Raw genomic sequence first — 60,948 nt, 5'->3', positions numbered from 1 at the left:
CTGGTTCCTGGCACTAAGCTCCTAGAACCCTCGCAATTTCCTGAGTTAGGTCTTGTTTAACAAGCCCATACCTGAGTTTATGTAAGGAGGTGACTCTAGGCTCTGGTCACCAGAGGAATCAACCATATGAATTAGAGGGCTAGAACTATCAGCCCCACCCCCAAGATCTCCAGGGAAGTAGGAGGGGCTGGAGAGAGTTCAATAATCAATGGCCAATGACTTAATCATGTCCAGGTAATGAAACTTTAAGTAAACAGTGTTAAAAGGAGCATGTGGGTAAACACATCCATGTGCTGGGAGGGTGGAGCACCAGGACAGGACAGGGAGGTGCTGCACACTTCTCTCCCCACTTGGCCCTATGCAGGTCCTTCCTCCCATCTGTTCCTGGTTTGTAGCCTTTATAATAAAACTACACTCCTAAGTACAGTGCTTTCCTGAATTCTGGGTCATTCTAGCACATTATTGAACCTGGGAGGGGGTGAGAACACCTAATTTTTAGTCGGCCAGGCAGAAGTGTGGGTACCCTGGGGACTCTATTGTCGGCTGGTGTCTGAAGTGGGGGCAATCTTGTGGTACTTCTAACTTCTGGAATCTACGTTCACTCTTGGTACTGTCAGAATTGAAGGAAACCCAGTTGGTGTCAGATAATCAAAGAACTGCTGTTGAACAGTGGAGTAGGGGAGACAGAAGAGGCTCTCCTATCATTCTCCAGTGCTCTTGGGATTCCTATGATGACCAATGCCTGGCACTACTGCCCAGGTGTCACACTGTAGACCTAGCTAAAAACTCCAGTAGGAGTAAAGTGAGAGGAATAAAATATCCAGTTCAGTACTTCAATATACATCATGGGTTTTAATAGCTGTTACATGTAAAATGCTTTATGAACTGCAAAGTCCTAGTCAACCTAAGGTTTACCACCAGCGGGTAGCTTTCTCTCTTCTGCAATCAAATTTACTGGCATTTGGAGCACACTGATACAGCCTTCACACCTTTTGGGAAAAGTAAAATGAACTATACCTGTCTCTCAAACCTGTTCTGAAAGGCCTTGCCAAATCTAAGAACTCAAATGATAATTTTAATGCTTTGCTGTGCCTTTGTGCCTGATCTCTACCTTGTGGTCAGGGCTCTTGAAAGATGATGTTTAAAAATAAACCGTGTTTCATACCTTGGCTTAAGGGCACAGCATGAGCTATTTTCAGCATTCAAAATTCACTAGATACTAACTAGTAATTTATATACTTGAGACCACTGTATCTGTCAGGAATTTAAACATTTCTTTAAACTACAACTAACTCAGGAACGTGGACATCTTAAGGCAAACTGAAAAATTCAATATGATATAATTCTATCATTAGTATTTTCTGACTTCAAAAAAAGAAAAAAAATATATATATATATAAATGAAAATATAAGCTTTGTAGCAGATACCCAACTGCCAAAGAGAATAGACTTGGAAATGTTCATACACTTTGATCCTAAAATAAAAACAACCTTCTAATTCCTATTATCTTTAAATCCATGACTTCTCCAGTTGTGGGAAGCCATCCTCTTCAGTATATTTCATAAATGTGATCCCATTTAACATCAGCATTACTAAAAGTCATGTTGATCTTTTAAATTTAACACACTAGTAAGTGGAGAAAGTATTTTTAAAATAGGCTGTACTAAAATTCCATTGGCTATTGTGTTCCACCATATAGAAAAGCAAATATCAACCTCTTCCTCCTTCCTTTCTTTCGAACTGATTTTTGGGGACTGGAGATGTGTACTGAGAATTTTATATCTCAATTCGTGTATCAGTCATGTTAATACAGATGAGAAGACATCTCTGACCACAAACCAACTTCCACACTGGTAAGGTGAAAAAAGAGTCATGAACACATAATTTTAAAGTTTACTTTAAAAATGTAAATATCTCCCAATATTTAACAGGTAAAGAAAATAGCATATTGGTGTATGTGGTTGTTATATTTTATTTTCCAAGTAATACTGATTAAAAATATTTACACACCTACTTTTAAGTCCACAGTTTAGCACTCTTATTTGTATGGCTTTAAAAGTTATAGCACAAGATCTTTACATTAAGGATTGAGGAAAAAGATTCATTCAAAACAAAGCCTGATATATTATATACATGTTTTTCTCTGTACTTTATTTTAAATACATTAATTTTTAAGTGATGCTCATCCTTTTTTCATCTGGTGGTAAAATACTAGTGCAACTTTTCTTCAAAATAAAGTTTACCACAGATGTAAGTGAATTTTCCCAATTGAAAATGGCCCTTCAGCTGCCATTAAATGAAATTTCTCAATCTAACTGAAGTGAAAAAGAACTGGTAGCTGTCATTGTAAGGAAAATATAGAGTGCTATAGCATGACCTACATTGCTCCTTGCAACACAAACTCTGAAAGAACCAGAGGCGCTTTACAGAAGTTTAGTTGAGTTTGAAAAGGCACATGGGTGTGGTTGGTTTTTAAACATTCTAGAAATTTGCCGCCACCACCACCGTTTCTGTTGCAGAGATGACATCTGTGACTGTCAGAGTAGACAAGAGTGTTGTTCAAGCTAAAGAAAGCCAGAAGCCAAAATTTAACTGCACAGTAACAATGCACTTTTCTTCATGCAGCCTTGTGTTTCCTATATATTCAAATGTTCTAACATGCATTAGAATACATAAACTTGTATTCTAATGATTTTACGTTTGATTTTACAATATGGGGAAAAAAAAAAACTTGAGGAAGGACATGACTGGGCAAAGAGAGAAGGGAGAACCCTTACCACAATGAAAATAGATACATTCGTACCCAACTATATAATAAGAATATAATCCGTTTCAGTTTTCCAGAAATATACTTCTCAAAGCTTCCCATTCACTTATGGGAAAGATCCCTCCTCTGTGGCATCAAGTGGGGGAAAATCAGTTTGTTTCAATAGAAACAGTTCAACACAACAGGAAAGAGCTTAACTTTGGTCCACGTGTCTGTTAGCTTAAGGACAGTCACACTGCCCATCATCAGTTCAAAAACTCAACACATAAATTTAAAAATATATTCATTTGTTATTTCATTCTAAAACTGGCATAGGTGTTCTGTTCTCATTTCCTGACTTTTCAGCTTGGGAATCCACTGTTGATTTGGTCTCTAAACCCTCAGCATCTTCGTGATCTCCTCTGGCCGCCTCAGCAGCATCTGCTTGCGTAGGCTCTCTCTCCTCTTGGTTCATGATTTCAGGGGTCACTTGATCCAAGTCTGCTTCTAGAAGCTCAGTTTGTACTTCCATTGGCATCTGATTTACCCGTTCAACATGCAGCTCCTCTACATGTACTTCTGTACCTTCTTCAGTCTGAATTCGACCCACTTCTAGATAACTTACCTGGACCTGTTCTGGAAGCTCATTCATATGTGAATCGTGCACTTGGCTGTCCTGGAGCAGATCTGGGTGGACCTGTTCCACAGTCACTTGTGCTGAATCCACTTGAACCTGAAGCAATGGTAACACGTGCACCTTCCCAACTTGTTCTATAATAGTCATTGATGTCACAGGTTCAGTTTGCACACGTGTTTCTACTGAAAGAACTTCTTCAGTTACTAGACGCTCTGAAATATTATGAGCATCACTGAGATGCCTCCTTAATTCATTTCCTTGCATAAACCACAAGTCACACAAAGTACAATGGTTGGGTTTATCTCCAGTGTGTATTACCAAATGATCTTTGAACTGGTCCCAGCTGTTAAACACACTATTACAGACCTGAAATAACCAAACATTTGGTGTTAACACTTATATTCAAACTGAAGGAAATATGGATGCATTTATTCTCTATAAGAAAAAAGTTGAAGATTTTTCTGAAAATGTTATAAATATGACATCTGTAACATAGTCTAAGGGAATTTCATGATTCTTTTGTTTATTTGACCTTTTACCTGATTAGCTAACAACTTAAATCCTTTTGGGGAAACATTTTAATATTGTCTATATTAAAGGACTATAAAGTAACACTATTATAATTTCTTCCATGATATCAACATTAAGAACAATTTCACCATGTGGGATAAATACACACTAATCATGGAAGAAGAGCCAATTATAGCTGGTCTGCCTCCTCCACCCCACTCCTGAATTCTAATGATTGTTCTATGGTTAAGAATAACCATAGTTTCAGACTATGTTACTTAGGACATAATTTTATTGACATTGGTATCATCTAGGGTTGGCTAAAAACAACAACTACTACTACTACTATTCCCCCTTATGAAAGCAAGACAATGATGTTCTTTACTCATTTCTTTCTAAACTTGTCAGCTCTATACCTTTGCTCTACGTCTGTCACCCTTCACTTCTAATGATTTCAAACGCAGACTCCTTTGCTAAGGACGGAGTACACCCACACATACCTGACATTCATAAAGCTTCTTTCTTCCCTTTTTTGCCCCCACTCCAGTTTGGCATGCAGTCAGGTGACATTTGAGGGTGCTATTTCTAGCAAATCGTTCATGACAATTTGGACATTCAAAAGGTTTTTCACCTGTTAGAATAGAAAAAAAAAATCATATTGACAATTAAGAAAAACAGAAAATGCAAAAAGTTTTTTCTTTTTGGTTAATTCTAATAGCACCTTCTTGAAAGAAGGATCAGAATTTATAACTCAAATGTTTCCACCACATCCAAAAGACTACTCTAAGAGGTAGAAATAGTAAGTTTTTAATGATTCTTATAATTGTATCTGTGCTCTGGCAAAGAAATAAAATTTGGATCTGAATGTTGTTCCATGTTTCTGCATTTCTTAAAAAATTGTATATTTTCCCTTAGATAAAAATCAAGGTCAATTTCCTTTCTGGGGACATGCACCCCTCTCCATTCCACAAACATTTTTTGAGCAATTATTGTGGTGCCAGGCCATGTGCTAGGTAATGAAGATAAACTGTCCTTGTTTTTAAAAACTTCATATCATAGGCCAGAGTATTTCAGGAAGGTGAAATACATGAACATAAACAAATGCAATGCACCACAGAAGGCCTGTTACAGAGAAGAGGGCAATGGGAAATGGGACTGCAGCAGTACACAGGAGGAGAGTGACAAATTCTGCCTGGAATGGAATGAGAGAAGGACAGGAAAGAAGTAGGTTATTCTAGGCAGAGGCACAAAGGTGTAAAACAGCATGGCAGGTGAGGAGTAAGGAGGGAGGTGTCATACTGACTCCCAGATCTCTGGCTTAGAATACCAACCAGAATAAAGAACAGAGAAGTCCAAGTAGGTTTGGAGTGGGATGTGCTAGGGAAGATTATAAATTCATTTTTGAGTCGGTGAGTCTGAGGTACTCAAAGCAAAGTGGAAAATCTGGTAAACAGTTACATAGACAAATCTGGAGCTAAACAGAGGGTGGACTGACATACAGATACAGAATCCAATAAAACATCCAGTTAAAACAGTAGGTAGATGAAGCAAGCAAAGAAAACAAAAAGAACAGCCAGAAGTAGAAGGAAAGAACACTGAGGAAAATTAAGAAAGAAATTTCAGGAAGATGAGGTAATGAACAGCGCCAAACTGAACAGAAAGATCAGGTAGGGTAACAACAGGGGACTGGAATAACTCTACCAAGAACACTGTGAGTGGTATGGTGGAATCAGAAGCCACACTACAGTGGGATAAGGGAGCATGAGTGAGGCAAGTTAATGGAAACTGTCAGTACAGAAATTCTTTCAAGAAGGCTTGGAAGTAAAGAGGAGACGTGGCTAGAGGGGGACATGTCAATAAGAGGTTCTCTAAGCCAGAAGAGAGTCATTACTTATTTGCTGAAGGAGAAGGAACCAGTGGAGGAGAGAGTAGTAGGATTGACAGATGAAACATGGTCTTGGAGGAGACATCAAGGTGTGGGATTCAGGATTGGCCTTGAAGAAAAGGGAAGTATCTTTCTCTGTAATAAAAGAGGAGACAACGAAGGAACCACATAGTTTACCCCACAGCTAAGTTGGGGGTAGGAAGTCAGATAGACATGTCACCTGCTGGGGTGGGGTGTGGGCAGAGGTCTTGAGCGCTGCACTGAAGGTCTAGAATGCCAATTAGGAAAGGAAAGATATAAATTATCAGACACCAAAAGGCCTAACTTAAGGTCTGATAAGAATTTTTTCCAGCAGTGCTCAGCAGGGAGCAGAAGTAAATGACTGCAATAATTAATTCCAGGATGTAGGGTTCAAAAGCCAAAGGGAGCAGGGCCTCCCTCGGTCCTCCGCCCGCACCCGCCGGAGCCTGTTCGCATCGACTGACCAGAGTCCGCAAATTCAACGCTCTGAGCCCGTTTGGACGGCCCCAACCCCCAGCTTTCTTTAGTGTCCTTTGAAGACACTAAGAATAATGTCCCTGCATCAGTTTTTACTAGAGCCAGTCACCTATCATGCCTGGAACAGGGATCGTACCCAGATTGCCCTTAGCCCCAATAACCACGAAGTCCACATCTATGAGAAGAACGGGAGCCAGTGGGTGAAAGCTCATGAACTCAAGGAGCACAACGGACACATCACAGGTATCGACTGGGCTCCCAAGAGTGACCGCGTCGTCACTTGTGGGGCTGACCGCAATGCCTACGTGTGGAGTCAGAAAGATGGTGTCTGGAAGCCGACCCTGGTGATCCTGAGAATTAACCATGCAGCCACTTCTGTCAAGTGGTCCCCACTAGAGAACAAATTTGCTGTGGGCAGCGGAGCACGACTCATTTCTGTTTGTTACTTCGAGTCCGAAAATGACTGGTGGGTAAGCAAGCACATTAAAAAACCCATTCGCTCCACGGTCCTCAGCTTGGATTGGCATCCCAACAATGTCTTGCTGGCAGCAGGATCCTGTGATTTCAAATGCAGAGTGTTTTCTGCCTACATTAAAGAAGTGGATGAGAAGCCAGCCAGTACACCCTGGGGCAGCAAGATGCCTTTTGGTCAGCTGATGTCAGAGTTTGGTGGCGGTGGCAGTGGCAGTGGCGGCTGGGTGCACGGGGTCAGCTTCTCCGCCAGCGGGAGCCGCCTGGCCTGGGGTCAGCCACGACAGCACCGTGTCCGTTGCCGATGCCTCAAAAAGTGTGCAGGTCTCAACTCTGAAGACAGAGTTCCTGCCCCTCCTGAGTGCGCGCTTCGTCTTGGACAACAGCGTCGTGGCCGCTGGCCGTGACTGCTGCCCCATGCTCTTTAGCTGCGACGACCGCGGCTGCTTGACCTTCGTCTCCAAGCTAGACATCCCAAAACAGAGCATCCAGCGCAACACGTCGGCCATGGAGCGCTTCCGCAACATGGACAAGCGGGCCACGACCGGGGACCGCAACACGGCCCTGGAGACGCTGCACCAGAACAGCATCACTCAAGTGTCTATTTATGAGGTGGACAAGCAAGATTGTCACAGATTTTGCACTACTGGCATCGATGGAGCCATGACCATTTGGGATTTCAAGACCTTAGAGTCTTCTATCCAGGGCCTTCGGATAATGTGAAGCTGAGCGAGCCTCCCAGATCCAGCATGAGGACGGACAGGCTGCGCCGGGCAGCTGCGCCATTTGCATGATGGGCAGGAGAGCCGGCCACCAGCAAACACTGAAGACACATGTGGCGCAAACCTTGTGTGTTTTGTTTGAGGATAACTGGTGAAAGTGTTGGTTTTTTAAAAGCAGCAGTGATTTGGGGTTTGTTTTTTTTGTTGTTTTGCTATTTCATTCCATTCTTGACCAAAGCTTCTCTTTAAGTAGTTTATTATGGAAAATTGTCACACTAACTTAAAGGAAGGGGTGGGGGGGCTATGTAAATTGTCCGCTAAAAAATTAAATAAAAATACTGAATGTGGGGAAAAAAAAAAAAAGCCAAAGGGAATATGCTTAGAGTACAAGAAAAAGTGACTCAAGATATATACAATGAGAACAAGGTAACGTCAGAAACGGGGCAATAAACTAGGTGGAAAGGGGTATGGAAAGACAGGAAGGCTAAATGAGGTAGACTCCCACAGTCAAAGGAAGGAAAGCAGTGAGAATTCAAGAGACAGGATGACGCTTGTAGAGAACAGGACTAAGATTTCAGAGGTGGAGCCTCAGTGACGATCAGGTCCTAGACATGACCCTCATACTCACGTGCAACAGACACAGTCAAGTAACTCTGAGCTGTATTTTATCCCTGACAAAACAATTATAACTTATTTTTTATATAATTTTCATGAGATGAAAAAATTAATTTGAGAGAGAAGACCTAATCACCTAGAATTATTGTTGGTATAGAAACTCCTTTACAACTCCCCAAATGTTGGGCGATACTGCTAACTAGAATAGTTTTGTTTTAATAGTGTATAATTTTTCACTATAAATGAAGCCTACAGATAAAAATTGTCATAACCTCTTTAAAGGGCAATTTGATAATATTCGCCAAGATTTAAAATGCACATATTCTGTGACTTGGCAATTCTGCTGTCAAAAATTAAGTTACTTGAACATGTACACAAAGATTATGTACAGGTGTGTTTATTGCAGCACAGTGTGTAAAAGACTAGCAACAACCTAAAAGTGTATCAACAGGAGTGGTTAAGTAAATCATGGCATACCCATACACTGAAATACCATGCAGCCACAGTGAAAAAAATTAAGTAGATTCATGAATGTTTCACACATTAAAAAGAGTTCAAGATAAATTAAATGGCGTAACGTTGTATTGCATGCTCCTGTTTGTTTGTTTCAAAAGTTCTGTGTGTGTCTGTTTATGGTTACTTGAAAATGCAAAGAATATATCTGGAAGGATAAATAAGAAAACGATGTCAGTAACTGCTTCTGGGGAGATCTATTTAAGTAGGAAAGAGATTCACTTTTCAGTGCACATCATTTGAGCTTCTGCTATTTAAAACATTAGTTTAATAAGCCCAATAAAATCTAGGAATTGTAAGAGATTAATTATACTTTAGATGTGTAGAAAGCACAGTCTTCCAAGTGCTTTTATCATTTTCTATTATTTGCCACAACCCTGTAAAGTAGGAGTCATTATTCTTATTTACACAGACAAGGAAAGAGGCCCAAAGATAAAGTTCATCAAGCTGACAAAATATCAGAACTGGAGCCTGGGAATTCCCTGGCGGTCCTGTGGTTAGGACTCGGCAATTTCACTGCCAGGGCCAGGGTTCAATTCCTGGTCAGGGAACTAAGATCCCGCGAGCTGCGCAGTGTGGCCAAAAAAAAACCCAAAAAAAACTGGAGCCTGAATCTAATTATGGTTTCCGGACCCAGATTTTTTTCTACAATTCCACACTACCTCTCTGGGCAACTAGGGAACAATTATTTGAAAACATGGTTACAGGTCATCTCTGGATTCTTTCACATGTGGTGTCCCACAGGCATATCTGTCAATATATCTGCTCTCTCCCCCCACCCACAAATCTTACCCTTCTATATTTTTCTTTCTAAATTAATAAACTTCCAATCATGTAGCCACCCGAATCAGAAAGCTGGGAGTCGCCTTCTCTTTTGCCCCTACATCTCACCAATCACCAAACCCTCTTGATTCTGCCTACTTAATGTTATATCTCCAACCCTTTTTCACTATTATTGCCTTTATTCAATCCCCCATCCTTGTTTAGATTACTCCAACAGCCTTCGACTTAGACTCAGTAGGCTTCACCCACTCCAATCTATCCTGCCAGTTCTCTCTCTCTAAAGCATAAATTTAATCAGAAAACTCCCTGGCTTAAATTTCTTTAAAGTGACCCAGAGTCTTTCAAGATAAAAATCCAAACTCATTTAGAGCACTTAAATGAAAATAACTACATGATCTTAGCCTCATCTCCCATCACTTTCTCTCTCTTGTCCTTGAACCACTGGGAGATGGTCCATGATGCCTAAGTGCACGCCACATGGTCAGCCCTCCAAACTCTTTAGCTGCATCTCCTGGCATTCGGACCCAATCCTCCAGTCGTAACAACCTGCTAGCAAGTACTCCAAATGAGTGACTTAACTCTCCTCTATGTCTGTGTACACTTAATTTCTTTTGTCTGGAATGCTCATCTCCTGGCTAACTCCTTTTCCTTTGGGAGTCATACGGTAAACCCTCTAGGAAGCCATCCTTGTCTCTTTCATCATAAACAGCACAAGCAGGCATTCCCATAAGACTCTGTGCTTACCTCTATTAGCACTTCGCTGATTGTGCATGTTTGTCTCCCCTAACGTAACTGTGAACTCCTTGAAGGCAGGGACTCTAAAATTTATCTCCATGACCTAGCAGGCTGGCATTATCATCACTATTTTCCAAATGGAAACAAGGTAATTCAGGACAAGTAACAGCCAAAATTTTGCAAATCAAGCGTGGATTACTGTGCATGCTTTAAGAACATACAAGAAACCAAAGCACTAAACTAATGAAAGTATGCAAAATATGAAATTGAGAGGGCTGTATTATGTATATGTTGAGAGTAGGAAACAGGACCATTTATCTTTACACTTAGTTTGTTATAAGTGAAAAATGATCCACCCTTTATTAACACAAACACAATTAAAAACTGTTTACTTATGTTCCTCTTGAATTTAATAAATCACTGATCACATATGCTACTGTCTTGTCACTAATTACTAGTACAATAATTGATTGAGGTTAAAAAAGACAATAAAAGTTCAGTTTGCTTTACATACTAAACTGTTCCTTCAAAGGGCATCTGGTTCTGTAATTTGTAACAACTATTTAACTAAGGTACTTAAGTTATCTCACATCATTTTGAAGGGAAACACAGACATAAAACATAATGTGGGGCTTCCCTGGTGGCGCAGTGGTTAAGAATCCGCCTGCCAATGCAGGGGACACGGGTTCAAGCCCTGGTCCAGGAAGATGCCACATGCCGCGGAGCAACTAAGCCCGTGCGCCACAACTACTGAGCCTGCACTCTAGAGCCTGTAAGCCACAACTACTGAGCCCACGTGCCACAACCACTGAAGCCCGTGCACCTAGAGCCCCTGCTCTGCAACAAGAGAAGCCACCGCAACGAGAAGCCCGCGCACCGCAACGAAGAGTAGCACCTGCTCGCTGCAACTAGAGAAAGCCCGTGTGCAGCAACGAAGACCCAACGCAGCCAAAAATAGATAAAATAAATAAATTTTTTAAAAAACATAATGTGATTTAGCTCTATACTTTTCTGTTCAATCCAAAATACAATGTGCAGGACTTGGAAAGCATATTTAAAAACTTCCAAAATTGTCTGTGTTGTCCTATTTTCAAACAGGTAAGTCACTAGGTAACGTTTTGGGTAAAATAGACAACTGTTTCTACTTTCACACTGATAGGAAATAATATAAAAGTGATTATCTGTTGGGGTACTGGAAACTCCTATCAAAGTGTGCTAGTTACCAAGTAACATTTATTTACTAAGTTGTGCTGCACATACACCAATGCTTTTGCAAAACTAATCCACAGTTACCACAAACACGTTCATCAGAAGACCATTAACATAGGTGCTTATTTGTTTTTTAAGGACCAAAAACTATACCTTTAGGCAGTTTCCAAATATACAACAGGTCTTTACATATAATGTTTGTAAAACCAGAAAGCATTTCCCCCAAAGATTTCATGAATGACTATTAGTTACCCCAAATTAGTTACTTTAAAGCCTTCTAAATTCATAGTGAGCCTTTAAGTAAATTAGGAGATTCCCTTGCTGCTCACTTATTTATCCAGTTCCTGAGTATTACTACCAAGGGTCTGAATAGTGAGGGATACCACACTATTTGAATCTATCTGTTTTCTCAGTTTCAAGTGGTATGTAGCACGCAACTCTGGACAGCAAGGGATCTTCGAAAAAATTTCATCCAAAGTTCTCCAAACTCTAGCATCAAAGAGAAAGATTCTGAATAGTGTGGGATAACTATATTGTATTCACTGTATTAATAGTCTCAACAGCCTTAACCATCTCACATAGTAAGAACTTGGGAACAAGTGTCCAGAAGTCTGACACGTAGCACTCTGCAGCAACTGTTTTCCCCACCCCTTTGTCACAGTGGGTTCAGGGACTCCCCAAGATTCCAAGTCATTCGTGCTGGTAACTCCTGTGTATGGCACAGAAGACCTAGCAGAGAAAGCTTGGAGCGTGGGACCAAGGACAGGGAATCTGACAGGAAGAAAAATAGGCTCAGGGATGGATGCAGAACTATAAGGGCCAGAGGTTCTAAGGCAGACTCCCTGGACATCTCCCTCATGTCTGGGATGGCTCTTAGGAGAGTACAGAGACCTTACCCTTTTCATCTCCCTGGCTGTGCACCAGTCCTGACATGTTTGCCCTTGGAGAGATGAAGGAGATGGACAAATACTGCCTTCCTATCTGCCAGGTCAAAACAGATAACCAAATGTATGCAAAGGTATAAACATATTTGGGATTGTTTGCAAATGTACCCATCTATGTAATGTGTTAACATAAGGCAGGGAAAGCAAAAACAGTAACAGTGAAGTTTCACTGTAGTTAAAATCTCATAATCTATAACCCTTAATAAAGAATCACAAACCGGGCTTCCCTGGTGGCGCAGTGGTTGAGAATCTGCCTGCCAATGCAGGGGACACGGGTTCGAGCCCTGGTCTGGGAAGATCCCACATGCCGCGTAGCGATTAGGCCCGTGACCCACAATTGCTGAGCCTGCGCGTCTGGAGCCTGTGCTTCGCAACAAGAGAGGCCGCGATAGTGAGAGGCCCGCGCACCGCGATGAAGAGTGGCCCCCGCTTGCCGCAACTAGAGAAAGCCCTCGCACAGAAACGAAGACCCAACACAGCCATAAATAAATAAATAAATAAATAATTTTTTAAAAAATTTAAAAAAAAAAATCACAAACCATTTTATGTATTTTCTAAAAAAATATAAAAATTGGCAAGATATAAGAATGAAAATTACTTTCAAAGTTAGTACTGATTTTGCTTTGAAAGCATAAATATTTCAGCTAATATTATAAAAACACTGTGTGTTCAGCCGGCACATTAGGGAACACAGGAAGTGGTTCCTGTGGTGCTAATTAAAAAAAAAAAAAAAAAAAAAAGGATTTAGACACTTAGCTTCAAGTGAATGTGGAAAATCTATACTTTTAACATAAAGTATTTGCTAATTACCTGTATGCTTTCGAAGATGCTCTTTAAAATGTCCAAAGTGGTCAAACTGTTTCTCACAGTACTGACATATGTGAATTTTTTTCCCAGTTCTTTGCTTCTTACTGACTCCACCTTCTTCAAGGTGGTAACAATTGAGGTGCTGTTTCCATGCGCTCTCCCGAAGATACCTTTTATTGCATATTTCACACTTGAAACTCTCAGTGGAGTGTGATTTCATGTGTTCCTTAAAATGGTAAAACAATTTAAATGAACGGTTACATTTCTCACAATGGAACAAGTCCTTCACATGTGACAGCTGAAGTTCCACAATTTCAATACCTTCTACCTGTTTGCTTGTGGGGTCAGAGGCACAGCCATCTTCATCTTTAATCTGCCCTTTTCTATCACCTTGACGGTACTTGCTGGTGATATCTGCCAATAACGCCAGAGCGGAATCATCAGAGGAACCTGTGCTCTGAATATATTTTATGGACTGCCTGGCAGCCGCCACATCCTCTAATGATTCAATGCCTTCATCTTCCACTTCGATTGTGCCTTCAGCAATCTCCACCTCGATTTCAACAGGTTCAGATTCTGCAGATGGCAATGACTCAGTGATAACATTTGAAGTTTCTGCAATCTTTCTTTTTTTTGCTTCACTTTTTCCTGTGGTAGTTTCCTCTAGTGGAGCTGAGTTTTCTTTGTTCCTGAAATACACAATGTATGGATTAAAAAAATCTATAAGATCAATCAAAATCCTACCAGGCTTTTTGGAAGACTTGATAAGCTGATAATAAAATTTGTATGGAAAGGCAGAAAACAAGACTGTAAGACTTATACTACCTGATTTCAAGACTTACTATAAAGCTATAAAATTAAGACAATGTGATATTGGTGAAAGGATACACATGGAGATTAATGGAAGAGAATAAAGTCCAGAAATAGATCTACACATATATAGTCAACTGACTTGTGAAAAAAGGTTCCAAAGTAATTTAATGGAGAAAATATAAAACAGTGGTGTTGGAACAACTGGTATCTATATGGGAAAAATAAACCTTGACCCTTTCTCTCATACTATACACAAAAAAATTAAAAATGGATCATAGACTTAAATGTAAGAACTAAAACTATTACACTTCTAGAAGAAAACAGGATAAAAATCTTTGCAACATTGAAAGATTTCTTAAATAGCACACAGAAAGCAGAGACTTTCAGCAAACGCTGATAAAATGGATTTCATCAAAATTAAAAACTTGGTCCTTTGAAATTCACAGTTAACAGAAAGGCAAGCCATAGACCAGGAGAAAATATTTGCAAACATATATCTGTCAAAGGTCTTTATATAGAGAGAATACAAAAAGAATTCGTACAATTCAATAAACTCAACGGCTTAAGACCACTGCTGGGAGACAATTCCCCATGAGTCCCTTGTGTTTCTGCATATCTTGTGAATTGACAGCTTTGGTTCTGGACTAGTTTTCAAGGATGTCTGCTGAAGAGCCAACAGCTTGGGAAGATAGAGTGGCTCCCTCTGGAGAAGAAGACACCTTTACTTACTGTCCAATATAATAATGTCCCCCACTGTGGGAGAAAGGTCAGGCAGGTTTGTTTGCAGCCCATTCTAAAAGATTTTGGTTTCCTAAGCTGGAGATCCTTCAGCTGTGATGAAAAACGACCACATGCAGAGCATTCACCTGGGCCACTCTATGTTACCCCTGTGGGACTTGAGGAAGGGAAAAGTGGCACACATAGAAAACTCATGCTGCCTGCTGTGCAGAGAATAATAAAGTCCTTCTTTCTGACCTACGAGTCCCGTTATCTTCTATCAGCATCCATGAAACCATGGCAGGATAATTTCTTGGCTTGCAAGTAGGATAAAAACTCAGATCCCTCACAGATCTTGCCAAAGTTTGGCAACCAAGAACAGGATGCTGAAAAAGACAAGGCTTTCTGGAACAGGAAGGATGAGACCTCACAGAGCAAATGGAATCTGAGGAAGTCTACTAGAGCTGGCAGTAAACCTGTTTACCAAATTGTATGGTCAACTGGGCAATAAATGGTCCTCTACTTATTTGCCTATTGCTCTGAGTTCAACTGTGTGCCCCCTAAAAGATATGATGAAGTCCTGACCCCTGATACCTGTGAATGTGACCTTATTTAGAATTGTCTTCGTAGATGCAATTAAGTTAAGATGAGGTCATTAGAGCAGGCCCTACTCGAACTAAGTCTTTACAAGAGGAGGGACATGTGGACCCAAAGAAGAGAAGGCCATATGAAAACACTGAAGGAAGACGGCAATGTGAAGATACAGGTAGAGATTGGAGGTATGCTGCCACAAGCCAAGGAACACCTGGGGCTACCAGAAACTAGAAAGGGCAAGGAAGGATTCTCCCCTAGAGGTTTTTGAGGGAACACGGCCCTACCAACACTTTGATTTAGGACTTCTAGCCTCGAAAACTGTGAGAGAATACATTCGTGCTGTTTTAAGACATGCAATTCATGGTACTTTGTTATGGTAGCCCCAGGAAACGAAAACACCCATTAATGAGGAAAAACTGAGAAGGTGGTTACAGGATGAGTACTGGTCAGTAAGTTTACGGACAGCTGCTGGAATGGTGTCCCAGTTGCTGCAAACTTGCTAGGGGTGGGGGAGGCAGGGGAGGACTTCCCTGCCAATTGGGTGGTCAGCCTGAAGTCTGCCCACAGTAACAATTAACACTAAGGTTCAAAGGGAGTAGGAGGGTGGAGACAGAAGGTTCTGCCCCTTTATAGACAACTTACTGTCACATGTACCTAAACCAAGTGTGCCAGGAGGGAAATTCACAACTGCTACAAGCAGAAACCAGTTGAGTCATTAGAACTTTGGCTGGTCCACATGGGAGATGAGGGGGCAACATAATGCTTGTAGAGAAAGGAAGAATTGCAACACCTGGGCCATCTCAGGGCTCAGCTCCTCCTGCAGTTTGTCAAGTCCACCTCAGATCTATTTGGAGATGACTGTAAAAGGTTTGAGTTTTTTTGCAGTGGGTCCTGGCTGCCATAAGGGTGCTTTGGATGCTCTTGAAAAGACTTCTCTGAAGCAAATTCCTACGATGAGGCATTGACTAGTAAGAGTCTTCCTGCCCAACTGGGTTTATAATGCTGATGAAGATGAGTCACTGGGGAATGAAAAAAGGATCCAAAGCAATATAAAATTCTTTGGTCAGGCCTGCTGAAAAGCCCCCTTTTATGTTAGACCAGGAAAAAGTGTAAGAGACGTTATCATGACAGTGGGGCAGCAAATGTCCAAGATTAAGCTACACTCTTTAAAAAAAAGCCACCACTGCAGAAGTCAAGTCTGAGTCAGCTAAAAGGCATAAAGCACATGGCCCCAACTAGAAATCAATGTGGATGGGGCTACTGAATCAAGGAGTCCCCCAAACTGACACTGAGAGTGTCAGCAGTGATGACTCTGCTGCCTGATAGAGGGCTTTGAGTGGGCTGAAAACACTGGAGGTTTGTTTGGCTGAGCCACATGCAGCTCCAGTGCTGCTTGAAACCAAAATGTGCCTTGCTCACTGGCAGAGAATCACTTTCTCCCTCCACACCACTTCCCCCCCTTCTACCTTCCCTTTGCCTCTAACTTGACCTCACCAGCTTGGAGAAAGATAATTAGGATTGGAGCCAAGGTCTCCTTGTTCCCAAGGGTAAACAGTGAGGACACCATATATGCATCCAAGTATGCTGAGGAAAACTCAAGAATGGGAGAGACTCAAACTTCCATGGCTCTGTTTTATCCAGCAGGTGTCCAACTCACCATCCCACCTGGTTCCACAGAGACGAGGCGCTTACATTCAACTGATGGGGCTTGGGCAAGGTTCACAGCAGGAAAGGGAGGCTGTCCTGACCCTGTGGGTCGGCCTGATTCTACATACCGTTGTTGCTTTGACATCTGAATGCACAGCAGGGACTGATATGGCATGTGCATTTACCACTTCTCATCCCGTAAGTACCAGAGATGGAACATCCCAATTGAGAAGAGCCACACGTAGAGAAGAGCTACTGGAACAAACTCCCCTAACGTTAGCCACCAGTAGCTGGGTCAGGATTTAGCACAAGTGTCTTATCTTTTGATATCTAAAATTTGTACTATACTGTTGATATCCTACTGACTGGCAAGCCAGAAGTCTCAGTCTCAAAGGCCCTGACCGTAGTGTTATGACACCTCTACCAGCAGAGGTTGCTGACAAATCCCAACAAAATTCAGAGGACTGCTCACCAGGTAAAGTTTCTTGGGACTAGACAGGCAGATTCACAACACTCAATCCCCTGCAGCAGTAAAAGAAAAACTGTTTTTTCACCTCCTCCCTCTTCCCACCAAAAATGAAGCCCAGGGGCTTCCCTGGTGGCGCAGTGGTTGAGAGTCTGCCTGCTAATGCAGGGGACACGGGGTCGAGCCCTGGTCTGGGAGGATCTCACATGCCATGGAGCAACTGGGCCCGTGAGCCACAACTACTGAGCCTGCGCATCTGGAGCCTGTGCTCCGCAACAAGAGAGGCCACAATGGTGAGAGGCCCGCGCACCGCGATGAAGAGTGGCCCCTGCTTGCCGCAACTGGAGAAAGCCCTCGCATAGAAACGAAGACCCAACACAGCCAAAAAAAAAAAAAAAAAAAAAAAAATGAAGCCCAGCATCTTATTGGACTTTTTAGGTACCAGAGACAGTATGTGCCTCACCTGCACATTCTCCTTTCTTCGTTATATCAGTCAATCTGCAAAACAGCGTCTTTTAAGTGGGGCTCCAACCAACAGGCTGCATTGGAAGTTTCCATCAAGCTGTGGCACAATCTCTACCTTAGGGCCCCAAAACCCTAACGACCTCTTTGAGCTGTAAGTCTCTGAGACTGACGCTTTTTGCAGATCAGAGCTTCTGGCAAAGGGAGATCATCTGCACCCCAAGGTATTACCTGGATTTTAGACTTGCCAATTCCCTGACATGGCTACAAGGTACACTCCCTTTGACAAGAAAGGATTAGCTTGCTACTGGACTCTTGTTAAGTGATGCCTGATCCATGGAAACTTTGAGACTCTCTAGCCTGATACCGCCGTTTGGGAGTGTGGTAACTAAGACTTCATGACTAGCAAGGTAAGATGTGCCCAACAAGTCTCACTGGTCATAAAGAAATAGTGACAGTCAAGAAAGCAGTTGGTCTCTCGGCTTTACATGAGAAAGTGGTAGCTCCCCCACGCTGCTGCCCAGAGAAAGCCACTAGATCGATGGGGTCTTTGATTCACTAATCGTTTGGCTAAGCAGAAGGCTGGTATTCACTGGGCTGCTGCAGATGCTCAGCCTCAGCACCAACTCTGCGAAACCAAAAGTGGACATGGCTGCTCTGCTCAGAAGGCAGAACTCAAGGCTGTCTTCGTCGCTCTGGACGACACTCTCCACTATGAGCCTTGTTGTATTCTTACTGACTCTTGGGCTGTTGCAAATGGCCAAGCTGTCTGGGAGACCTGGAAGTCTTGGCAGATTAGACACCCATCTTTCCACAACTGTGGAAATGAAGAGCAGCTATTGATTCAACTCTCTGGATAACTGATCAGACGCTCATGGTAAAAGCCTGTTCTCTGATACCAACTGGAATCAAGTTGCTTATCAACCTACACTGCCCAGACTTCCATCACTGCCACCTAGGCCCAACATTATTCTGAACATGGTGACACATCCACCATCAGAGACTGAGCAGAAAGTCAAAGACCCTATGCTTCTGATGGAGAAGTTGCTACCGCATGTCAGACTTGTGACACCTGCCAAAGGTGGCCTGTTTGTCTCACGGTGAATGAGGCCAAATCATACAGGGCACTGTGTCCAACTGTTCCTGGCAGACTGACTACACTAGACCTTTCACCCCATCTCAGGGCTATCCCTGATGCCTCACAACTACTGACACTTTTTCAGGTTACACTGTTGCTGTTCCAGTCTGAGCAGTTGGTTCTGGCCACACCATATGGCTCTTGAAACTAAGCTGTGTGATATGTTTAGCTTTCTGGACCATCTGCAGTCTGATAATGATGCACCAAAAGCTATTTAATTGGCTGTTAGTCAAGGTATTGTTAAAACTTCCAAGCTCCCTGCCATCCACAGATATTGATATTGTAGAGAATTGCAATAGTTTCCTCAATTACTGACTCAAAAAGATTTCAGACTCTACTTCCCTCACTTCCTCCTTGTCCAAAAGTCCTATTAAGGCAGTTTGGTCATCAAACTCAGCTCTCCCCAGAAAAGGATCATCTGTTTTTAGCTGCCTCCTGGGTAATGATCAAGCCTAATGGGGTGGGAAGCTACATAAACCTAAATGGAAGTTCAGGATCTGTCCCGACCATTCTCAGACACGATCTTTTTCCTTCTGCCTAATGGCAACCCTGGGACAGCCTGGTTGGTACCACTTCCAGGTGACAGCCTGGTCAAAAGTGGGCCTAGCAGATTCAAACCTAGTTCAAGTTCAGCCATCTGGATTCTCTTATTGAATGGACATCATCTTAGATCCTAAGAATAATGACCACTTGGTTGAATATACTGCTTGCCAAGTACAATCAGATTGGCCCTTGTGAGCCAAAGTGGGAGACATAACGGGTCTCTTAAGTTTTATAAAATATTCTTGTCCCTGACCATTCCAGATGAAAGGTCTGGGTAAGGGGAGGAGATGACTGGAAAAGGGATTAAGTTACAGCTACTAGAATGGGATACACTGATTTTGTGGAGGTGGAGGGAGAACCACCACCCTGGAACCTGGAGAGAGAACCTCTTAGACTCCAGGAGGTATGGGGGAAGAAGGGACATTAAATATCTTTGTTCTTCAGAACTGCTCTTAGAGCCTTCCTCAGGTAGGAAGAGGCTCTCATGCAGCTCTCCCCAACTGTTGCAACTTGCTGGATCTGTCATCCCACGCCAGAGGGCTCTGACAACTGGATCACCATCTCCCTTAACTTTACCGAGAAGTATTTTGCAAACAGCAGGGGATGGCCAAGCGTCCTGCATGCCCCATGCAAAACACGAGACGTTTGCCCACTACCATTCCCAAAGCTGAGGCTCAGTTCGTGAGGCGGCTGACTGCCATTCAGCTGGCATCCAGGTGCTCAGGATAAACAGAACAGACTGAACTGGCTGCCCTCAGACACTCAGTCCAAAAACAAGGCCGAGACCCAATCATTCTGAGCTGGGAAAGAGGGAGACCATGTTGGTGACAATGTCAACCTGTGCCCCTGACTGAAGAAGGTCCCCCTTTGGGGGCACAGACAACTATACTTCCTGTGTGGAAGCCAGGTACTAACTTCCTTCCCTCCCAAAAATATGCCTTGCAACTCTGAGGTGGGAAGAAGGGACCATCCAGTGTTTAGGGAAACACCACTGGTAGATCACTTTCTCAGATGACCATGGAGGTCTCTCCAAAATGAGGCTACCCTTTGGACTTCTCCGGCAGTCCAGTGGTTAAGACTCCGCACTTCCAATGCAGGGGGCACGGGTTCAATCCCTGGTCGGGAAGCTAAGATCCCACATGCCGCCTGGGCAGCCAAAAGAAGAAAAGTGAGGCTACCCTTGGTTACTTGGGGGAGCGTCCTGGAGGAATAACTGACTTATTTATGCAAGCCCTACGGGCAGTTTTCCCTACAATGGGAGTCATCCAAATAAAAAGGTGGTACCTTTGTGCCCGACTCAAGACAAGGTGATCAATGACACCACTTGGGCTCTGGAAGGTATTCAAGTCAGCCTCAAATCCCTGGCCAGGGTTATTACGGAGGCTAGACTTGCCCTAGACTTCCTCCCTGTGGGCCAATGCTCAGGCTGTGCAATTGCTAAAACATCTTGCGATACTTAGATTAATGCTTAGGGCTAAGTGGAAGAGTCAATACACAAACTAAAGGAGAAAGCCACCTGGCTTTCTAGGGATTTGTTCAGTTGGTTGAGTGTAGGACCTCAGCGGGGGTAGGTGCACGGTTAAGCTTAGCACTGCAGGGTGGCCACATCCTGCTACTTGGAGTGCTGTTGATAGTTGTCTTAATTAAATCCAGTGTAAGAAAAACTGAATGGATTAGGTCTCAGTCCCCTATTTGTCAGATTAATCAGAGTGGTCACGGAGTAGTGTGCTCATGGGAAAATTCACCAGAAGCTGAAACAGTGTAGAAGAAAACTCTCCATGGATCCCTCATGCTTCTGCATATCTTATACACAAACGCACTGGCAGTCTTTTGTTCTATCTTTTCAAGGTTGTCTGTACAGCGAATTGCCTTAGAAGATAGAGCCTGTCTTCCACCAGAGTGGAGGGCAGGTTCGTTTATTACCCAGAATAATAAAGATAACAGCCCCTCTGGGGCAAAAGCTGGGCAGGTTTGCTTACAGCTCATTATAAAAGATTTGGGTTTCCTAAAGCCCAGAGTTCCTCAACTGTGATGTAAATCACTGTGAGCACGGTACACACTGCATCATTCCCCATTGGACTCAGGGCAGGGCGGGGGTGGGGGGTGGGGGCAGCATGAGCTTCATGTTGATACAAACATGAAACTCATGCTGCTCCATATGCTGTGAGAGAAATAAAGTCCTTTCTGACTCATGAGTTTCATGTTTTCTGCCAGCATCCATAAAAATGTGGCAGGCCAACTTATTAGCTTGCAAATAGGATAAAGTCTTCCACCTGTCACAGTTCTTGATAATATCCCAATTTTAAAAATGGGCAAAAGATACTTCACCAAAAAAGATAAACAGATGGCAACAAAGCACATGAAAAAATGCTCAACATCATTAGTCATTAGGGAAATGCAAATTAAAACCACTATATACCTACCAACTTGGCTAAAATGAAAAAGTATGATCATACCAAGTATCAGCAAGGCTGTGGAGCAGTTGCAACTCTCATACACTGCAAGTTGGAATGTATCACTTTGGAAAACAGTTTGGCAGTTTCTTAAAAAAAAATTAAATACATCTACCATACAACCCAGCTATTCCAATACTAGGTATTTACTGAGAGAAATAAAACCGTATGTCCAAAGACCTACACACAAACATTCGTAGCCACTTTATTTGTAATAGTCAAAAACTGGAAACAACCTAAATGTCCATAACAGATGGTATATCCATACAATGGAATAACAATCGGCAATAAAAAGGAACCCACAACAACATGGACAAACCTCTAAAACATGACGCTAAGTGAAGAAAGTCAAAGACGAAAGACTACACACCTTAGGAATCCATTTATATGACATTCTAAATAAGATAAAGCCACAGTGATAAAAATCAGATCACTGGTTGCCTGGGGCTGGGGATCAGGGTCGACTGCAGGGTCATAAGAAAACTTAGCGTGATAGGAATGTTTTTATGTCTTGAATGTGGTGGTAGTTACATCACTGTGTACAATTAACAAAATTCAAACTCTACATTAAAATGGGTGAATTGTATTATATGTAAATTACATCTTAAAAGGCTGGGGAGGAAAAAATCTGTAAGGCAAATGCTTCTTCCTAACAAGTAACAGGAACCTGCTCCTACAGTTTTAAATAAACAATGATGCAATTTCAGCAAAATAAGGTCCTAGTATTTTTTTTCAGTGCCATTCAAAAAGTGTACACTATATTCCAAAAACACTTGCATATTGCAAATGTGAGAAGAGCCTTATTCACCTTCCGTACCTGCAAAAGTTATACAATAGTCTACTCAATAGAGAGTTGCCTTCACCGGTTGATTTAAACACAACTACATTATGTAATTTTTATTCTTAAATTGTATAACATTATACACAGCCAATTATAAACAGCCAATATGTAATACTGCTATCTTTCTGAAGAATTCTTCAGAGTATACTGCATGCCTAACTGGTTCATGAAACAATTCAACATGCTACTATATTTATATTGTAAAGCGCTGACGGTTAATAATTATTATAAGGATCCCAGTCTTATAATAATAAACCTTCTAAAAGGTTCTAAATAGGCCTAGTAAAACAGCTGTACCCAGCTGTTCTTACCCAATGACTAGACACATGAACTCAATTAAATGCCTACCAAATCCAACCTGGGCTGTTGTCACAGAATATATTCCAATGTTCTGTTACTCAGGACTTTCCCTGTAGTAAGATGCTACTCGCTACCGTGAGCAGCAAAGGGACCACACAGAACATGTTTTCAAAACGTTCTCATACAGGATTTAACCACAAATATGATGGTGTCTCATGCATATTTATTCCCCTAGTCTACCTCCATATTGAGAAGGTATGACCTAATCAGGTATATATCCTCAACACACCTCTATTTTGTTATCCATGTCTTAGCTCTCTCTGCAGGAAAATACTGGCTTGGTTTTAATGGGCATGCACACATCCATCCATTCATAAATGTTTACTGCACACCTACTATGTGCCAGGCACTAGTCATCAGAGAAAATATACACACCATGCTCTTGTCAGAAAAGTCTAATCTTGAACTGTCACCAAACTAATTAAAAGCTCATTAGGAGAAACAGTATTTTTGGATGACTACAGTTCAATTATTTCTTAGTTATTCTAAGTTGTATCTTTTGACTGAACCACATCAGTGAGTCAGACTAGATCATTCTGTTCCATGTGAAACTGATTTTACCAAATTGCACATTAGTGTTATACCAATGACCTATACTGAGGGTCACAAGAAACAAAGCCAGGAGATAATAACAACCCCTGTGCCAGACTCCATGCTAACCACTTTACATTCATTCATTCATTTAACCCTCACAAATAATCCTATGTAGAAAGCACCATTTTTATCCCCATTTGACAGATAAGGAAACTGAGCAGCTGATAGCAGACCGAGGCAGTCTGACTCCAGAGCTCTTGTTCTTAGACACTACCATACCACTATTCATTATGTAAGATGTTGAGGTCTTTATTCATTATATCACTTAATGTTTTCCTAATAACTTCCTATGAGAAATTGTGCATTTTAATACCAAGAATGGCTCCTAAGCAATTGATTTGTTCTCATCTTATTATAAATAATGTAACTGAGGTGTTTTTTTCCCCTTTTTCTTTGCGCTAGGTACTTCAGAACTCAGAGCTAGACTCAGCCCATCTAGCAACTGTACAGACTTAAACAGCATGCATTTTGGCCATCACATTTCTAACTTCACTGATTATCACTTCCACCTGGCCTATTTCTTATATCTTCACCGATTTCCTCACTTATTTTTAAACAGTACCATATTAATCTTTGTAAGCCAAACTGTTTTTAGAGTAAGTCTTGGTACAATTAACAACTTGAATCCACAGAATAGTTTATAGGAACCCAGAGAACTCTTAAAAAGATGCCTAGTCCTCCTTATTTTATTAGAAACAAAAGATGCTACTTGAGTTAAAATTAGCACAGTTTTGAGCTTCCCTGGTGGCGCAGTGGTTGAGAATCCGCCTGCCAATGCAGGGGACACGGGTTCGAGCCCTGGTCTGGGAAGATTCCACATGCCGCGGAGCAACTGGGCCCGTGAGCCACAACTACTGAGCCTGCGCGTCTGGAGCCTGTGCTCCACGACAGTGAGAGGCCCGCGCACCGCGATGAAGAGTGGTCCCCGCTCGCCGCAACTAGAGAAAGCCCTCGCACAGCAACGAAGACCCAACACAGCCAATAATAAATAAATAAATAAATAATTAAAAAAAAAAAAAATTAGCACAGTTTTTACATAAGGACAAGAAACCAAGCGTGAGGGAAAGAACAATCATAACCAGTAGAACTTTATAGATCCTTAAATACATATTCTTAATTTCAAAACATCAGTTCTTTACAGCATGATACATACAATACATTCTTGACTAACAGGGTGAACATGACTGAATATAACTACCTCTGCCTCACTAAGGAAATCAGTTCCTTATGGCATGACATAATAAATTCTTGACTAACAGTCAGGGTGAACATGACTGAATATAACTATTTGTTCCTCATTAAGGAAATAAGTAATTACCTGACTTCCAGGGCTTTGATAGCTTCTAGCATTTGTAGAAACTCTGCTGCTTTCCATACATCGTTGGCTTCTTCTTCTCCTTGTATCATTAATTTTGCTGTATATGTGAACTCAATCAAATGACGAAAGGCCATTTTACTAACACCTGTAAAAAAAAAAAAAAAAGACATGCATTAACATGTATTCACATTGATTCAAATCTTATAACATTTAGTAAAGAAAAAATAGAAGCCCAGTGTTTGGAAAATGATTAGTAGTTGTCATTTTGGAAGATAATTTCCTGGCAGAATTCTCATTTACAGTATAATAATTTTGTAGCCAAGTTCAGCACTAACTAGCAAACTACTTTAAGATCTTTCCCAAAGACTTCCTAAGGCTCTTACAGAACAGTAAAATCTATCACTCAAATACACGAATGGGCTATTACATCAGACATGCTATGTTTCCTGCCAGGGAGCTCTGTGTCAACTCAGCTCCAAAATCATCAATAGCTTTCAAAAGCTTAGCAAATAAAGTTCAGTACCATTCTGCCTTTATTTCAAGGTCCTTCACATTATTTTTCTACTTACCACTATTTTTCCTTCCAAATTTTAAACTATATCAAACCCACACTATATACTGATCCTCAAACAAACCCTTCACTTTCTAAGAATTTCCTTGCCTTCCTTAACACCCTCCATCCTGAATGCTTAATCACCTTACCTCGACAAATCCTACCACCCTTGAAGGACCAATTTTAATGCCACACCTTTAATGAACCTCTTTAATAGTTCCCTCAGGCTGAACTCTGTACCTGGTCTTATAGTTGAAATTCATGGACAACTCTTGACTGTAAGCTGCTTTACGGAAATTTGCCTCTACACCCACCTCACAGTATCTAACACAAGGCTTCCTAAAATGCAGGCACACAACATAGGTATAAATGGATAAAGGCTAAAGTCACTTTCAGAATTAAGCTTCCACAATTCCAAGCTTGCTTTGCAAGTTTCTGTTTAAATTTTGGCCCAAAATGATACTCTATACTTCTTTGTGCTCTTCAATGCTATATAATATTGTTTCAGCCTGCTAATGCAAGGCTATGAAAAGCTACTGACAGGAACAAAGAGAAAACTTGTTTTTATAGATTTTTTTAATGCTAAGAAATGCCCAAGACCAAGCTGCACACAATATGCACAATTACAAATACAAAACAGGAACTTCCTGGCAGTCCAGTGGTTAGGACTCCACGCTTTCACTGCCAAGGGCGCTGGTTCAATCCCTGGTTGGGGAACTAAGATCCCACAAGCCGCTCCGGGTGGCCAAAAAAGAAAAAAAAAAATAGGAAAAGAAAAAATATTTTTATGTTCTTCCCATGCACTTTATACACCTGAATGTGGCCTTCAGGACAACAGTAAGAATACTGGTGGAATATCCACCATCTTCTATTTGTGTTAGGAAAAAACATCGTTCAGGAAGCCAACTTTCAAGTTTCAGTTCAGTCTCTCCATGACCTGTGCAATCTGGGGCAAGTCAGAACCTCTGAGCCTCAGAAAACTCATCTTCAAAATGCCTGAAAACAATCTGAATATTGAGAAGCACCATAAAATATAATGTAATATGACCAAGTTACATGCTACCAAATAAGCAAACGAAAAATAACTGGATTCATTAATGGCTAATTTATTGGGTCCCCTAATCTTTTTTCTCCTGGTTGTCTTTTAACCATGTTCTTTATTATATGAGAGTAGCCTGAGGAACAGACAACTTAGATTTTGCTGGGTTTTTTTTAAGGTGTTTTGACCAAACATTTAAAAGTGCAACAGAAATCTTTCCTAAAAACAATGTGTAAATTTTTCCTGAAGCAGAATGAGATTTTGATTTTTAATCAAACACACATATGTATGCCTACTATACATATCAGGCAGGACTCTAAACACTTTACAAATAATCAACTGACTTAATCCTCCTGACAACCCTATGAAGTACTATTATAATCCCCATTTTACGGATGAGGAAATTGAGGCACAGAGAAGTTAAGTAACTTGTGAAAGTCACATAGTTGTTAAGTGATAATACTAGAATCAAACCCAGATGGCCTGACTCCAAAGTCCATGATAAAGATTTTTAAATAGGATGATGGTAGGAAACATTCCTGCTTGGAAGAGTTTGAATACCCATGTCTCATTCACTACAGGACTGCAATCTTTTACTCATATTTCCAAAGTCCCCCAAATCTCTTAAAACCAGAAGTTTTCCCATAAATTTGGCAGCAAAATTTGATCTGAATTGACATGAGGCTATTTATAATCTTTATCCCACTTAAACATTAATAAGCTATGCTGCTTATTAATAATACATTGCATTATTATTTGGTTATAGGATATTGCCCCAGACCCCAATGGGAGTATTATGTAATACACACAGTGGATTACCTTAGAAAATTCTAAAAATTAGTAATTTCAAGAAGCAACTGGCCTCCAAGAACTTGTGGATTTAGCTCCCAATCTTGGTTAATCAGAATCACCTGTAGACTTAAGCATGGGTCCCTGATCTCCAGAATCAAAACTGGGATAGGGAACTGTTTTTTTATAAGCACCCTAAGTGCTTCTTTTTTAAAATAAATTTATTTATTTATTTGTTTTATTTTTGGCTGCGCTGGGTCTTCATTGCTGCGCACAGGCTTTCTCTAATTGCGGCGGGCGGGGGCTACTCTCCGTGGCAGTGCACGGGCTTCTCACTGCGGTGGCTTCTCTTGTTGCAGAGCACAGGCTCTAGGCGTGCGGGCTCAGTAGTTGTGGCTCGTGGGCTCTAGAGCGCAGGCTCCGCAGTTGTAGCGCACGGGCTTAGTTGCTCCGCGGCATCGGGGATCTTCCCAGATCAGGGATCTATCCCTTGTCCCCTGCATTGGCAGGCGGATTCTTAACCGCTGAGCCACCAGGGAAGCCCACCCTAAGTGCTTCTTATGTGGCCAGTCCAACACTGGTCCTAGGAATAAGCCACTGACCTAATTAGCTAACAGGAACCAAACTTATAACACCTGCCGAGGTAAGTGAAGCGTTGATAGATGATGTACAGCTGCAAAAATATTTTATACTCTATCAGGACTAGTTTGGTAACTTTCAAATTTCAGCCCATTTTCTCAATTCCTTACTCCTTTCATAATATACAATTTTTCTAAGTATCTAAGAAAAATGTTAATATAAACACCTTAACCTGAGTCATTTTTCCCCTTAGGAAGAGGCAAAAGGGGGGGTGGGCATTCTGGAATTTCTCTAGTCTTACAGAATTCCTCAACTGGTGGAAAACTCCTACTCAAATAGGATGTATGAATATGTGCTTGGATGTTTTGTCCTTGATATTAGGGGCTAAGATTTTGGACACGATGGTAGAGTTGCTGTTTGAGAGAAACTAGGTGCTTATGGAACTGTGGTTTCAGGATAAGTAAAGAATGGATTTGGAAAATTGGAGGCTCGGGTTAGGAGAAGGCTGTTGTGTTCTGAACAAGGGAGTGAATGTCTGCTGAAGATTTTATATGGTGTGAATCCAAGTCACAAAGCTGAGCTGGGATGCAGCTGGCTTCGAGGACAACAATTTTGACTTAAGTCAAAGGTGAACCTGCAGTCCTAATCAAAGGTAACTTACTTCACCAGGGACCCAGAAAACAGGGAGAGAGCTGGCTCAGCTTGCATCTAATGACAGTTTATACTCATAGAGCATATTACAATTTAAATTCTCTTTACATACATTTGCTTTTACAAAACCCTATAAGGCAGTGGTTCTCAACACTGGCTGCAAGCTGGACTTGAACCAGGGCAGTGCTGCCCTAACTTTGCTGTACAAAGGAATCATCTGAGGATTCTGTTCTGATTCAGTAGGTCTAGGGTGGAGCCTGAGAGTCTACAGTTCTAACAAGCTCACAGGTGATGCCCATGCATTACTGATCCTCAGACCACACCCTGAATAACAAGGACCTAGAGAACTTTCAAATACAGATGCTTGGATCTCACCCCTCAAAGACCGATTTAACTGATCTGGAGAAAAAGCCTGGGTATTAGTACTTGTAAAAGCTCCCCTGGTGTTTCTAATGAGCGGCTAAAGATGAGAACCGTCCCTATCTTACAGATGGGAGTTCTAGTTCTAGCTAGGATGAAGAACGCATACTCCACCCTATCTTGTCCATTGATTACAACTAAAAATCCTGAAAAGAATACATAAAGCAAATATACAAGGACTCTGAAGAAAAAACAGAAGCAAAAAGACTGGGGAGAGAAATCAAAACTCAAAGAACAGCAGTAAGTTTCCTGGTTTTATATTTTTCCTCCCACATAACCCAGCTTGAGGACAGCCCAACTCCCATAACTGGGTAGCAGGTGCAGACAGAAAAAACTCCGAGAGAAACTCTTTCCGGCTAGAGAACCAGCAAAGGGGATGGAGAGTGTGTGGGGGTGGGAAAAATAGCTGGTTTTTATTCCTCTCTCAGCCCTCCCTCAAGACAAGCCCCAGTTCTGGCGCTGCACATCTATGGCTAGTTGCCACCAAGCAGGCACCTCAACTCTAAGAGAAAGTTCTCTCTGGCTGAGAACTAGGAAAGAGATTATTATCTGAAGAGCATGGAGAGAATTCTTGTTATTTTCTTCTCTCACCATGTTATTATCCAGGAAATGGATTCCACTGCAGAAAATGCACAACAGCACAGGGAGGCTAAACTCCTAGTTTTCCAGCCACAGGACCAGGAAAGAGAGCTCAGGGGAGCTGAAGTACAGAGAAAATCAGGAGGGGGAGCTGGAGAAAGGTCCTTTAAATCTGTGTATGCAGTCTTGAGCTCACCACCCAGCTGCACGTGTGCAAAAATGACGTGAGGCAGCACAGCAAAGGCTTTGAGAATTACACCATGGACTACCACCCAGGTCGGCACACCTGGGACCTGAATAGAACCACAAAGGTTCTGAAAACGAAATTGGAATTGGATCCAAAGTCCACACAAGGCAGTCTGAACCTAATCAGGTTGATTGTCTGCTAAAACAAAACAAAATCAAAACAACAACAAAAACCAAAAGCATTCTCCAGAGGATTCTAACAGCACGCAGACTGTCAAAACATAATATTCAAAATGCACATGACAGGGACTTCCCTGGTGGTCCAGTGGTAAAGAATCCGCCTTCCAATGCAGGGGATGCGGGTTCGATCCCTGGTTGGGGAACTAAGATCCCACATGCTGCGGGGCAACTAAGCCCACGTGCCGCAAGCTACAGAGTGCACGCGCCACAACTAGAGAGAAGCCCAAACACACAACAAAGAGACCTTGCACGGTAACGAAAGATCCCACATGCCTCAACGACCTGACACAGACCAAAAAAAAAAAAAAGAGGAAAAAAATAATGCCCATGACATAATCCAAAATTACTTGACATATTCTGCAGATTAAAAGAGAAAAAAGGAAGCTAAGACGCCCAGTGTTACACAGTTGACAAACAGTAAAGCTGGGACTACAAGTCAGGTTTTCTAAGTGCATGCCCAGGGCTTTCTCTACAGCCAGGTGACCTAGCCAGATAGTACAGCAATTCCAAAGTTAAGAGCTTAAGAAGACATTGAGCCAAATTGATTCTTTAAACCTGAATCTGGCAAATAACAAAAACAGAATGTTTTTACATTTTTTTTTCTTACTTTCTATAGTTTAAATACTGAAAGTTGTGTGTCCTGTACTATAATGGACACATCAGAAGTATAAGAGATAATCCCAAGGTGATTAGTGTTCAGAAGAAAAGACCCTACTTCTCCAGGTAGGTCAGTACTCCACACTCCACCAGCAATGCATATTCTAGCCTGGGCCACTTATTTTTCGACTTAAGATTCTGCCCAGAAATTGACTCATCTTTGAAATCCTTCTTCTCTCTAAAGTAAACTAAACCATTCATCCTCCCTCCTTAGCGACACCATTCTGCAACAAAATTCTCTGCAACATTTTTTGCACTCCTTAACTGTTGCTTATCCATGATTAAATTTGCAAATTCTGTCTTATTAATTTGCTGTCTTATTAATCAATTTCTCATTTCCTGGGTCTGGCACGGTATATTATAATAGGTATTAAATCTGATAAATAGCCCCAATCTATTAAGCTTTGACAATGCACCAAACACTACGCCAGGCACTCTGCAGATGCTATTTCAATTAATCATTAGTACAGGCCTATTAACCCACTTTTCAGATGAAGAGGCAAATATGCAATTGAGCTAAAGTAACCTGCCTGGGGTCTCAGTACCTCAGGTGAATAAATGGACAAAACTTTGCCTTGTAACAGAAACAAATACCATCTAGGCTGATGGATTCTGACTTTAGTAAGCTTTGAGGATTTCCATCATGCCTGTGCTCTGTCCATCACAGATAATCAAAGATAATCTATCTATGGATACCAGCCAGAATGCTAGATAAGCTGGAACTATCAAAATAAGAGAATACTCTTAACTCTACGTTTTCTTTACTCCCCTAGACACCAAATTTTTCCAAGGGAATACTGTTTCTAGGCAACCCATTCATAACAGAGAATATATACACACTGAGAGAGATACAAAACCCAAACTCAAGAACCCTGTATTCATGTAGGTAAGCTGATTTATTTCCTACAGTTTTGGATTGAGAGGTAGAGGGCTAGGTATTGTAGAAGCAGAATTAATAGCACAAACTGAATCCCTTGCTAGCTGGGCAACCTCAGTCAAGTAACCTTTTAGAGCCTGCTCCCTGATATGTAAATTGGACATAAAACCACTTACTTCAAAGCACTGCTGTGAACCTCAGAAAATGCACACAAACTACATAGCATAATACCTGGCACTTGGTGGGCTATTATTACAAAAAGTCAAACAAGTATAAAAATTTCTATTTTAAGACAGTATCTAGTAGATGACCCCCTTCCATCCTAGACTTTCTATAGCCACTAGAACTTCTGAATGCTACTTCAGTTAATCTTTCCTAGCCTTTTCCATATTATGACAGCCCACTTCACACTGTGCATGTCATGCTGCTAATACAGAGGCCTGCAGCACCTGGACCAATCTGAAACATAAGCCCACTAAATAAGATGGAAATTCACTTTTAATACATGTTTTCAAAAGACAGTGATCACTGGTATTAGCAATGAAAAAGACTCCTTTAAGAAACCAACCGTTTAACGTAAGAGTTTTTCCTGGAAGATCATTTTAGGAAGCACGTTACTAAAAGTAAGAATTCTCAGGTGTCAAAAGAACAATTTATCCAGTCACCGAATAGAAACCATTGATGCCTGTTTCCCATGGTATCTTGCTAAATTAACTGCCTAAAACTTCTTCATCAAATTATAATGCTTGCTAGATATTGTATTTAAAACAAGCATTTACCTTCTATCTCCACCAAAGGTTCCTGAGTAAACTCCTGAAAGAATTTGTAAAAGAACTTGCTGCAAGCAGCCAAAACAGCCTTGTGGGCCTTAAAATGGTGTCCTAGAGAAAAAACAAAATAAAATCATCATATTCACAAAAATCAAATATAAAACTATAAAACAAGTTAAGAAATTAAAGTAAAATAGGCCTTTCTTAATATAATTATAAAACTATATTCTGGGCAGCTATCTTGACAAATTTAAATCTCAATTAGACATGAAGTAGGATCTTTATCTCAAGGGCCTTATTAAGTCATCTTTATAAAGGCCACCTTACAACATTTCAGGAGGTACCACTTAAGTCAAAGGCATATCCTATTCAGTTGAAACTGCTAAATATAAACACAACCCAAAAGGTTATACGTCATTTGAAAAGAGAAGAAAAAGCCACAGAATAAGCACCGAGCTGGATGTGTTTGCTATGCAAAACATTTTAGTATGCCTAATATTTGGACACTCAACCTACAGGAGACCTGCTGTAGGCTATAATAAAGAATAGCTTGCCTCAAGAAGTCTATTTTCACTAAACAGAAAAGATACCCAAGCTGGGTTTGCATCCATTATAATAACAACTCCTAAGACTGGTAAAGACCACATTTTATTTTGGGGGTTACCAAAGGGGGTACCAGTGCTGCAAAGGCGTCTCTCACATTTTCCCTCCAAGACCATTTGGGAAACTAGAAAGAACACTTCCCAAATGACTCCTGTGAAAGACTGCTCAAAGCAGCTTAGCAGCAGAAATCTACTAAACCAAACATTTACAGACATCCTCCCTATCCCCGCCACCTTGCACTCAAGTGTACAATGCGAACCCTTCAAAAGGCTGCAAGAAGTTAAAATGCCATGATTATGTTGAAAGCGTGACTATCCTTCTGCAGCATGGTCTACGTGAAGGGACACAGATAAGTGTCCTCGGGTTCCAGAGCACACCGTCCGCAGACTTTCGATAGGGAGTCCATAGAAGGTGGATAAAAAAGGCAGATGGGGGAAGGGGAGAGAAGATCTGAAGCCACAAATTCGCTCCTCGGCCCACCACGCTACCCACCGTCGACAATCAGGGTGATGTCAGTAAACCGGTCCTGCTCTCGCTGTTCATTCAATCGGTCCAGGATCATTTTATGATGTTCAGGGAACTCCTGAAGGCATTCCATCGTCTCTTCGGCCTCCATGGCCGTCGGGTTGTTCTACAAAAGAGGAGCATGATAATGTACACCCATGAGCTCGGGCTGAGGAACAAAACCCCTAAAGCATAAAACAACAAAAAACAAAACCCCAGCAACGTGAAAAGAAGGGAGGAGGGTGAGGCAAGAGGAGAGGAAGGCGAGGGAAGAAAGAAAGGCGAGCCGGGCGGCCGCCGCGCGTTGGGGGCCGGAGCCGCGGCCGCGGGACTCCGAGCCTGACCTAATTGGAGTCGGGAGACGCGAGCTGGAGCGGGGTGGGCACAGCGCCGGAGGCTCCGGGCTCCGGGGCGCGCAATTCCGGCAGGGGAGGAGACCCGACAGCCGCCGCGGCCCTCTAACGGCCCGCCAAGCCCTTCGGCCCGGCCCTGGCTCCCGCCGCCCCGGGACCCGGTCCGGCCCGCGGCCCACTACGACTCCCCGGTCTCCTCTCCCTCCCCCGCCCTCCCTCTTCTCCCCCGCCCAGACCGGGCCGGCACTCACTCAAGGAAGGAGGAGCGGCCCGGGCCTGCGCGTCACTTACGTCGACGTGCCGCGTCACCGCGTCGGGCTCCGGCTGACGCGGACGCCGACTGAGCGCAGACGAGGGAGAGAGCGGGCCACGCCCCCACCCGCCCTCCTCTAGTGGCGGGGCGGAGCTAACCGAGGGGATTTGGCGCTCGAGGAGGCCAGGCCGCCCGCGCTGGGAGGAGGAAGTCGGGCTGTGGTGGGGTTGGGCCGGTTGAGGGCCTGGCTTTGTCGGGGTGGGGCTCCACCTTCCACCCACCCGCACCAGACTCCAGGTGTGAGCACTTCCGACCCGGACCTTAGAATAAACTCGCAGCCAGTTTCAGGTGCACCTTTATACCGCTGCCCCTACCCCGCCCCCTCTCCTCCCAAGGCCTAGGTCGGGCCGCCTTACCTAGCTCACGATCCTCCCTCTCTCCTTTCCGTCCCGAAAGCCTTACCTTCTCTACTCTCCCCTCTCGGGGCGTAACTCGCCCCACACTTTTCCCTAACCCTGAACAGCGCCTCGCCCGCCATTTCCTCGCGAGTGCCCGGGCGCTCCCTCTGCTTAGGTCCGGCCGGCGCACGTGCGCTCGCTCCGAGACCCGGACGGCCGCGGCGCGGGCGGCGGCGGCCACGGGCGCGAGCACGTTCCGGCCGCCTAGGATCTTCCTCCTGGGTGCCCGCCCTCTCCGTGCTCGGCGGGCGGCACGTGTTTGCTAGGCTCAGGACCTGTAGCTGCTCGATTATTTACGCATGGTGCTGTTACTGCAGCTCTCCATTCCCCAACCCCCACGCTTAAAGTGGCCAGTGACCCATAATCAGCCTCACGTGACTGGGTCATTCATTCATGCCTCTGAAATTGGCTTTTTGAGAATGAGATAGTCAAAACTTACTTATTCATTTCTCTCAAAAGAAAGATTAGGATTAGGGATTAGGGAAGGATTTAAATAGCTGTCTGCAAGAGTAAATGTAATCATTATTTCAACCGACATTTATTGAGAGCCAGCGTTGTGCTAGGCGCTGTTTAAGGGACTGGGAATTCCGATGGTGAGCAAAGCATATGTGGTTTCTGCCTTCCCAATCTTAGTATGATGGAGTAAATAGACATTCTGAACAGTGAATTGACTGGGTGCTGACTGCTGAGTGTTATGAGATGTGAAGAACAAGATAATCTGGAGGTCAAGGAAAACTAGTGACCTATAAGAAGCAGTATGAAGTCTGAGTGTTCTTAGCCAAGAACATGCAGAGGCACCAAGATTATAGCATTCCGGGAACTGAAGGAATGTTGCTGGGCAGACCCACAGGGGCCTTGGAAACAGTGTTAAAGATGTTAGATTTTCTTATAATCCCAAAGGGAAGTCTTGGAGGTTGAACAGGATAGTGACATCGTAAATTTTACTTTTTAAAGAGAATTCTACGGAGAATAGATTAAATGGGACAAAATAGAAGTAGAGACCAGTTGGGAGGCTGTTAGTAATCTAGATGAAACCATGGTGGCGAATGGGATTAGAAAATTGATAGAGGGAATTGCCTGGTGGTCCAGTGGTTAGGACTCTGGGCTTCCGTTGCAGGGGTTCAGTCCCTGGTCGGGGGAACTAAGATCCTGCAAGCCGTGTGGTGCAGCCAAAAAAAAAAAAAAAGGCAACTATATATGGATCCGTATAGAACATGGAGCAGAGAGCTAACCTTAGAGATTTGGAAAAATTTAGCATAAAGTGGATATTGAAGCCATGGAAATAGATGAGATCTGCAGGGATGAGAGACTAGCAGCTTGTAGGTTAAATTGGACTGCTGGTGGTTTAATATTATCATTATCATTATTATTCACAGCGTGTTTTTAAGATGAAGAAATTGCACCTAGAAATAGGCATTTTGGAAATTCCAGTCTATACGGCTACTTTCCTATAAAATAACAATTGGATTAAGCCAAATAGAGATTGCCGTCTCTAAATGGGATTTGAACTATCTAGTTCACCATAGCCCCCATCACTTTTTAGTGTCTTAGTCCCAGTGCATATCATTCATTTTTACTTGCCTTTTTCTTAAAGCATTTGAATTTGGACTCTCTTGGCCTTACAGGGTCAGAATGGAAGAAGGTGTAGGACTTTATCCCTGAGAAGTATCAACGTTTATGGGTTTAGTAGGAAAAAAAGAACCTGAAAGGACAGTATGGCAGCTGGAGAAAGGAGGAAAAACAGAGGAGTATGACTTCATGGAGGTCAGTGTTTCGAAAGACAGGGTATGATCAGCAGTGCCAAATGCTGCAAAGTGCTCAAGTTAAATAAAGATTAGGAATGTTCCATGGGGGGTGGGGGAGTCTAGGAATAAATAAGTAGGTTAAGGAATAATTAGGAAAATAAGTTGAGTTGACAGTGACAGAACTCTCATTAAAAAATAAGGGAGGAAAGAAAGGAGTACCTGTAGAGGGTGATAGGTCAAGCCAGTTTTATTTTTTGTGTTTTGGTATGGGAGAGACTTAAACAACTTAAATGCTGATAGAGAAGAATCCAGCAGTGGAAGACGATAAAAATACAGGAGGAAAAGGGGCTAATTGTGCAAGAGAGGAAGAGACTGAAGAAGATGAAGTTAAGAGGATAGGTGAATGAATCAGCTTTAGATAAGAAGAATATCTGTTAGCACTGGAAGGATTAATAGATTTGGTGCTCTCAGGAGTGTAGATTTGCTTCCAGGAGGTTGAGAAAATTCCTGTCTAACTGAAAACCTCTATTTTCTCTATGAAATAGGTGGCCAGGTCATCTGCTAAAAGCCAAGATTAGGAGAAGAAAGGTGTGTGTGTGTGTGTGTGTTGGGGAGGAAAAGTTTGAGATTGGGAGATGTATTAGTTATTTAAGGCTGTGTAACAAATTGCCCCAAAAATGTAGTGGCTTAAAACAATATTGTTATTTCACAATTTCTGTGGGTCTGAGGATATCACTTAGTTGGATTTTCAGGGTCTCTCACAAGTTTCTAATCAAGATGTTTGCTGGGGCTGCTCTCATCTCAACGCTTGGCTAGGGCAGGATCTGCTTCCAAGTTCTCTTAAGTGGTTGTTGATAGAGGTCAGTTTCCCCTGGGCTATTAGACTGAGGACTTCAATTTTGTTTATACCACCTCCCTCCATCTGGGGCTCACAATAGGGACTGACAGCTAGATTCCATCAGAGCAAGAGAGAACAAGCAAGACAGAAGCCAAAGTCTTTTTTTTTTTTTAATAGATTAAAAAAATTTTATTTATTTATTTATTTATTTATTTATTTATTTATTTATTTATTTTTGGCTGGGTTAGGTCTTCATTGCTGCAGGCGGGCTTTCTCTAGTAGTGCGAGCAGGGGGCTACTCTTCGTGGTGGTGCGTGGGCTTCTCATTGCAGTGGCTTTTCTTGTTGCAGAGCATGGGCTGTAGGCACATGGGCTTCAGTGGTTGTGGCTCGTGGGCTCAGTAGTTGCAGCTTGCAGGCTCTAGAGTGCAGACTCAGTAGTTGTGGTGCACAGGCTTAGTTGCTCCGCAGCATGTGGGATCTTCCTGGACCAAGGCTCGAACCCACGTCCCCTGCATTGGCAGGTGGATTCTTAACCACTGCGCCACCAGGGAAGCCCGAAGCCAAAGTCTTTTTGTAACCTAATCTCAGAAGTGACATTCCATCACTTTTCTGTATCCTATTTGTTAGAAGCAAGTCACCAGGTGCAGCCCACAGTCAAAGGAAAGTAATCATACAGTGGTGGAACTACAGGCACACCTTGGAGATATTGCAGATTCAGTTCTAGACTACCGCAATTAAGCGAATGTCACAATAAAGAGTCACGTGAATTTTTTGCTTTCCCAGTGCAAACAAAAGTTATGTTTACACTATACTGTAGTCTACTAAGTGTGCAATAGCATTATGTCTAAGAAAACAATGTACATACCTTCATTAAAAAATAACTTTAGGGCTTCCCTGGTGGCGCAGTGGTTGAGAATCTGCCTGCTAATGCAGGGGACATGGGTTCGAGCCCTGGTCTGGGAAGATCCCCCATGCCACGGAGCAACTAGGCCTGTGAGCCACAGCTACTGAGCCTGCGTGTCTGGAGCCTGTGCTCCACAACAAGAGAGGCCACGATAGTGAGAGAGCCGCGCACCACGATGAAGAGTGGCCCCCGCTTGCCGCAACTAGAGAAAGCCCTAGCACAGAAACAGAGACCCAACATAGTAATCAATCAATCAATCAATCAATCAATAAATCTTAAAAAAAAAACTTTATTGTTTTAAAAATACTAACCATCATCTGACAACACAGGGTTGCCACAAACCTTCAATTTATTTAAAAAACACAATATCTGCGAAGTGCAATAAAACAAAGTGCAGGGCTTCCCTGGTGGCACAGTGGTTAAGAATCTGCCTGCCAGTGCAGGGGACATGGGTTCAAGCCCTGGTCTGGGAAGATCCCACATGCCACGGAGCAACTAAGCCCGTGCGTCACAACTACTGAGCCTGCACTCTAGAGCCCGTGAGCCACAACTACTGAGCCCGCATGCCACAGCTACTGAAGCCTGCACGCCTAGAGCCTGTGCTCTGCAACAAGAGAAGCCACCACAGTGAGAAGCCTGCGCACTGCAACAAAGACCCAACGCAGCCAAAAATAAATAAATAAAAATAAATAAATTTTTAAAAAGTGCAGTATGCTTGTCCTAGGAGGCAAGATCTTTGGGAGCAATCTTAGAAGCTGCCTACCGCAGAATGGAAAGAGTTCAAATGGATCTTGGACATAATAATATCACAGTAGCATCAACAGGATCTGGTAGAAGTTGGTGACCTCGAATTTCTGTGATAGCAGTCTGTCAGACATCGTGATTTCCTCCAGAAGCATTTAGTAATCAGGTACCTAGAAGGATAATAAGGATGAGGTCATAAGAATGAAGTTAGTGTTAAAACACAGTTCTCTGTGGTGCAGATTTTGTGTCAGTTAATAATAACCAGGTTTATAGATGTTCTCTGGAGTTAAAATGGATTCTTCAAACTTAAGGAGAGTTGACAAACTAAGGGTAGTTCTGGCTACCATATTCCTGTATATGTTTTAAGGCAACATTGGGAAGGAGATAGCCTTGTGGTTAAGAGTTTGGTTTGAAAGATAGCCTGGGCTGAAGTCTTAGTTCAACTTAATAGTGGGGTGACTTTGGGCAAATTGTTTAACTTCATTTACCTTCCATTTCCTCATCTTTAAAATAGTGTTGTTAGGGGAAGCAAATGAGATAATACATGGGAAGCACCTACATTAGTACCTCGTACGTAGTAAGCTTTCATTACATGGTCTTCATTGTTATGCCCCCGTATAAGGTTTATATTCTGTTTTCTACCTGCTAAAATTTTTAAAAAGCTACTTATGGGTCGAAAAATGAAATCTTTGGGAATTCCCTGGTGGTCCAGTGGTTAGGACTTGGTGCTTTCACTGCTGGGGCCTGGGTTCAATCCCTGATCAGGGAACTGAGATCCCACAAGCTGCGTGGCATGGCAAGAAAAAAAAAAAGGAAAGAAAAAGAAAAAAAGAAATCTTCTTGTGGTTGCCCAAAGGAACTAAAAATCCAGGATGTCCCCAGTGAGCCCACAGATACAGCAAGCTGATAAAGGGATCATAACAAGTCCAGATTTTTCAGAACAGCACATAATATTTTACATATGCCACAAATAAGAAACTGACCAAATTATTAGGGTTATTTCCTCCTTTTCTTCCTTCAGGCAACATGCTGGAACCAGGATGTCAGTATGTGCTTGAGGACAGTTACTTAGTTGCTTCCCAACTTGTAGATGGTGACCTTTATTCTTATACTAGTCAAACTTTAACGTTGGGTTGGAAACTCCAAATTAGGAGAGTACTCAATCATTCCTGTGGAGCTGAGGAAGGCAGGACAGCAGCCGGATAGCAAAAATCACAGAAGACAGCAAGTTAAGCAGGGGATGACACACCAGACCTAGAAGTTTCTTTTCAGCATTGTTGCCCCAAGTGGCTGCTAAATCTTGAGTGTTCAAGTTCAGCTCTGGTCCCATCTTGGCATAACAACAATATGAAATGTAATAACACCCAGGTGTGGAAGTGGTTACTATTCTCCCGGAAGTTGGAGAAACTCACGAATGCTGATATTGTCAAAGGGTCCTTTAGGATCCTTGCACTCTGCTTTTATTGTTAAATTTTTATTGCAAACATGAAACTCACTGAACTCTCCTTGGTCTCTCTGGATATTCCTGTTTTCCTTAACTTCTCAATGTTCATGTGCCCCCCCCATTAATTTTATTGTAATTCTAATATATTTGGGATTAAATCTATTTTGTTAACATTTGTTTTCTGTTTGTCTTACTGTTCTGTATTATTTCTCATTTCTTGCCTTATTTTGGATTTTTTCTCTTTTTTTTGGCTTCTAAGATGACTTCTAAATAGGACTGAAACTAGGGTAAGGTGAGGGAGGCACTTGCCTGAGTTGCCAAATTTAAGAGGGGGTCAAAACTCAGAAATGAAGATAAATAATATTCTTATATGATGTTTTTAGAAACAAAATGAATGCAAGACCTCTACTGCCAGGAAGATAGAGTAGATGTACTTTTCACTATTTCACTCACTAAGCGCAACTAAAAACCTGACACTTTATGTAAAAAACAAACATAAGAAGACTCTGAAAGAAAGAAGAAAGGAGACTGACTAGGGACCTCAGAACCCGAGGAACAACACAGTGGTAACTTCCTTGAGTTTTCTTTTGGCTTATGTATCCCAGATTTGTAGGCAAAAAAGCCAGCAAGTCAGAGGTGCCAATGAACACACACACACACACACACAAAAACAACCCTACAATAGCCTGCTCTCTCTAGTCAAAGAACCAAGAAAGGGGCAGCCTCACAAGACATAAAACTTTTAGACAGAAACTGCTCTATTGAGGCCAAACACCACAGAGAGGAATGTGGTCCCACCTCTATCCATGGCAGCAAAGCTGAGTGAGGAGCCTAAACGTTTGCCCTCTTCAGGTTGTAATGAGGCATCCCAATTGCTCTCCTCTCCTGGGGTGGTGTCAGAGAAGGCCAAGTAGGAACCCAGACCCAGATTTTAATCCAGACCCAGCAGTAACAAGGTTCCCCTCTCTCTCCCCCTGGGGTGATGTTACAGGAGGCTTAGTGAAGCATCAGGACTCTCACCATTATTCAGCAGTAAGAGGCCAATTCCACTGCAGTGTCAGTGAAGACCATGTGGGAAGCCAGAACATCCGCTCCTGCCCAGTGATGACAAGGATCAACCTCTTCCTTGGGTGTCAATGGAGGCCAAGTGGGGAACCTGGAGTTCTACCTCCATTGGGCAGTAATAAGATGCTTCTTTCCTCTGCAGGAACAGTGTCATAAAAAAAACCAGTCAAAACAGAGGGTTTAAATAAAATCCAGAGTCTCATAATATGTGAAATATCCAAGTTTCAATTTAATAAGTCATTCATCCTAAGGGGAAAAAAAAATCACTTATCCTACCAAGCAAGAACCAAAAGATCTCAAACTATTTTCAATCAATAGATGCCAACAAAAAGATGACAGAGACGTGAGAATGAGTAGACAATTATTATCCATCATAAAAATGCTTCAAGGAGCAATTATGAACATGCTTGAAACAAATGAAAAAGAATACAAAGCCTCAGCAAAGTGATAGAAGATATAAAGAAGAACTGAATGGAAATTTGAGAGCTAAATATTCAATAACTGAAATAAAAAGCTCTGTGGATGGGTCCAGCAGAAGAATGAAGGGTACGGAGGGAAGAATCAGAGAACTGGAAGATGGAAGAATCAAAAAATAACTCAATTTGAAGAACAGAGAGAAAAATAGACTTAAAAAAAAAAGAGAGAGAGAAAAAGAACAGAGCCTCAGGAATCCATGAGACTATAACAAAAGATTTAACATTCATGTCATCAGAGACCCAAAAGGAAAGAAGAGTGAGGCTGAAAAAGTACTTCAAGTAATAATGGCTGAAAACTTCCCAAATTTGATAAGAGATTAAACCTATGGATTCAAGATGATGAGCAAACTCCAAACAGGATAAGTCACAAAAAATCAAAATCAAGATACATCATAATTAAACTTATGAAGCCTAAAGACAAATTCTTGAAAGCAGCCAGAAAAAAAAAAAAAAATTAAAACTTACCTATAGGGGAAATACAGTTCAAATGACTGTAGGTTTCTCAACAGAAGCCAGAATGTCAGAGGGATGTGGCATAATATTTTTCATATTCCTTCTGTTCCATTTGCTATCTGCTTTTGAGATTCAAAATACCTGTGTATTAGACTTTCCACTTGCATTCTCTATGTCTTTTCCATCTCTTGCCTTTTCTCCCTGCTTTCACATGGACATTTTCTTCTGATCTTGCAGCTCACCGATTCTCTCCTCAGGTGTGTCTAATCTGTTAATTTATTGAGTTCTTAATTTGACTGCTATATATTTTAGTTACTTTTACCTTTTTGTTATCATTTCAAATTCTCTAAGTTTCTCAATCTTGTCTTTAATTTTCTTGTGCACATTAACAGTGGTTATTTTATAGCCTATGTCTCATTATCTGGAGACTCTGTGTTTCTTTGTTGCTTCTCGATTTTTTTATCATGTTGTTTTGTCTCCTTATTTCTTAATTTTTTTTATTGAATGCTGGACATTATATGTGAAAATTTTTTTAAATAATTTGAGGCCTAGGATGACTTTATCTTCTTCCATAAAGGATTTTTTAAAAAATCTATTTATTTATTTGGCTGTCAGGTCTTAGTTACAGCACAAGGGATCTTTTGTTGCGACGCATGGGCTCTTGGGCGGCACGCGGGCTCTCTAGTTGTGGCTTGTGAGCTCCAGAGTGCGCGGACTCAATAGTTGTGCTGCACAGGCTGTCTAGTTGTGATTCATGGGCTCCAGAGCGTGCCTCCACAGAGGTTTTATTTTTGCTTTTGGCAGGCAGCTAGGGACATTGGTAATTGGGATAACCTTATCCAATGTCAGAAATAGAGGTGATTCAAAGATTAACTTCTTGCCCCTAGAGGAACAATCTACTTCTTGTTCTCCTTTAATCCTAGGGTATAGGTTCTTAACCCACATCAAAGCTTCTTCTTTGTTAATGTTGTTTGGATTTGTTCTCATTGTCTGTTTCTGGAATGTTATAATATTCCATAATTGTCTATGCTGGTAATCAATATTTTGTACTTACTTGGGCCAGACAGAGTTAAAGGGGAAGTAGTGCCCATGCCCTGGCTAGCCTGATGGTGATAGTGATAAATAAGAGTTTTTCAGGTCTAAGGAAAACCACTGAGATAGGGTGAGGGCACATGGGTTTAGTGTGAGGATCCCTGTCTAACCACCAGGAGGTACTCCCTTTTGTGTAAGCTTTAGAGCCCAGAACGTTATTTTTATTGACGAAGGTAGCAATTTCTTGTATGTTCACTTGTTTCTTCTGAATCTTTTAAACTCCTGTTTTGTTTTGTTTTTTCCTCTGAGGATCAGGCAAACAGAGTCCTGCAGTTGATGTCAGTCAAAAAAGAAAAATAACATTATAGTGGGTATAAAGAAAGACATTGAGGATTGTGCTGTATGAACTGTCTGTTTATAACCTGTAGTGGGGAGGAGACCTGGGATGGTCTTAGTGCAGACTCTTAATTTGGATAGACTTCCAACCAAATAATTTGTCTTCCCCTGAAATAGAGATAGCTCATAATCTCACTTCATAAGATGACATTAACTAGATGAAAAGAGGCAAAGTAACTTGTTCAATACATTTTGAACCTTTATTGAAATGAAATGATAGGAATAGTAGAATGGGACATGGAATTAATTGAAAATTGAAGAATAAATGGAGTGAAAAAATTTAGCATTTTCCTCCTCACCACTAAGTACTGCAATTTAGTATCTATTTCTGGCCAAACTGTTGTTGTTGTTGTTGATACTGGTTTGTCTTGAAAGATTCTCGCATAGGGTTTAAGAAAGCTTCAGTTTCACACAAAGCTGAAATGGCCTGTTAATGTGTGTCTCTCTCCCCTTAGATTGCAAATTTCTTGAGGACTGAGACTATGTCTTGTTTGTGGTCTCTCCCCTGAGAGAGACCACGAACCTCATTTTTGGAAGTTCCTCACATATTAAAACACCGAGAAATCCTGAAACAATTTTCCAAAAATTGTAGCCTGTTTAAAAATTCTGATTTAACAAATGTCTGCTTTTTCACAAATTAAAGTATAATATAATATAGTTATGCTTTTCCAAAAAAAAATGACAGGATTTTTAAAAAGAAGATACTTAATAGTGCCAAACAGGGACAAAAATTTAAAGTTGTAGAATTACCACCTTTCATTCCTGTCACAGTAGCTCTGTTTCTGAGGCCTTTCAAGTATATGATGTCTTAATTCAAATGGGCCTCCTGCCTCCTCTGGCTCCAACTCTTGCATTGGCCCTGGTCTTATTCATCTTTGTACCAGGAGCCTAGCACAGTGGCTGGTTCATAGCAGACATTCAACAAATGTTTGTTGAAATTTGTTTTTATTTATTTTAAATTTATTTTATTTTATTTTGTCTGGTTCTTATAATGGTTTTTATTTAAATTTTTACTGGTGTATACTTGATTTACAATGTTGTGTTAGTTTCAGGTGTATAACAAAGTGAATCAGTTATACATATACATATATCCACTCTTCTTTAGATTCTTTTCCCATATAGGCCATTACAGAGTACTGAGTAGAGTTCTCTGTACTATACAATAGGTCCTTATTAGTTATCTATTTTATATATAATAGTGTGTATATGTCAATCCCAATCTCCCAATTTGTCCCTCCACCCACCCCCTTGTAGCCATAAGTTTGTTTTCTACATCTGTAACTCTATTTCTGTTTTGTAGATAAGTTCATTTGTACCCTTTTTTTAGATTTCACATATAAGCAATATCATATGATATTTTTCTTTCTCTGTCTGACTTACTTCCCTCAGTATGACAATCTTTAGGCCCATCCACGTTGCCGCAAATGGTATTATTTCATTCTTTTTTATGGCTGAGTAATTTGTGTGGAAACACAAAAGACCACGAATCGCCAAAGCAATCCTGAGAAAGAAAAACGGAGCTGGAGGCATCAGGCTCCCTGACTTCAGACTATACTACAAAGCTATAGTAATCAAAATAATATGGTACTGGCACAAAAACAGAAATATAGATCAATGGAACACGATAAAAAGTCCAGATATAAACCCACACACCTATGGTCATATAATCTATGACAAAGAAGGCAAGAATATACAATGGAGAAAATACAGTATCTCTAATAAGTGGTGCTGGGAAAACTGGACAGCTACATGTAAACAAATGAAATTAGAATACTCCCTAACACTATACACAAAAATAAACTCAAAATGGATTAAAGACCTAAATGTAAGGCTGGATACTATAAAACTCTTAGAGGAAAACATAGGCAGAACAGTCTTTGACATAAATCACATCAAGATCTTTTTTGATCCACCTCCTAAAGAAAATAAAAACAAAAATAAACAAATGGGACCTAATTAAACTTAAAAGCTTTTGCACAGCAAAGGAAACCATAAAACAAAAAGACAACCCTCAGCATGGGAGAAAATATTTGCAAATGAAGCAACCAACAAGGGATTAATCCCCAAAATATACAAACAGTTCATGCAGCTCAATATCAAAAAAACAAACAGCCCCATCAAAAAATGGGCAGAAGACCTTGGGACCTCCCTGGTGGCGCAGTTGTTAAGAATCCACCTGCCACTGCAGGGGACATGGGTTCGATCCCTGGTCTGGGAAGATCCCACATGCCGAGGAACAACTAAGCCTGTATGCCACAACTACTGAGCTTGCACTCTAGAGCCTGTGAGCCACAACTACTGAGCCCTCGTGCCACAACTACTGAAGCCCGCGTGCCTAGAGCCCGTGCTCTGCAACAAGAGAAGCCACCACAGTGAGAAGCCCGCACACCGCAACAAAGAGTAGCCCCCACTCACCACAACTAGAGAAAGCCTGTGCGCAGCAACGAAGACCCAATGCAGCCAAAAGTAAATAAATAAATTTATTTAAAAAAATATGGGCAGAAGATCTAAATAAACATTTCTCCAAAGAAGACATACAGATTGCCAACAAACACATGAAAAGATGCTCAACATCACTCACCTCACACTGGTCAGAATGGCCATCATCAAAAAATCTACAAACAGGGCTTCCCTGGTGGCGCAGTGGTTGAGAATCTGCCTGCCAATGCAGGGGACACGGGTTCGAGCCCTGGTCTGGGAAGATCCCGCATGCCGCAGAGCAACTAGGCCTGCGAGCCACAATTACTGAGCCTGCGCGTCTGGAGCCTGTGCTCCGCAACAAGAGAGGCCAAGATAATGAGAGGCCCACGCACTGCAATGAAGAGTGGCCCCCACTTGCCACAACTAGAGAAAGCCCTCGCACAGAAACGAAGACCCAACACAGCCATAAATAATAAAAAAAAAAAAAAAAAAAATCTACAAACAATAAATGCTGGAGAGGGTGTGGAGAAAAAGGAACCCTCCTACACTGTTGGTGGGAATGTAAATTGGCATAGCCCCTATGGAGAACAGTATGGAGGTTCCTTTAAGAACAAAAATAGAGCCACCATATGATCCAGCAATTCCACTACTGGGCATACACCCTGAGAAAACCATAATTTGAAAAGATACATGCACCCCAGCGTTCATTGCAGCACTATTTACAATAGCCGGGACATGGAAGCAACCTAAATGTCCATCAACATAGGAATGGATAAAGAAGATGTTGTACATATATACAATGGACTATCAATACTAAAATATGAGTTTTATATTCCATTGCTAGGACCCCCAAAGTTCTGTTTTACACATAATTTTGAGACTTTGCAGTGATGTTACTAGAACTTCCAGTGTATAATTTTCCCGCGTGATTTCCTAGAATGATTACAAATTCTTATATGGAGAAATCTAACCTAAACTCAAGGAATGTGTGAGTGTGTAGAGGGAGAAGGAAATAAACAGGGAATCTATACCTCAACTTCTGACCCCATAAGCCAATTTGATAGGGATAAACCTGAGGGATAACTCAATCAGGGAACTCTAGAGCCATGTTAAGTGAATGCCAGAGTAGATGAAAACTCTAGACTTTCCTAGAAACATCCCACCCATCCCAGGCTCCCCCAGACTGGGAAGGCCAAGGCTAAGTCCCTGGGACAGTGTAAGTTCCCTGAAACTCAACTTCTATCTTCTTGTTATTCTGTACACTCTAACTAGGTGATCTCACCCTTGGCCTTGCTTAATATACAATACAGACCCATATCTCTAGCTCAGACATTAAAGTTCAGCTCCAGGCTGGTGGCTCTGTTCGGATGCTGCCCCTGGGGTACCTCAAAACAACATCTTCTGCATATCAAATTTACTCCTTTTAATGAATTTTATTCTTGTTTATTGATACCTACATCTGTCTATTAGAAGAACAGGTCATAAATCTGAGAAGTATCCCTTTTCTTCTTCTCTCCCACTTTTCTATCTCTCTCACACACACATACATCTAATCAATGTATTACCAAGTTCTGTTGATTTTAAGCCCCTAATAACCCTCAGACTGTTGACTAACAAAATTTCTGGAAAGCCATTTGGCAACTTTTATGAAGGAGGCTTGACAGTTTCATATCCTTTTACAAATTGTATAGTGTTAGTAAATCAAGGGTACAATAAAGTCCCAAATTTTAAAACTATATAGATGTGTGAGTATAGGCATAGCAAAAAGTGAACTAAAAAGTGCATCAAAATGTTAAAACTCACTATCTTTTTTTTAAATAAAAATAAATGAATTTTTAAAAATATCCTTTCAGTTTTCATTTTTCCACACTCTTATCCCATTCCCAGACTGAAACATTTAAATTTAAAATTTTTTAAATTTTAATTATTTTGCTGATTATGTCCATATCACTAAATAATGTGTTTATCCAGAAACTTATCAACTCATCTTCTGTGGAGGATAATTGTGCTAGATAATTCCATTTTCTAGTCTCCTAACTATCTGGAATTTTTTTTTTTAACATCTTTATTGGAGTATAATTGCTTTACAATGGTGTGTTAGTTTTTGCTTTAGAACAAAGTGAATCAGCTATACATATACATATATCCCCATATCTCTTCCCTCTTGCATCTCCCTCCTTCCCACCCTCCCTATCCCACCCCTCTAGGTGGTCACAAAGCACCAAGCTGATCTCCCTGTGCTATGCGGCTGCTTCCCACTAGCTATCTATTTTACATTTGGTAGTGTGTATATGTCCATGCCACTCTCTCACTTTGTCCCAGCTTATCCTTCCCCCTCCCTGTGTCCTCAAGTCCATTCTCTAAAAACTCACTATCTTTTGTTGGTGGAGTAATAGTCTGTTTTTCTCTTCTTCCTTACAAGGTTCAGTATTTTCTAAATGTTTTACACCAAGCATATGCTATTATTAAATGTAAGCTCCATGAAGACAGATACATTTTTTTTGTTCCCTTATGTATCTGAAGTGCCCATAACAGTGTCTTACATATAGTAGATGCTTAATAAATAATTTTAAATGAATCTTTATAATGTAAAAAATAAAATGAAAAGGGATAAATGTATTATAATTCCATTTCTTGCTCTTCCTGGATTGTGTCTTATTTTAATATAATCTTCATCCCTTCCTTTAGACCACCTTTGGCTAAAAGGGTCAGCAGTGGCCATACCTGCACAAGTCATCCCTGGCTCTTGATTTTTCTTCCGCTCAACTTTACAAAGATTTGCCTTCTATTCTTTCCTTTCACCTCTCCCAGCAGATATTTTTAGGAAGACTGGTACAAAAGGAGTTTTCAGAAAAATGGCGTCAACATCATGGTGGAATACGATGTCCCTTGTTTTTGTCTTCCCTGTCAACAACATTAATTTGCCATCTGTTTACGGACAGAGGTGCCTTTGTGGGAGCTGTGGGATCTAGTACCATATGCCAAGGGACCCAGGAGAAGTCTTGCCCACCTGTGCACCAGGTAATATGCATTTAGACCTTGATCCTGCCTATGGACACTATGGTGGTCTGTGATCCATCTCCAGCTTCCCTTTGTTGTGGCCCAGGAGCCCCTGGAAAGCACTGTTTTAGAAAATTACCAATGGATGACAAGACCCTTTTGTGGAAGTCCAGGTTTCCAGAGAAGTTCTAGCACATCAATGGAGGGAAAAATACACACACACACACACACACACACACACACACACACACGAGTTTAGATGCATCAAAGGGTGTAAGAAAACAGCTTGACTTTACTTGCATCACCCCTCCCCCAAAGCAGCACAGTAAGGCCAAGAGAGGCTTTCTTGGTCTATGATCTTCCTTATATTAAAATAAGATACACTGCTTCCCCGGCTCTGCAAGATGCTGACAAAGAGGCCCTCTCCCACTGTGGTAGCAGGCGTGAGCTTTGGTAGATGGCTAGTGAGCATGTGCATAAAGCCTGCCCAACTCTGCAAGCCAGAGTGTGCCCAAACTTGAGATTGAGCGCCACCTTTGGGAAAACGAAAGAGAGGCAGTCAGCCCTAGGCCAGGTTCATTGCAGAATCCAGAGAAGACATACAAACTTAAGAATTCAGCCACAAGACAGAGCAAGAAGAGTGGAGGAGGTGTACCTATAGCCGGTCTGAGGTAGCCTCAGATTCTCTAGGAGGACTGACAGAAGACATTTCTCTCCCAAAGGCAGTTAGTAAAGCCTGAAGGAGGTGACTGCTATTTCAAATGAGAAGGCAATGATGCAAAACTTCAAGGAACATGAAAAATCAAGGAGTAACATGAAAACATGAAAGCATACAACACACTGGGAAAGGTAAGTATATAGTAAAATACTCTAACACTGTAATATGGTGGTGTGTTAACCACTTTAGTATAAACGTTAAAGGATAAGAGTGTTAAAAATAACTATAGCTACAATAATTTGTATGAATACACGTTTAAAAAGAGTAAAATGTGACATCAAAAAGATGTAGTAAAAGGGTAGTTTTTGTATGCAATCAGTTATGTGATTATCAGCATAAAATACTGTTCTATCTATAGATGTTTTATGTAAGCCGTCTGGTAATCACAAAGCAAAAACCTACAGTAGATTCTCAAAAGATAAAGAGAAGTGAATCAATGCATACCACTACAGAAAATCACCAATTCACAAAGGAAGGCAGCAAGAGAGGAAGAAAAGGACAAGGGAACTATAAAACAGCCATAAAACAATTAATAAGATTGCATTAGCAAGTTCTTACCTATTAATAATTCTCTATTTGGAAACAGATTAAATTCTCCAATCAAAAGGCATAAAGTGGCTGGATGGATTAAAAAAACAAGAACAAACTATATGCTGCCTACAAGAGACTCACTTCAGATTAAATAACACACATAAGCTCAAAGTGAAGGATGGAAAAAGATATTTGATACAAGTGGAAACCAAAAGAGAGCAAGGCTAGCCGTACTTGTATCAGGCAAAATAGACGTTAAGCCATAAATGATAATGAGAGACAAAGAGGGTCATTATGTAATCATAAAGAAATCAATTAACGAAGAAGATATAACAATCAACATATACCCACCTAAACATGTTATTCAAACACTAACAGATCTGAAAGGAGAAATGGACAACAATTCAGTAATAGTAGAAGTCTTCAATACTTCACTTTCAACAATGGAGAGATCCTCCAGAGAGAAAATCAGCAAAGAAACATTAGACTTGAACTATACTTTATACTGAATAAAGCTAACGGACATATACAGAACACTCCATCCAACACATCCTTCTATCTGGGACATTCTCCAGGACAGACCACATCATAGGTCACAGCACAAGTGTTAACAAATTTAAGAAGACTGACATCATACCAAGTATCTCCTGACCACAATGGTATAAAACTAGATATCAATAACAGGATGACAAATGGACAATTAAAACTATGTGGAAACTAAGCAACACACTCCTGAACAAACAATGTGTCAAAGAAGAAATAAAAAGAGAAATAAAAAATATCTTGAAACAAACCAAAATGGAAACACAATATACCAAAATATATGGGATACAGCAAAAGCAGTTCTAAGAGGAAAGTTTATAGTGATAAATGCCTATATTAAGAAAAAAAAAATCTCAAATGAGCAATCTAACTTTAAAGCTTAAGGAACTAGAAAAAAAAGAATAAACTAAGCCCAAAGTTAGCAAAGAAAGGAAATAAAGGACAGAGCAGAAAGAATGAAAGAGAGACCACAAAAACAATAGAAAAGATCAAGGGAACTAGGAGCTGTATTTTTGAAGAGATAAACAAAATTGACAGGCTTTTAATCAGACTAAGAAAAAAACGACAGAAGAATCAAATTTAAAAAAATCAGAAATGGAAGAGGAGACATTACAACTGATACCACAGAAATACAAATGATCATAAGAAATTACTACGAACACCAAAAAACTGGATATCCTAGAAGAAATAGAAAATTCCCAGAAACATACAACTTACCAAGAATGAATCGTGAAAAAATAGAAAATCTGAACAGATCAATAATGAGTAAGAAGATTAAATCAGTAATCAAAAACCTGCCCAAAAAGAAGAGCATAGGACCAGATGGTTCTACTGGTGAGTTCTACCAAATACTTAAAGAATAATTAACACAAATCCTTCATAACTCTTCCAAAAAAATTGAAGAGAAGGGAACACTCTCGAACTCATTTTATGAGGTCAGTTTTACCCTGATACCCAAGCCAGATAAGGACACTGTAAGAAAAGAAAACTATAGGCCAATATTTCTGATGAATGCAAATGCAAAAATTCTCAACAAAATTCTAGCAAACTGAATTCAACAGCACATTAAAAGGATCCTACACTATGATCACATAGGTTTTAACCCTGGGATACAAGGATGGTTCAACATACACAAATAAAAAAATGTGACACACCACATTAAAAGAAGAAAAGATAAAAATTATTAGATAATTTAATAGATTCATAAAAGTAATTTGACAAAATACAAAATCTTTTTATGATAAAAACTCTCAACAAGTTTGGTATAGAAGGAGCATACATCAACATAATAAAGGTCATATATGACAAGCCATGCTAATATCATACTTAATGGTGAAAGGTAGAAAGCTTTTCCTGTAAGATTAGGAACAAGACAAGGTGCCAACTTTCACCACTCCTATAAACATAGTGCTGGAAGTCCTAGCCACAACAATCAGGCAAAACAAACAAAAACAACAACAGCAAAAAGCATCCACCAGGAACGCTAGAAGCAATATTGTCTTTGCAGATGGTATGATTTTATATAATCCCAAAGACTCCACCAAAAAATTGTTAGAACTAACCTAGAAATTCAGCAAAATCATAGGATTAAAAATCAACATACAGGGCTTCCCTGGTGGCACAGTGGTTAAGAATCCACCTGCCAATGCCGGGGACACGGGTTCGAGCCCCGGTCCAGGAAGATCCCACATGCCGCGGAGCAACTAAGCCCGTGAGCCACAACTACTGAGCCTGCGCTCTGGAGCCCGCGAGCCACAACTACTGGAGCCTGCGAGCCACATCTACTGAAGCCCGTGCGCCTAGAGCCCGTGCTCTGCAACAAGAGAAGCCACCACAATGAGAAGCCCGCGCACTGCAACGAAGAGTAGCCCCCACTCACTGCAACTAGAGAAAGCCCACGCGCAGCAACGAAGACACAAAGCAGCCAAAAATAAATAAAATAAATAAATTAAAAAAATAAAAAATAAAATAAAATCAACATACAGAAATCAATTGTGTTTCTATATATTAACAACAGATTATCTGAGATATAAAAAGAAAGAAATAAGGAAAAAAAGAAATAAAGGAAACAAACCCATTAACTGTAGCATCAAAAACAATAAAATATTTAGGAATAAATTTAACTAAGGCTGTGAAAGATCTGTACACTGAAAATTATAAGATACTGATGAAAGAAATTGAAAAAGACACAAATAAATGTAAAATAGCCCATGTTCATGCATCAGAAGAATTAATATAATTAAAATGTCCACACTATCTAAAGCCTTCTATAGATTCAGTGCAACCCCTATCGAAATTCATTGACATTTTCCACAGAAACAGAAAAATAATCCTAAAATTTGTATGGAATCATAAAAGACCCAAATATCAAAGCAATCCTGAGAAAGAAGAACAAAGCTGGAGGCACCACACCTCCTGATTTCAAACTATACTACAAAAGATATAGCAATCAGAACAGCATGGTACTGGCATAAAAGTAGACCAGTCGAACAGAATTGAGAGTGCAGAAATAAACTCAAGTATGTATAGTCAACGAATATTTGGCAAGGGAGCCAAAAATACTCAATGGGGAAAGGATAGTCTCTTCAATAAATGGTGCTGGGAAAAGTAGATAACCACTTTAAGAAAAGTGAAATTGGATCCTTATCTTACACCACTCTCAAAAATTAACTTGACATGGATTAAAGACTTAAACATAAAACCTGAAACCTTAAAATTTCTGGAGGAAACATAGGGGAAACCTCCTTAACTTTGGTCTTGCCAATGATTTTTTGGATACGACACAAAAGCCCAAGCAACAAAAGCAAAAATTAATAAGTGGGGTTATATTTAATAAAACGCTTCTGTATAGCAAAGGAAACAATCAACAAAATGGAAAGGTAACCTATAGAATGTGAGAAAATATTTGTAAATCATACAGCTTATAAATGGCTAATATCCAAATACATAAAGAATTCATAACACAATAGCAAAAAAAAAAAAACAACTAAGAAATTGTCAGAGGAACTGAATAGACATTCTTTTCTAAAGAAGGCATACAAATGGCAAACAGGTACAAAAAAATATACCAACATCACTAATCATGAGGGAAATGTAAACCAAAACCAAAATGGGATAAAACTTCACGCTTGTTAGAATGGCTATCACCAAAAAGACAAGAAGTAACAAGTATTGGTGAGGATGTGGATGTACACTGTTGATGGGAATGTAAATTGGTGCAGCCATTATGGAAAATAGTGTGGAGGTTCCTCAAAAAAGTAAAAATGGAATGATCATATGATTCATCCATCCCATTTCTGGGTATATATCCAAAGAAAATGAAATCAAGATCTTGATGAGATATCTGCATTCCCGTGTTCACTGCAGTATTATTCACAATAGCCAAGACATGGTAACAACCTAAGTGTCAGTCAACAGATGAATGGCTAAAGAAGATGTGGTATATATACTAAATGGAATACTACTCAGCCGTGAGAAAGAAAGAAATCCTGCCATTTGCAACAACATGGATGGACCTTGAGGGCATTATGCTAACTGAAATAAGTCAGACAGAGAAAGACAAATACAGTACAGTCTCACTTACAGGTGAGGTCTAAAAAAGCTGAACTCGCAGAAACAGAGTAGAATGATAGTTGCCAGGGCTGGGGTGCGGGGGAAATGGAGAGATCTCAAAGGGCACAAACTTCAGTTAGAAGATGAATAAGTTTTGGGGAATCTAATGTACTGCATGGAGACTATGGTTAACAGTACTGCATTGTATACTTTAAAGTTGCGAAGAGAGTAGATAAATACTCTCATCAGAAAAAGAAATGGTAATTATGTGAGGTGATGAAGGTGTTAACTAATGCTACAGTAGTCATTCTTTCACAGTATATAAGTGTATTAAATCAACACATTGTACACCTTTAAACTTACACAATATGATATGTCAATTATATCTCAAAAAAACTGGGGGAAGAAAAAAAAAAAAACACCAAAATGTTTTTTGAAGAAAACAGCACCGCCCCCTGGTGGCTGAATTTAAAACGGTAACGTTGATCCATCCTCTCAGACCAAGTGTGCCGATTTAGGCCACTGCAGGTTCCAGGTTTGCCCCTGAACCACAGTGTCACGGTAGAGCCTGGCGTGCTGCTGCCCCCTATGGTGAGTGGGCGGCAAAGGCCCCACTGCTTTTCTTCCAGCCTGAGGGGACCCCAAACTTCCAGCCTGCAGGTTAACAAAGGCTGAACCTGGCTGGACTATTGAAACCACCCACAGTTCATCTCCTCCCCTCAAACCTCCCCAAATAATTGAGTCAGTCAGCAGGAATCGTCAGGCCCAGCACTGGGAGGGCGGGCTGAGATGGAGTCCCTCAACTGAGGTGCAGGACAGGAGTCCTTACCTAGTCAGCGCTATTCCCCTGCTTGCAGGGATGCAAAACGAACACGACATAGAAAGTGGACAGAGTGGATCTTCTGGCAGGGACCCAGATCTAAACTGTCTGGGCTTTTTTGTTTGTTAGTTTTTGTTGTTTTGTTTTGCTTAGCTTTTGCAAATGAATTTTGGTGACCGTTGGTTTTGGAGGGGGCGACTCTAGCAGACAAAACTTTACGTCTCCATCGCAGTTTGGTTTCCCTCTCAATTCTACAGGATTTGTGACCCAAAGTTTCCTTCCCTCCACTTTTCTTCTTTCTTCCAACTTATTTTTCTCCCTAGATTCCCCTGCTCTGATAGCTCTAAGCCTCTGCACCATCGTCATCTTCTCCAAGCCTAAAACCAAGACCGTTGTGGCCTTTGAGGGGTGTGGCATAAATGCAGATGTGTTTAAAATGAGCCCCAGTTCTCCCTTATTCTCCTCATCATTTGTCTCTGCCTCTCACAGATACATTCGAGTCCATTGTCACAGAAGAGAGAGTCAGTGAAACAAATGCCTTATAAGGGATAGACCGACGGACCAATGGAACACAACACTGAGACTTAAAACAACTCTGCACAATATGGAAGCCTCAGTATCTCTAGTATATCTAGAATATAAACACCACCATCTGTGAGACATGCCCTGACTCTCCATATGTTAAAATTAAAATTTAAAAAGTCTTACAGTCCATCTGCATGTAACCAATGTCCAATCTTCTCTGGCACTCCCACTCCCTCCCAAACCCCTGGACCTAAAGCCTATTGTTCCCCCGGAATGGGTGCTCTTCTCTCCCAGTGGGCAGGGAGCCTTCGCAATGACCCCCCATTATCCCCACCTCCTAGTCTTCATGTCCCTCTTATAATCTCCTTCTCTCCAGTGTGGCCTGGACCTGGTGATTTCCTTCCAGATGTAGAAAGGTGATTCCCTGGACTTTCTAGATTCTTTGTGTTCCTGTTGAGCAGGATGTCAGAGTTCCTCTTTCCAAGAGCTGAGGCTGAGGGGTTGGTGCTCCAGAGTGGTCATCTTTATGTGAAGTGCCTGCAAAAGCCCCTGTGCAGGAGGGAGGGTGTTGGTGTATGTGTGAGCTGTGGAGGGAGAGGGAAGGGGGAAGGGTTGACTTAAGACTTTGGGGGAAAATTCCATGATCTGAGGCCTCTAAAGTTTTCTGGGAGCCAAACACTACTCTCTGATTTTCTTCCCCTTGCACTATCTCCTATTCCCCTTTCTGCCTCCTTCCATTTTTAGGAGCCCCACTGCCCTCCCTGCCCCTTGCCCCCTGCTTTTTTTTTTTTTTTTTAACATCTTTATTGGAGTATAATTGCTTTACAATGGTGTGTTAGTTTCTGCTTAATAACAAAGTGAATCAGCTATACATATACATATATCCCCATATCTCTTCCCTCCTGCGTCTCCGTCCCTCCCACCCTCCCTATCCCACCCCTCTAGGTGGTCACAAAGCACCGAGCTGATCTCCCTGTGCTATGCGGCTGCTTCCCACTAGCTATCTATTTTACGTTTGGTAGTGTATATATGCCCATGCCACTCTCTCACTTTGTCCCAGCTTACCCTTCCCCCTCCCCATATGCTCAAGTCCATTCTCTGGTAGGTCTGCATCTTTATTCCCGTCTTGCCCTTAGGTTCTTCATGACCTTTTTTTTTTTTTTTTTTTTTTAAGATTCCATATATATGCCTTAGCATACGGTATTTGTTTTTCTCTTTCTGACTTACTTCACTCTGTATGACAGACTCTAGGTCCATCCACCTCACTACAAATAACTCAATTCCGTTTCTTTTTATGGATGACTAATATTCCATTGTATATATGTGCCACATCTTCTTTATCCATTCATCTGTTGATGGACAGTTAGGTTGCTTCCATGTCCTGGCTATTGTAAATAGAGCTGCAGTGAACATTGTGGTACATGAGTCTTTTTGAATTATGGTTTTCTCAGGGTACATGCCCAGTAGTGGTGCCCCCTGCTTTTGAAGTCCTGACAAGGTAGAAAACTGGATGAGTTTTTTTAAAGCTTTATTGAGGTGTAATTGACACCATAATGCGTACATATAAAGTGTATAATTTACAGTATATAATTTAAGGTGTACAATTTGTGAAATTATCACCACAATCAAGTTGTCTTGTGCCATTTTGTACTCCCTCCACGCTGTCCCCTGCTCCCTCCCCCAGGCTACCACTGACCTGCTTCTGTCCATATAGATTAGTTTGAATTTTCTAGATTTAAAAAAAAAACGGTGTTTTAAAAAATTTCTGGATTTGGGCTTCTCTGGTGGTCCAGTGGTTAAGAATCCGCCTGCCAATGCAGGGGACACGGGCTCGAGCCCTGGTCCAGGAAGATCCCACATGCCGCGGAGCAACTAAGCCTGTGCGCCACAACTACTGAGCCTGCGCTCTAGAGCCCGTGCTCTGCAACAAGCCACAGCAATGAGAAGCCTGCTCACCGCAACGAAGAGTAGCCCCCGCTCGCCGCAAGCAGAGAAAGCCCGCGCGCAGCAATGAAGACCCAACGCAGCCAAAAATAAATTAATTTAAAAAAATATTTAAAAAATTTATGGATTGGAAAATGAAGCCGTCTCTTTACTTTTTGCACAATTCCTCATCTACCTTTTCCTGCCAAGATCAATTTGTAGGATAATATGGAGTAGCCTTCAGGGAATTAATGAAATTGACGTATGGAAATATGTGAGTTATTAAAGTATTTTTCTCTGGACCCCAAACCCACTTTTCTGTGCTCTTGTATTGTAATGCTGAGCTGGGACTCTGCAAATCACATTTCCGCTTTGTCACCTAGCTCCAGAGTAGGTTCCCTGTTCATAAGAAGCTGGAGGGAGACGGCTAGGCTGGAGGAAAGAGAAAGCACTTGCTTCTTCCTGGCTGCTTCCTGAGGATTTCCTGTTGGTTCCCACAAAGCAGCATTTTTCTCTCTAGAGGTGTAGTTAGCCTTTTCAAAGCAACAGCTGAACCCAATCTGCTGTTTTTCCTAACACATATAGCTTCATGTTGTCCCCCTGGAAACACCACATCAGCTCACCCTCTCATCAAAGATCTGGGTCCCAGCCGCACAGCCCCTGTGAGCTCAGAGAAATAGCGCCAGCCCAGTGCTGCCCCTGCCTCCCCAGTCTGGGTTCAGCTCAGCAACACCTGTTCTTCACACTTCAAAGTTTAATAATCCAGTCTCTTGCTTCTGTTTCCCCAGCTGCCCTTGCAGTTGCTATCTCTGTGATATCTTAGATTCCTCTTTTTACTCTTTCAGTTACATAATTGATAGCTTTCTACCTAGTTTCCAATTCTATATTTTAATTTCTGCTCAAATAACTGGTGTGGTTTCTGTCACTTGCCTGGATTCTGAATATTATAGGAATAGACAGATGTGTTTATTTGATGTTCCTTTTAAAGAAAATACACAGAAGAAATTGTGTACATAAAGATATGACATAGTGTTTGTAGTGGGTTGAATGGTCGCCTCCCACAAGATACGTCCTTGTCCTAATCCCCAGAACCTATTAAATTAACCTTATTTGGGAAAAGTCTTTGCAAATATAATTAAATTAAGGATCTTGAGATGAGGAGATTGTCCCGGACTATCCAGGTGGGTCTCAAACCCAATGACTAGTGCCCTTTTAGGAGTGAGGCAGTGAGAGGTTTTGACACAGAGGTGGAAGCGATGGACCATGGTGGCAGAAATTGGAGTAGTGCAGCCACAAGTCAAGGGATGCGACAGCCACCAGAAGCTGCAAGAGACAAAGAAAGATTTCTCCCCTAGAGCTTTCAGAGGGGGTAATTACTGCTGACACCTTGATTTCAGACTTTTAGCCTCCAGAACTAAGACAGAATAAATTTCTGTTGTTTTAAGTGACCCAGTTAGTGGTAATTTGTTACAGCAGGTGCAGGGAACTAATATATGCTATAAACTGCCAGGGAGAATTTAAAGTGGTGGAAGCTCAACTCTGAATGCAGCATATAATGGATGCTGCTCAACTTTATGGCTTGCTGGATCTAATAAACGTATGCATAGTCACTCGGTGCCCAGTATTGGATATATTGAGTCATAAGGCCTAAGTGGCACGTTGGCTTTTTCTGCTGCCTAGTCCTCCTTTGGACATGATCCCTCTCTTCCTCTGGGCCCCATTCAGCATTCAGAGCCTTCTGAGTCACTGACTAAATGGGTTGGAGTACTATTGTCAAGAGTGTGCTATGCTGTCTTCAAAATTGAAAGAGGCCACAAGTGCTGTGCAGCAGAAAAAGCTAACATTTATTTATCTATAATGATTTTGAGCTTCTCTTCACACACTCGTTAGCCAATTTGTATTATATTATTATTATTTTAAAATATTTATTTATTTATTTTGGCTGCGCCGGGTCTCAGTTGTGGCACGCAGGATCTTCATTGCAGTGTGTGGACTTCTTAGTTGCAGCATGCGGACTCTTAGTTGCGGGCATGCATGCGGGATCTAGTTCCCTGACCAGGGATCGAACCTGGGCCCCGAGCGGAGTCTTACCTACTGGACCACCAGGGAAGTCTCTGTATTATTCTATTCTTTTGTGAATTGCCTATTCATATCTTCTGAACATTTTCCTTTGGGTTTCCTGCCTTATTATTTAATTTGCAGAGGTTATATGTATATAGATGTAATAACTTGTGAATTTTAGACTTTGAAAATTTCTTTTCCTAGTTGTCATCAATCAGTTTTACCCATGTGTCCTTCATGGTATAGAAATACTTCTTTCTATATACTATGTTTGTCATCCCATTTTGGAGAGTGTGCTGTGTCATTATTTCCAGAGCATACAACAATGACATACTTTTAGCAACTGTTGTCCCATTGTTTAATTTTTCTACATAATTCATAAAAGGAAGCTTATACTGAAGCATGATTCTTACCCGGAAGCTTCTCTAATAATTTCTATATTTTCTTACCCTGGAGTTCTTCTATGCTCAAAGCAATCTGTAACTTTAAACTTGAAGGTAAGAATAAATTCATGATTTTTTTCCTAAAAAATTATGCTTTTTAGATTTATCTACTTGAAAGTACTAGGTGCAATTATCAACAAAATAGTATTGAGCACATCAATTTAAAAATTGTGGTTTTCACATACCAGTTACCAATGAAAGGAACCTAGTTTCCTTGGAGAAAAGACTGATTGCAGGTCTGGGGCAGGGAAAGTAAAAGCTGCACCTGGGACAATTCACTTCAGAAAACAAGGAAACTGTAAAAGACTATGAGATCATATGCCACTAAAGAAAAAAGAGTGAGATTACAGGGCTGTCATTGACCAAAGATAACAAAACTTGAATATCAAATAAAATAATGAGTAGAATTTATTTAAACACTCTCTCTGGTCAGGTTCTAGAGGATGCAGGGATGGAGTTAGGCATACAAATGTTTATTGAAGAGTAATACCTATGAAAGGAAAAAAGAATGAAGGAAAGCTGTCAGACCGCTATGCAGATCAGACAATTTCTGCCAGGCAAAGGGGTAGACTAATTCTAATATGAATGTGCTGGTGTTATTGTGCATCAGGATTCTGTCTGAACTTCAGAGCTTTAGATAATCCAAAGGGAGATGTTGCACACTCAACTATGGGGGCCAAAATACCTCTTTGTTCCTGCCCTGCTACTATAGTCATACATTGTGCAGCTTGTTGGTGATTGATGCTGAGCATCTGCAGACGGACCCCGCTGCTGGATCT

The 60,948-nt window shown here is 41.3% G+C and overlaps 1 protein-coding gene and 1 pseudogene across 6 annotated transcripts; one reads left to right on the top strand and one right to left on the bottom strand.

Annotated features, from left to right (window-relative positions):
* Window positions 1–1,953: 1,953 nt before the first annotated feature.
* On the bottom strand, window positions 1,954–34,777 carry ZNF131 (zinc finger protein 131). 6 transcript variants are annotated; one of them, XM_057541465.1, is made up of 8 exons: window positions 34,492–34,770; window positions 33,458–33,596; window positions 32,372–32,473; window positions 25,023–25,167; window positions 13,405–13,765; window positions 13,080–13,302; window positions 4,395–4,525; window positions 1,954–3,750 (listed from the first exon to the last, which is right to left on the bottom strand). In XM_057541465.1, exons 2-8 carry the CDS (start codon window positions 33,579–33,581, stop codon window positions 3,064–3,066), a joined length of 1,773 nt encoding a protein of 590 aa, XP_057397448.1. In that variant the 5' UTR covers window positions 33,582–33,596; window positions 34,492–34,770; the 3' UTR covers window positions 1,954–3,063. The 6 variants fall into 6 exon arrangements, with proteins under 6 accessions (XP_057397448.1, XP_007195599.1, XP_007195601.1 ...); XM_007195537.2 differs by having other exon boundaries at window positions 13,080–13,765; window positions 34,492–34,773; XM_007195539.2 differs by having other exon boundaries at window positions 13,080–13,765; window positions 34,538–34,773.
* On the top strand, window positions 6,392–7,593 carry LOC103004214 (actin-related protein 2/3 complex subunit 1A-like; annotated as a pseudogene).
* Window positions 34,778–60,948: the final 26,171 nt, after the last annotated feature.

Source organism: Balaenoptera acutorostrata, chromosome 2 (genome assembly GCF_949987535.1).
Source record: "Balaenoptera acutorostrata chromosome 2, mBalAcu1.1, whole genome shotgun sequence".
Classification (NCBI taxonomy): Eukaryota; Metazoa; Chordata; class Mammalia; order Artiodactyla; family Balaenopteridae; genus Balaenoptera; species Balaenoptera acutorostrata.
This window is presented reverse-complemented; position numbering and strand designations above follow the sequence as displayed.

What these genes read in the sequence shown, in the direction of transcription:
- ZNF131 (XM_007195537.2), bottom strand. Translation starts at nt 33,581, where the DNA reads ATGGAGGCCGAAGAGACGATGGAATGCCTTCAGGAGTTCCCTGAACAT. An exon ending in ACCTTTGGTGGAGATAGAAG is followed by an intron (nt 25,168 to 32,371) that starts GTAAATGCTTGT and finishes TTTTTTTTACAG; the next exon opens with GTGTTAGTAAAATGGCCTTT. An exon ending in GCATCTTCGAAAGCATACAG is followed by an intron (nt 4,526 to 13,079) that starts GTAATTAGCAAA and finishes CTATTCTAACAG; the next exon opens with GTGAAAAACCTTTTGAATGT.